The sequence below is a fragment of the Manihot esculenta genome, chromosome 12, assembly GCF_001659605.2.
Source record: "Manihot esculenta cultivar AM560-2 chromosome 12, M.esculenta_v8, whole genome shotgun sequence".
Lineage (NCBI taxonomy): Eukaryota > Viridiplantae > Streptophyta > Magnoliopsida > Malpighiales > Euphorbiaceae > Manihot > Manihot esculenta.
This window is the reverse complement of record NC_035172.2, coordinates 6,527,914-6,599,392: the sequence shown is the minus strand read 5'-3', so window position 1 is coordinate 6,599,392 and position 71,479 is coordinate 6,527,914. Positions and strand designations below refer to the sequence as shown.

The window sequence follows — 71,479 nt, the reverse complement described above, 5'->3', positions numbered from 1 at the left end:
AACATAAAACACATTAAAACATTTTATGAAAACATGGTTTTACCCTTCTAGAGGTCTCCGACATCCGAGATTCCACCGGACGGTAGGAATTTCGGTACCGGAGTCTAGCCGGGTATTACAGCTGGAGCTGCTTGCTGTACTACACTGCCTGAACTCATCTGCTGGGATGGTGCAAAAGTCACCTGAGGACAATCCCCTGTCCACACCTAAAACAGGCTGAAGATCCCAACTGACAAGCTCCCTTGTGTGGTCTCCCACATCTTCTACATACTGGACTGCTTGCGCCAGAGCTTGAGCCACTGCCCATTCCCAGACCAGACTTGACTTCACTCCAGAACTTACTCTTTGTTCCTTTTGCTCTATCCCATCTCTTGCTGCCTGAAGTTCCTGAACTGGGGGGCCTTAGAACCCGAAGCCTGTGCCTTTGACTGTCTCTGAATATTGGCACTTGCTTCCATTTTCCTGGCTGCATCCACAATAGAGTGGAAACTCTCCTTCTCTGCTGGAAGAATCAAGGAAGAATACCTGGGATGAAGTCTCATAGTATATCTCCTTGCCTTCTTTTGATCAGTATCATAGGCTTGACCCACATACTGAAGCAAATCCAGGAACTTATCTGTAAACTCGTCAACACTCATCTCATATGTCTGTCTCAACTGCTCAAATTCTATTACTTTCATCTCCCTGGAGCTATCAGGAAAAGCCCACCCTGCAAACTCATTGGCGAACTCTCCCCATGACATACTGTCCATCCTGGGCTCCATATAGTTCTTAAACCATTCTCGAGCCTTCTTACACTTAAGTGTAAATCCCGCCATTTTTATGGCTCTGCTATCATCTGCTCCCAACTCATCAGTAATCATCTTTACAGTTCTCAGATACTCAAATGGATCATCTCCTGGATTAAATTTCGGAGCATCCAATTTCAAGTACTCTGTCATTTGCACCTTACCTCCAGATGAGCTAGGTTGATGTCTTTGGGCAACAGGAGCTATTGGTTCTGGTTGTGGTGGTGGAGGTACTGGTTCATTTAGCTCTGGGTGTGCTGCACTTGGATGGATAGGGGAAGATGGATACATAGGATAGGGTGGGTAATAATGAGGATAAGGCATATATGGCATGTACGTAGGATATGGGACAAACCTAGAGTACTCCGACATACCTTCCATCGGATACCCTGGGTCCTGAGGAAAGGCTGGATAACCAAACCCTGAGGTCTGAGCGCCTCCCTGGGATTCTCCCATACCTTCTTCAGATCTGCCTACACTCATGCTTTCATCTATAGACTGGTCAATTGCCATGGCCTCCCTCATTTCCTCTGATCTTCCTCCTCTAACTGTACCTCTTCTGCTCTCGTCCACAGACCTTCTAGGGTCTATTGACGTACCTTCCCTGCTAGATCTTTGTGACCTTGCCCTTGGCAATGCAGGAGGTCGAGCATCTATTCTCTCACTATCTGGTGGGACTCCAGTCAATCGAGCTGATCGACGAGTTCTTCGCATCTTACCTCTGGAAACAACACATATCACAACACATAAGTAACTCATATAACAGGAAAGCACATGCATAAAACATAGCATCAAATAGACAGGACGCAACATCCTATCCTAGTGGACATGATTCCCTATTGTGCTTGACCACCTCTAACCTCTATGAGCCCGACACTCTCTCTATAGGTCCGATCATGTGAACCTAGGGCTCTGATACCAATCTGTAACGACCCCAAAATGGACCGTCACCGGCGCTAAGATTCAGGTCGGCTTAAGGCTGCCAGAACCCGTAGCAAGCCTGCTATACTCTCTGTGTACTTGTAAATCTCATACATGATCATACATTTTCTGTGAAAATAAAAACTCTTTTCTGAACCAAGGCTTAACCTGTGCATGCACTATCTCTGTACTCTGTACCCCTGACTAGAGCTTGCTCTAGATGGGTTAACTCATACCTGTTAAGCCTGGTTTTTCACACACTCTGTAAAACATATACATATACAGATCATGAACATAACAACAGATTTACAACACAAATAACTAAGTCAAGCACAACTGTAACTGTATACACAACTAGTACATCTCTTTAATATTACATGTCCACTCTAAGCTATTACAAATCTCTTTATTCTTTCTGTACTCTGCTGATCTCCCCTGTACACTGTACACTGAACCTGCAAGACTGGGGTTAAGGGAATGGGATGAGCTCTATAGCCCAGTGAGTAGAACAGTAAAACATATCATTAAAACATGACCTTATGGAATGCATCATAACACAGACAATTCACATCAAGGGTAAACCTGTCACCAAATAGTCCCAGTATCTCATACCAGGGCGTAGTCAAAGGCACCTGGATTTCCTGTCTCATATATGTATATGTGTATATAACACATCAATTCCTCAACTTGCATATACCCAAGTATATGCTCAAAGGGGTCAAAAACTACCTAAAAACCCCAACAAACAACAAGCATAACACATACACAAACTCTTCTCACAAAATCACCAAAAACTCTCTTTTAACCCTATTCATGCAACTCTCCCCAAAATGTCCAAAAATCTTCCATAAAACATGAAAACAAGCTCAGGATCGTCACTTACCTCTTGAAACCAAGAAGATGAACGATCCTAACGTGGAGTTTTGGAGCAACTCCCCTTCAAACTCTCCAAACTTCACAACTTTGAGTTTTTTGCTCAAAACCTTCAAAAACCCATAAAAATCACTCAAATCTTTGCATGATGTAATGAAAACATGAAGAAAACTAAAGAAGGTCAGGGTTTCACCTCAGAAAGGGAAAGAAAACGGCAAGTCTTATCCTTTCAACCGACTGAGGGCCTTTTATAGGTGGCTGGCCAGACCACCTTCGGCGGCCTATCGTGAAACCGAAAGCCATGCATGTTCGGCGGCCGAATGTCTCCTTCAGCGGCCGAACCTGGCTTTTCTGCCTTGGTTCTTTTCTTTCAAAAACTCATTTCTTTCAACTTTAAAACATTAAAACAAACTATATTATTGTAGAAAAACATAAATCTTACCCTTCTAGAGCATTCCGACATCCTGGATTCCACCGGACGACATAAATTCCGATGCCGGACTCTAGCCAGGTATTACAGCTCTCTACCAATAATAATAAAAAAAAATGATCTTGATAAGCACCGATGGACAAAAACGATTTGATCCGATCAAAGAATAAATAAAAATCTTCAACACGATGATTGACTTTCTAATCATCGCTTAGATTATAAATGTGCGTGTTATTAATCAAGTCAATATAACGCAAATAAATAGGTAGGATATGGGTAAACCAATTCCACATTTATCTACCAACTAACCATCATTAATTAGCCATTTGACACGCTTACTAAAAGACATCTATATTAAATTGATCATGGTATATATACCCTAAATCAATCCGAATTCGACATTTTAAACTTGTTAAATAACTTTACACTTCCTCTACTTTTTATTAACTCTTCAATAATTAATCTCGATTCATTAATTTTCCCGAATTTTGATCTAAGTGTATTCATCTAATAAACACACAATATTTCAGTTCATCACTTACATTATTCAACCTCTAAATATTGAATAATTTCCATCGACATATTATCTTAAAATAAAATACAATTAAAATTTTATTTATTTGTAGACAATAATTTATATTTAAATTTTTTTATAAAATATTTTTTATATTTTTTATTTAAAAATAAAATATATTTAAATAAATTTATGTATGAAAATATTAATAAGATTTAAAGTAAGCAAATAAATTTTTTTTAATGGAAAGTATTTTTTCTAAGTTGATTTAATTTTTTTTATTAAAAAAATTATTTTATTAATTATTTTTCTAAATATTTCAAATACTTAAAAAATATAAAAAAAATATTTTCAATAAAACAAATTGAGCCTTAATATTCGAGAATTCCATTTATTCTCCCCTAGACATAGCCCTCTTCTTCCTTGGGCTGCTGTGGACAATAGTTTTCTCCTTTTAGATTTTATTTGTTTTTGAGAAAAAAAAATTAAAGAAAATATTCTTTTCCACATTTTTTATTTTTAAGATAATTAAATTTTCATATTAATTTGAAATTAAAAAAATGTGTTCCTCATAAAACATTGAGCAGTACGTACTTCCCTTTACATTATCTTTTAAAAATAAATTGAATTTGATTTATTTTTTTAAACAAGAATACTCACAAAAATTTATTGGTGAAAATATTTTTTCTAATTAAAAAAATGACAAAAATGTCAAATTTATTCTGAAATTATAAACAGAATACAAAATATTAAATTTTATTTTTTAATTTAAAAATATCATCAAACTATTATCAAAAAATTAAAAAATCTAAATAAGATTAAATAGAGTGAATAGAGATCGTTTATAATTAAATTTGAAGAAAATATAGAATTTGATATTTTTATCATACACTATACAATTTATTTTCCTATTAAATTTAGTTTGATTGTATTATTGTATTTCAAAAAATTTGCACTAAATTCTTTTTTTTATTTAATGAAAAAATGAAGTTTCACATTAAAATTGAAAGATATAAAAATATTTCTTTTTATTTTTACACAATAAATAAAAATTCCTGACAAATAAAATAGAGAATAAATCTGTTTGCTAACGGATTTAACCTTTTTTTTTTCTTCTTTTTCTTCAAGAAGCTAAAAATTTTAAGTTTCAATTAAATTGAGTTTAAATTAATTTTTAAAATTAATTACTTCATTATAAAAAAATAAAAATAATGATAAAATTTATTAATTAAATTATATAAAAATTATTAATAAAATAAATTATCGATTGTATGACAAAATTTTGTTAACTATTATTTACATTCTAATAGCTATTGTCTTATAAAAAAATTTATTTATATGAAATTAATTTAAATATGATATAATTTAATTCAAATATTTTATATTAAATAAATAATTAATAAATTTGAATTGATTTAATTTATTCATATTTTTATTATTTTTAAATTAAATATAAATATTTATTTTTATAAATAAAAATCATTTTTATAACATTCATTGAAAAATTATTATTTATATTTTTATAAAAAATCTAAATTTTACATAATTTTATCATTAAAATATATAAATTAAGATTTTTTTAAAAAAATAATAAAATAATGTAATAAATTTTTTAATATTAATTACAAATGCATTAAATATTAATATTCAATATCAAATGGCGTTAAAAAATAAAAAATAAAAATAAAAAATAAAAAAAAATAATAATAAAAGAGTTCTCAAAAGCTAAATAAATAATTTTAATATAAATAAATTTAAAGAAAATTATTTTTATAAAATTTAATAATTTTGAAAAAATTTATTTTCAATTCAAAATTAATTTTTATAAAAATTTATGAGAATTTTATTAAAAAAAATTATTTTTAAATTTTTTTAAAAATTATTCAAGGATAGTGATTTACATGAAAAATTAAAAATATGTAACAACTAAAAATTTAACCATAAATTAATAGTAGCTACTAGGCTAGGGTCACCATAGAAGTGATTAATCCTTAAATGGCCCACCTCAAAAGAGCTGTTTTTTTTCCTTGATGTTACATTCATAATTAATTCTTCAATTAAATGATAACAAATTAGTTCAACTATTATTTTTACCTCAAAATTTATCACATGATTATATTCGTTCATTCATTGCACAAACCTAATTAACTTCTCATCAATCAAATCTATAATATTTTTTTTATAAATTATTCATAAATCGCTGGCCGATTAAAGAAATAAAACGTTCTTTTCCACTAATTTAAATTTGACAAATAAATAAATAAAGGTGGGTTTGCAATCAAATGAACAAGTGACAGCTTGCACGTTTTAAGTTGATTGGAGTGAATAATATAAATTAAATTTTACAAACATGAAAAATATTATATTTAAATTAGATTTGAAATGATTCATAAAATAATATCTTTTCTACTATTTTACAATTTAGCCTAAAGTTTTAAAAATTGATAAGATTATTTCGCTAATTTAAATCAGAAAAAATATATTTTATTGATGTGGAAATGCCACATGTTTTATTTTATTACTTAAATAAAAATTAATAAAAAAATTAAAATTTTATATTATTTTGTAATTTAATTTAAATATTTAAAATTAGTATAATTCAGCTTAAATTTTTTTAATTTTTTTTTAATCTCTGTCTACTCTGATAAAAAGCTATAACTTTAATTTTTTTATATTTATCATTAATTCTAATAGAAATTATAACGGATCTCATATTTACTAGTTTCTTACTTTCTAAATATTTTATCAAGTGTCCGTCACAACTATATTCATAATAAAAAACATATCAATAAATAAAAAATTTTAATTTTAATATCTACATTTATACTATTAATATTTTGTTATTATTCAATAGTATAAGGAGCACTTCAAGGCACAAAGCACAAATATTTCATTAAAGTCATACATGATTAAAATTAAGAAGAATTAAGAGAATCGGAACTAACAAATAGAAAGAAGTTTTGTTATGATTTCTTGCACCAAACAAAGAATAAATTTAGGATTTTTAAGTTAAATTATTTCAATTTTCAAAGTCTTAAATTAAATTATAAAGTAACTAAAAGTTTTAGATCTTTTTATATTAACAATATTTATCTTGATGGCATATATATAATAAAATAGTCCACGTCATATTGTTATATCAGCAATATACGCTCTTTCATATTTAAGTTTTAAATTTAGATATAATTATAACAAAACTTATAATTTTAGATAATTTTATTAACTTTTAGAGTTTTGAATTAAATTATAAAATAACGAGAAATTTTAGATTTTTTATATAATCTGTCTTTTTAAATTCACTATAAATATTTTTTAATATGTAGTATGATGCAATTTAAAATTTATTAAAAATTCTCAATTTTAAATTTTGGTGATGTAGCTCAATATTAAAATATATTAAATTTAGGTCTCGATGATTCAAATTATATCAACTAGAGGCGGTAGAATTCTAATTACAATAGTAAAGAGCTTTAGAAGAAATCTGTATTTCAATCATATCGATATTCTGTAGAGATACAAGTATATATATACACATTTCTATACAGTTACATGAGATAAGATAAAATAAATACAAATATTCAAAATACTTAATTTGTATCTTGCGTATCCTTATCAGGCCCCTGCAATTCGAGCTGTCTGGGAGTAACAGAAGGTCGAATTGTTAAATGTTGTAACAATGTGTAGTGCCGTGCTTTAGACAATGGTTTAGTAAGGATATCAGCAAGCTGATCTTTGGAACTGAGAAACTGAACTTTAATTTCATTCTTAGTGACTTTATCTCGAACAAAGTGATAGTCGACTTCTAGGTGTTTGGAACGTGCATGAAAAACAGGATTAACAGACAAATAGGTGGCACCAATATTATCGCACCATAAGTTAGCAGGGTGTGTGACAACACACCCAATATCCCGTAGTAAGGACTCAATCCACGTGTATTCCAAAACAGCCAGACCAAGAGCTCGATACTCTGCTTCGGTAGAAGATTTTGCCACAGTTCGCTGTTTCTTAGAATTCCAAGAAATTAAGTTCTTGCCAAAGAAAATAGCAAAACCCGAAGTAGACTTCCTGTCATCCAAGTCACTTCCCCAGTCTGCATCCGTATATATATTTAAACTAGAAGATAAAGATGGTGAAATAAACACACCATAATGGGAAGTGGCTTTCAAATAACGCAGAATTCTTTTCACAGAGGACCAATTATCTTCAGTGGGGGCATGCATAAATTGAGATACTTTATGAATTGAATAACACATCTCTGGTCTGGTCAAACTGAGATATTGAAGCCCGCCTACGATGCTACGATACAAAGTGGGATCAGAAAACAAGCGTCCAGAACAAGCAACCATTTTGTCTTTGGTACTTGTGGGTGTCGAAATACCCTTACAAGTAGCCATATTAGCTTTATGCAACAAATCAAGCACATATTTTTGTTGAGTCAATAACAATCCAGAATCCATCCATGTAGCCTCCATGCCCAAAAAATAATCCAAGTTGCCGAGATCTTTCAACAAAAATTCAGTTTGCAAGGATTCAATAATTCGCCGCATAACTTCCAAATTAGAACCCGTCAGTATGATATCATCAACATATGCTAATGCAAATATCACAACATCACCATGATTATAACAAAATAAAGAAGAATCTGCCGTAGATACCCGAAAATTATATTTTTGAAAAGCTGCTGCCAGCCTTTTGTACCACTGACGGGGTGCCTGACGTAAACCATACAGAGATCGTTGCAAACAACAAACAAAATCTGGTTTTGAGGGATCCTTAAATCCCGGAGGCTGCTCCATATAAACTACATCATCAAGATTACCATGTAGAAAGGCATTAGAAACGTCTAACTGCCTAATATTCCATCCACGCGAAACCGCAAGCGATAAGATAATTCTGATCGTTGTGGGTTTGATCACTGGTGAGAAAGTCTCAAAATAATCAATGCCGGGCCTCTGATGGAACCCCTTAGCAACCAATCTTGCTTTATAACGATCAATAGAGCCATCTGCTTTCTGCTTAATACGAAACACCCACTTACATCCAACAATATTTTGTGCACAACCACGAGGAACCAAAACCCAAGTCTGAGTTTGAATAAGAGCATTGAGTTCTTGCACCATTGCCTCTCGCCACAAAGGATTTGAGATAGCTTTAGTATAACATGTAGGCGTAGCTGGCAAAATTTGAGCATGGCGTGTTGTAGGTGACCAAGGTAACCTGGGTTTTAGATTTCCAGTCTGTGATCTAGTAACCATTCGTCGTTCTCGCTGCGGTAATGGAAGAATTGGGTCATTATCATCAGAATGGACTGGTGAAATAGGTGATAGTGGCATAGCAACAATCTGATTATCAGAGGGTAATCGAGATAATGATTCCAAAGATTCTGTAAAAATAGAACCAGTATGCTGGTCAGATGATAAGTCAGGTACTGTAGGCGAGCCAATATTTGGTGAAGAAGACAAGTCAGTCGTGGAAGAGGAATGCACAACATGACTTGGAGAAAATTGTTGACCAGACTGAATAGACGTAGGAAACCGACCAAGTAACCCAGGACCTCCAATATTCGACTGTGACAACGGTACTGGTGGTAAAGGAATAGACGTAGGCTGATTGACTTGAGAGGTGCTTATATCATCTGAGTCGTGAAAAGGGAACACCTGTTCATAGAATAAAACGTGGCGTGAGATAAATTTACGTGTGGTAGCTAACTCAAGACAAATATAACCCTTATGAAGTTTACTATACCCAAGAAAAACACATCTAGATGAACGAGGAGCTAATTTATGAGGAGCATAAGGTTTGAGCCAAGGATAGCACAAAGAACCAAAAACCCTTAATTCATCATAATTTGGTTTATCTTTAAACAAAACCTCAAAAGGTGTTTTATTGGTATGAGAAGATGGCAATCGATTAATGGTGTAAACAACAGAATCAAAAGCATAACTCCAATATGAAAAAGGAACCGAAGCCTGATTTAACAAAGCCCGTCCTAACTCAACTATATGTCTGTGCTTTCGTTCAGCACACCCATTTTGTTCTGGTGTGTGGGGACATGAAACCCTATGTGTGATACCATTGTCTAATAAATATTTGTGTAAAGACTGATATTCCCCACCCCAATCAGATTGGAAACTCTTAATTTTCAACCCAAAATATCGTTCGACAAGATTTTTAAAATGAACAAAAATGGAGAACACATCAGATTTCTGCTTCATAAAATAAACCCAACAATACTTACTGAAATGATCGAAAAACAAAACATAATATCTAAATCCATCAACAGAAACCACAGGGGATGGTCCCCAAACATCCGAACAAATCAACTCTAATGGTTTGGTAACATTATGATTGGAATTAGAAAATGGCAATTTGTGTGATTTACTCACACTACAGGAATGACAATAATCAAAAGAACTATTGGAATCAAAAGCTATCTTGTTTGCTCTAAGAACATTCTTAACAACTTTGACATTAGCATGCCCAAGACGATTATGCCAAAGAGAGATAGATGCTGAAAACGCCTTAGGAGAGAAAGACCTAACAGACTGCATTGGAAAGAAGTACAACCCATCCTTACTCCGGCCTTGGTAAAGTACCTGTCTCGTGGGGATATCCTTCACAAAATAATAATCAGGAAAGAATTCAAGAGAAGTGTTATTTTGAGCAGTAAAGGCAGAAACAGAGAGCAAATTATTCTTAATAGCAGGTGAATAAAGAACATTATTAAGAGTAAAATCTCTGCCATTGATTGACGTAACAGAGGACCCAACAGAATGAAGTGGAAGGGTTTTACCATCAGCTATAGTGAGAGCAGTATTGTCTGTAACAGGCTGAGGATGATGGATGTTCTCTTGATTCGCAACCAGATGATAATTCGCACCAGAGTCAACCGTCCAACCAGCAGAATTGCCACCATCAATCCGAGCAGCATTAGCTTGAGGCACAGAACGTGGAGATGGACATTGGCGAGACAAATGGCCATTACCATTGCAATTATAACAAGTCACAGTATTTGAAGAAGAGTTACCACGACCTCCATTATTATAATATCCATGTCGACCAGAAGACCCTCCTCTTCCACGACCTCGCCCTCTAGGTCGTCCACCACCAGAGTTTCCACGACCCGCCGCTCCATATTGAGCCGTCGGTGGAACTGAAGATGCAAGACTCAGAGAATCAAAACGCAACTGTTGTTCTTCACTCAATAGCAGTGCATATAATTCATCAAAACTAGCAGGATGAATTCGGGCTTCAATCGCACGTGTAAATGGTCTATAGTCCGTGCCAAGTCCGGCAAGAACATCACAAACTAACACACCATCCTCTACTGGACAACCAAAAGCAGCAAGTTGATCAGCAATAGTGCGAGCTTTTCTCATATAATCATCAATTGTATCTGTTCCACGCATCAATTGACGTAATTGTTTACGTAACTGTTGAATCTGTGTCTGGGCTCCTTTTGAGTAAATACCCGAGAGTTTATCCCAAGCCTCCTTAGCAGTTTGACAACGAGCAATCTGAGTAAAAATCGACTCAGAGACAGACCCATTGATCCAGCTACGAACAATTTGATCATCGCAGAACCAATTAGAAAAGGTAGGATTCAGAACACCATCAATTTCACGAGGAGGAATCGGAGCAGTCCCATCAACATGAGAAGCTAATCTGTACCCATAAAGAATAGGCATTATCTGTGCCTCCCATAGCAAGTAGTTAGAAGATGTAAGTTTTATGGTAAGAGATGAAGAAACATTTGGGTATTGAGGAGAGGAAACGGGGGCAAGTTGCGATGACGAAGCGGGAGAGGATTTTGCAGAAATAGGTGTTGATTCCAAACTTTGAACAGTACTGGCCATTTGATCGAGAAAAAGAAAAAGTTAGATCCTATTGCTCTGATACCATAAAGAGCTTTAGAAGAAATCTGTATTTCAATCATATCGATATTCTGTAGAGATACAAGTATATATATACACATTTCTATACAGTTACATGAGATAAGATAAAATAAATACAAATATTCAAAATACTTAATTTGTATCTTGCGTATCCTTATCAAATAGAACATTATCTATATCATGATATTATTTTTATTTAATAGTATTTCATATTTTATTTTATTTAGGACTCTGTGTTCTATCTTATTTAGAATTTCATATTAACCCTCTTTCACTTCTACACACCAGGCGCTCACATCCTTATACACAGCATTAAATTCCATAATTTAGTCATCCTATATGCTAACTTAAACATGACCTGTCTTATTTTGTAGGTTCACATATGAAGAAATATGATGTGAACAATGATGAGTTGCAAAACTCACCACTTTTTCCTTATTAAATTCTATGATTTTGCTATAATTTTGATATAAATTATGGAATTAAATGAGGAAAAAGTTGTGAGTTTTGTAACTCATCAAAAATCAATTTCTTTAAACAAAAAATTCCCTTATCCTCTCTTTTTATTTTAAACTATTCTTCTTATCCATCTAGTCATCTAAATTAAATAGAGTTAAGGTTTCTGTGAGATCAATATTCACTTATCCTATCTATAAATTCATATTGAATTTAGAAAAGGGGGATAAGTTTTAATTGGCAGATTCAACACCCGTCAAACAACATCATTGGCGTCGTCTATGGGAATAGACATAACGTTATGTATCTCACACTTTTTTATTATTAAAAAAAGATTATGGTCAAACAAGTAGAAATTTGAGTTTCTGTGATGGAAATATTTCCATCGTTAAAGGGTTCTATCATCGCAAAATCTATTACAACGAAATTTATATATTTCTCACACTTTTTTAGAAATTTGAGGTTCTGCGAAGGATTGCTAAAGGAATTTATTCCGTCACAAAATCTATTACCATAATTTGTATCTCACCCACATCTTATTAGAAATTTGGGTCTCTACGACGAAATAATTACTATCGTTACAGGGTTTTACTCCGTCGCAAAAAGCTTATACAACAGATTTGTGACGGACTTAATCTCGTGTTTGCTACCCTCGTCGCAAACTTTTTGTGACCAATATTTGCGAGTCGCTACTGTATCGATAAACTTTGTGACGGTACTTTTGAATCAGCGAAAGTATTTCACCATCGCTAAATGACTTGCATAAATATTTTGTTACTTTTAAGTATCACTCAAGATCTTATTAAACATAAAAGTCCATCAGTATTAGTCCTTTATTAGGTTTACTTTACAAGATCTACCATTACGCTAATGCCTTAAAAAGAGCCCTTTATTATATACAAAAAAAAAAAGTTACAAATTATCTTATTGCAAGATAGTGATACTTACATATATCAACCAAATAATATTATGTACTTAAAAACTAGCGGTAAACAATAATTACTTTTCACTTTTGTATTTATTTTTCTATTTAGACTCTGTATTAACTTTAGGATCACATATCATTATGGGTCATCTCACACAAATTTAATTTTTATACTTTTACATCTTATACAAGATTAATTTTGCATGAGTTTTAACAGGTGACATAGGTTATATTACCTATAAAAGAGACACAACTCTAAAGTGATAGTATGTTTTACATATCAAAAAACTCTACTCTAAATTCAATTGACCTATTGCACCCTTAGGCGACGTAAGAGTGTCCTTACAAGTAACCAATTGCCCATTTAGATGATATAAGAGCGTACTTAGGTGATATAAAAGCGCTCTTGAGTGACATAAGAGTTGCTTATGACTTAGGTGACATAAGAGTTGTTTAACTCGGATCCATCTCTTTCCAACCTTAAGACTTTTGGTTGCTTATGCTCCCCATTAGTGGCTAAAAAATGTTTGAGAGCAGTGAACTCACCTCCACTGTAGAATTTTAGTATTAAAATGATTTTCTACAATGGATTTAAAGTTGGATAGGATGGGAGTGACATCACTCTTATTTTAATCGAGTAAAGCCAGTGTATTTGGAGAAGTGATTAACAAAAAATAACATAATATCTTTTTTTGTCAATGGATTCAATAGGGGAGGGGCCCACACATCAGTATAAACAATTTCAAGAGGTTTATGGCTAATTAAAGAATTATTAGAGAAAGGAAGTTGAGTACTTTTGTTGCAGCAACAAGAGTTACAATACTGAGAATTACTGGATTTTGAAAAAGGTAAAGAGAAATAGTGTAGGACAGACATCAGAGTTCGAAGATTAGGATGGCCTAAACGACGATGCGAGAGATTTAAACTAGGAGTAGAAACAGCTAAATTGGTGGTGATGGGAGGTGTGCGTGGATTTGGTATCAATGCTAGCCAAACATACAAATCATCCTTATTCAGTCCTCGCATTAGAGGTGTCCTGTGCTCAGATCCTTCATAAGAAAATCAAATGGAAAGAACTCAATAGATGTATTATTTTGTTTACAAAATTTTGAAACAAAGATCAGATTTTTTTTAATGTCAGGTGCACATAAGACTTGATAGAGACTAAAATTTTGGAGATTGTAGGTAGAGAAACAGAACCTGTGTGGGTGATGGATATATTGTTACTATAGCCCATAGTGATACTTTCATTGCTAGTTTAGTCATGAGAAGGCATGAGATTTAATGAATTATCAGTGACATGGTGATCGGCTCCGGTGTCTAATATCCAAGAATTGGAATCATTGTGGTTACTGGCAGTAAACATGGCTTTTGCTTCAAAATGATTATGAGACTTGGAACCGCACACACTAGCAACATGATTAAACTTTCCATAGAGTTGACATTGCACCTTGGTTTGGAAATTATTTTGAGAAGGTGGACGCCAAGCATGTGATGAGTGTTGGTTGTAATATGGTCTTGGATTTCCATATTGTTGGGGATGAGGTTGGAGGTTTTTATCGGGATTGATTGTGCCAGCGGCGATTAGACGTTGAGCCTGAATTATGAGTACTGGATGTCTGAACAACCTGAACAGTAATAGGGACAGTAGGCTTTTTAGCTTCTTCATGCTTGAGAAAAATTTCATAATCTGTGAGTTTATCATATATTTCTTCAAAACTGATTGGTGAAACTCTTGCTCTTATGGCAGCACTGATTTCTTTGTAATCAGGAGCAAGGCCACTAAGGACTTTAACAATTAATTCAGTATCATCAATAGGGGATCCTGTACCAGCAAGGGAGCGGATTTGACGTAGATAATCTGCAACAGAGTTGGAGTCTTTGCTGATTTTGGCAATCATGTCAAGAGTGAAGATTCTTGTTTATTATTTATTTGCATAAGTTGTGTGTAGATGATCCCAAGCATGTTTAGAAGTTGATGCAGAAGCAATAGATGGTGCAATGGTGGGTTCAACTGAAGCCATTAAAGCATTATGAATAAGATTATCTTGCATGTACCAAAGTTTGTATTCAGAATTGATGATGTCATGGTCTAATTGCTTGATTGTTTAAGAAGGTGGAGTGATAGATTTGTCAAGGTATGAGAGTAAATCATAGCCACACAAAGCTTGAGCTTTCCAAGTGGGAAAATTAGAGCTACCAGCTAGCTTGATAGGCAATTGAGAGGATTGGTTGAAGGTGATGAGTTGAGTGGTTGGTGAAGTGCAAGCAGTGGCTAAATTGAGAATGGTTGGAGTTTTCGGTGTGGTTTCATCAGATTGATCATTGGTGTGTGTCATTGTGCCAAAGGGGAGGAAAGGAAAAAAAAACTTGGATCAAAGAAACTCGTGAGACAGTGAGCGGCTCCGATACCGTAAAGAGATTTGATAAGAATTTAAAAATTCTATTTTATTGATCTATTTTTGTACAAATATATAAATGTATATAATGCCAAACTAGCTAACAACAAACAAAAGCATAAGGAGAGGATATTTAGAAATAAAGGATGATGTTTACAAATAAAGAATGTAATCCTTGCACTCACAATTTTAGTTTAGTTTGGTAATAAGTGTATCTGAGTAAATTTGAAAAGTATTAAATTCTACTTTTTCAATCCCCAATCCCTTATCCCATTTAAAAAAAACAAAAAGAACGGCAGATTATGTAATTAGTCATTGTTATACGTAGTGTATGCCATTTCTACATCATGTTAGAATTTTATTAAGAAAGTAGGGGTAAATGCAGTCTAATGGACCTCGTATTGAAATACAAGTAATAAAGAATGATATGGCAAAAGAAGAAATATAGTTAGTACTAGCTACTTTTTAATCTATACAAAGATTATAAAGCATATAAAGTTAACTTTTGAAATGGGCAAATATTTTTTGGTGAGTATTCAGTTGGTTCGTTTTAAAATCGATCTGAATCAAATAAATTGAAAACATAAATTTTAATATTTATAAAAACCGAATCAAATTGATTTTAAACAGAAATCGAATTGCTTCTGTTCAATTTGATTCAATTCAGTCGGTTTGACTTTTTAATTGGTTTCTTATTTTTTGCGCTTTATTTTTAATGTTTTGAGGTTCAATTAAATTTTTAACTTTAGTTATGATCTAATCTTTCTATATTATTAAAATAACATAGTATTATAATAAATCAATTTGATTCGGTTTTAGTGATTTTTTATGATCAAAACTATTGAACTTTTTAAAAATTAAAATTAAAAAAAAAAATAAAAAATTGAACCGAATTTTTAAATTTATTTCGTTCGATCAATTATTTCGCTTTGAATCAAATATTACTTACCTCTATGAATATAATATCACCAAGCATTTTATTAATTTTTTGTCAAATGTCATTTAATATGAACAAATAAGTTGTTCATCTTTTTAATTTCTATAAAAAGAAATACTAATTAGTCCCTCTGATATGAAAAAACTCACTAATTGATTTCTCTATTTTGAAAAATGCATTAAAATATCCTTACATTTTAAAAAATCTACTAATTAATCTCTCTATTAATTTTAAGTAGTATTTTACTGTTTAATCCCTATAATTTTGATAAATTCATTAGTTAATCTCTCAAATTTTTAAAAAATCTATTAATTAATCTCTCCATTAGTTAATTAAATTAGTGAGTTTTAATACATTTTTCAAAATAAAAAAACTAACTAAAGAGTTTGATCGTACCATAGAAACTAAATAATTAACTTTTCATTTTTAAATCCTAAACCCCTCAACAATCTTTAACACAATGAATTCAATTAGTGTAGCTTCTCCTTCTAGTATCTCATTCCATACACATTCAATATTATGTTTATATATAAGTTTCCCACCTTTTTAACCTTCTATGTCATGCAAATTCAACATTATATTACAATAATAAAATGCCTCTTTATTGTCACGAAAGGATTTTTTTTTACTATGCATATGAAAATTGCATTAAAAATTTCAGTCGGACAATCAATACAAAGTTCATTAAAGGCTGAGATTATAATGTAAATCAAATCAATGAAAGTCCATCTAAGATCAAACTCCAACTTATTCATGAACCTTTTACCTGTTGAATTTCACATCAGTTATGGAGAGGGGTAATGTGCCCCTTATATGAGTCATAGACTATCCTCCCCCTTAAACTAGTTTTTGGAGTGAGTTAGATCTGACCCAAATTTAATATGGTATCAGAGCCTCCCATCCAATGTTGAGCCTCTCATAAATGTGTCATGCATCAGTAAAAATTATGGGCGTGAGTGGTATTGAATCCCACATCGATTGTAGAAAGGGGTAATGTGCCCCTTATATAGGCCAGGGGTGTGTTGAATCCCACATGGGTTTGGAAAGGGCTAATATGCCCCTTATATGGGCCATAGACACTCCTTCCCTTAATTAGTTTTTGGGTGAGTTAAATCTAGTTTAAATTTAACATTACCTACTAATATAATCTAGAAAAACCACCAAGCCAAAAGCAAAGCACGTATAAAGCATAATCATCAGCTCAGTTAAGGTGTGAGCTGATTGTCAACAAGCAAGAAGTATTTTTTTTATTTTTTAGCATTTGGGACACTCAGAAAATTAGTCAATAAAAAATATTTTTCTGATCAAAGGAAAAAAGTAACCTATTTTAAGGAAAATAAAAAGAGGAAGTCATTTTCCACACCTTGAGATTTTTGTTAAAACCTTTATATATAAATAGAAAAATTATTAGTTAGTCCCTATAATATGGAAAAACTCACTAGTTAGTCTATCAATTTTGAAAAATGTATTAAAACGTTTTTGATGTTTTAAAAAGTCTACTGGTTAGTACTTCCATTAATTTTGTTGTTAAATATTTTATTATTTAATCCCTATGATTTTGAAAAACTTATTAGTTGGTCCTTCAAATTTTTAAAAAATTTATTAATTAATCCCTCCATATCAAGGGTATTTTAGACTTTTTTACAATACTTAACGGTTAAAATAAATTCAAGGACTAACTAGTAGACTTTTTAAAAATCAGTAACATTTTAATATGTTTTTTAAAATCAAGGAACTAATTAGTGAATTTCTTCATAATATAACGACTAAGTAAATCTTTTCTACATAATTTTTTTAATAAATTTTATTTTTTAAATTAAAATTAAATAATAAAAAATAAGTTATCTCTTTAAAAAATATTTTTTATAAAAAATATTTTCTAAATATAAATTATTTTTGATAAATAAACGGAGGCTTAGAATGAAAATATTTTTTCTAACAAATCTAAAGAGAGAAGTTTTATATAATTTATGCTGCTTTTCATTATTCATTATTAAAATTATAAAATCAAGTACTTAATTTCTTACGACAACGTTTATAGTTTAATTAATATTAGAAAAAAGTAAGCATCGTAGTCCAGAGGATAGTGTACCGCTCCCCCAAACCCCATATATTTTTTACAAGTATTATATAAGATAGCGTACCACTCCCCCAAACCCCATATATTTTTTACAAGTATTATATGATTTAAATATTTTTAATTTCTTATGTACTTAATATATATATATATATATATAATAGATTAAAATTTGGTTTCAAATTGTTACTGTCTATAAACAGAGAAAATTGAAAACAATGTTTTTTTTTGTCCTCTGCTGCGGGTATTATTAAACGGATTTGGAACGAATAAGGGTAATAAAATTAAAATACTAAACGGATTTGGGACGGATTCAAAAATTTTATATATAATCGGGTTCGAATTTGGGTACCCTCAATTTCGCGGGTACCCTACCCGTTTATATCCCTAAGAGAGGGTGAGAAAAGTAAAGAAAATCTCCATTTTCAAATCTTTCCAGAGAGAAGCCATCATCAAAATCATGGACACTTTTAATGCCTTAAGCAAACATCTTAATCACTTTTATCATTTTCACCACCACCACCCTTATATGGTCGCGAGGCAAGGTAGTGTCTTTCGGTACTCGATCAGGGACCACAGGTGGGGATAGACAAGGAACATCGCTGCTATCTTAAAGCTTGATTTCCGGCAATTTCAAGCTCACTAGTGCCATCTCCAACCTATAGATCAATTTCCCTGCCTCCTTTTGTAATGTCTTTAGATTTAGAACTTTATGTGTCAATTTTGATACCTTGAATTGTTAGGTAACTATGATTTTATCATTTTTCAATTTAAATTTCTATTTGGAGGTACTAATAGAGTTTTGATGGTAGAAGGAACAACCATGTTTTCAACCGACTGTGATGAAGGCATCTCCGATTGGAAATATTGAAGATAAATGTGATTTTAGGCTTTTTCACTTCAGATCTATTGCCTCTACTCCAAATTTACCATGACTTTGTATTTAGTTTTTTATTCCCTTCTCTATTGGATTTGTGTTTATTTATAGGTTGTAGGAGCCAAAATGTTCCTCTATTCTTAAATTTCATCTGATTTTATTTTTATGATTATATGATTGCAGGTTGTTTTGATTTTATTTTTATGAGAATATGATTACAAGTTGGTCTTTATTATTGATTTTTGTTCAAATATTTTATATGATGACATAGGATCCATTTGATTCATGGAAAAGGTTTTCAGTAAAGAATATGGAAGAGTGATTACCTTTTATGCAAATGATATGATAAAACTCTTACAACAGGTGTTTGATCAGGATACTAGGCAAGACAAGAAACTAGGATATTAGGAAGACAAGAGACTGGGAATAACAAAAGTGCCTTTAATTGAGCTAGAAGGAGAAACCTAGAAAGAGATGGAGTTAAGATTGCTACCACCCACATATTAAAGATCAAGTATAAGAAGGATAGAGGAACTCTTACAATAAAGGTAGACGTATAAATAATCATATTTTGTGTCTTTGTGCTTAAGATATTATATTTCATGTTGTGATAAAGGACTATTTAGACTCCGTCAGGAGTTTTAACCAATATCGTTTGGCTAAGACGAAATAAAAGAAAAGATAGGCTAGAAGACTAAAAGTCTTATTGAAATTCCTCAAAGATTGAAAAGTGTGTTTCTAATAGCCAAGGGAGACTATTTATAATAGAAACAAAACCCTAATATGCAAAATTATAAAAATACCCAAATATCCAAAAAAAATAATTCAAATACAAAAGTTAGTCCCGGTCCAAGTCTGCCGTAAAATCCAAGGCTAGTTGCTCCATGTTATTCCCTTCCACTTGTAAAGAGCTCGACCTCGAGTTGTCATCAGCAGGGTAGTACTGAAATAGATCTGCCACATTAAACGTCTTGGAAATTTTCATCTCATGTGGGAGGTCAAGAACATAGGCATTGTCATTGATTTTCTGAATGATCCAGAATGGACCAATCTTCTTGACGTCAAGCTTTTTCTGTCCTCCACCACGCTCCTTGCATAAATACACCATAACTTGGTCACCGACATTGAAGGACTTGAAACGCCTATGTTTATCAGCTGTAGCTTTATATTTGTCATTGGCTTCCGTAAGGCATTGTTGTACCTGTTTGAAAACATCCACGTGCTGCTTTGCCAAGTTGCTTGCTGCAATACTGTTGTGAGAACCTGTGGGAAGGGCAATAAGTTCAACTGTATGCACTGAGACTTTTCTATACACAACAGCAAATGGTGACATCTTTGCAGAGCTATGGACAACACTATTGTTAGCAAATTCCATCTGGTCTTGGAGGATTTCACTCTCCTTTGGACTCATTTTGTAATGAGGCAGATTCAGTAGTTTTAATCTAGGAATGAGATCAATCTGATATTGAATATCCCGCAAAGGTGGAAGCTTGGATGATTCCTCCACTATCTTAGGAAACTCCTTCAACAGCTCTTTGACGGGTGGTGTTAAAGATGGTGCATTCTCCATTGTACCTTTTGCTCTCACCAATAAGGCCAGTGTGCCTTCAAATTTCTCAACTGTGCCTGATAGCCTCTGTACTCCCGTTGAAACAGCAACAACATTCTTCCCTTCCACTTTAGAATGTTTAGCAGAACCGGAAGGCAATATAGTAATCTTCTTTTGATTCCACGTGAACATATATAAATTCTCTTTTCCTTTGTGCAACGCATCAACATCGAACTGGCAAGGGTGACCTAGCAAAATTCCACAGCAATCCATATCCACAACATCACAATTAATAGGTTCAACATAAGATTTACCGATCGAGATAGGCATGCTGCAGATTTTGTTGATCTCAATTGTCGGACCTTCCTTAATCTATCCGACTTTGTATGGCGAAGGGTACGGCTGTGTAGGCAACTGCAATTTCTCCACTAATTGCTTAGCTATCAGATTCTCACAACTGCAGCTATCTATGATTAGCTTGCAAATTGCCTCTCCTACTCGACACTTTGCCTGGAAAATCTTCCTCCTTTGCATCTCATCCTCCTATTTTGTTGAACATAAGATTTTCTTCACCACATAGGTGACCTCTCCATCTTCAGAACCAGTAATAGATCCGTTATCGTCATCCACTTCCTCATCAGTTTCAGCCATCTGCTCAACTATATTAACCTGTCGGCGGTCAGTATTAACTCCTCTACGTTCTGGACAATTATTTGATCGATGACCAGATTGCCTGCAGCGGTAACATATGTCTCCCATTGGCTTCTGATAAGGATTGGTTCTGCCTCCTTTGTCTGTTGTAGTGGTGACTGCCTTTCCCTTATTGTCTCTCCTTTCTTCCATGGTATTCTAAGGGTTGCCAGAATTTACAATCTTAGAAGGTTGCCCGCTGTAATTGCCTTTATACTGTTGCGTCCCTATTGAACCAGAATTTCTATAATTGAAATTCCGATTGTACTGCTGTCGTGGCTACCAATCAACACGCTCTTCTGCTCTTTTTGCCATCTCAATAGCGTCTGCCAAGGTGAAAATCGTAGCTACTCCCATCATGCAACGAATTTCGTGATTCAGGCCCCTCTGATAATGAGCAACCTGTTGGGCTTCATTCTCACAGTTTTCACACCTCGCTTGTAACCTTAAAAACTCTTCTGTATATTCATCCACCCTTCGGTTCCCCTATACACAATCATGATACCGATTATACAAAACCTAAGCGTGATCGTTAGGAAGAACCGTTGATCAAATATCTGCTTCATCAACACCGAGTTTCGTATGGGCTCCAGCCTCCTCCGATAGCGTTCGTTTTGAATCAAATTCCACCAAGCTGCTGCACCCCCTTTTAACTTATAGTCCACAATTGGAACCTTGCGCTCCTCTTCCACATTCATAACTTCAAAGAAACGTTCAACCTCTGCCAGCCAATCAAGAACAGATTCAACATCTAATGAACCAGAAAAGTTTTGAAGGTCTACCTTGATCTTGTAACCTTCCTGATAATTCTGTTGGGGATTTGCAGGCACAAGATTAGCCACCACAGGATTGGCGACTGGTTGGGGGTGTGCGGCAGCGGTGGGTTGGTGGATTCCCTGCTGTAGGGTCAGTTGTTCGATCATCTCCCTCAATTCTACCAAAGATGCCTCAATCGTAGCAAGTCGCGCCTCTTGGTTATCTGCCATGGTCGAACTTTGCTCTGATACCAATATGATAAAGGACTATTTAGATTCTGTCAGGAGTTTTAACCAATATCGTTTGGCCAAGACGAAATAAGAGAAAAGATAGGTTAGAAGACTAAAAGTCTTATTGAAATTCCTCAAAAATTGAAAAGTGTGTTTCTAATAGCCAAGGGAGGCTATTTATAATAGAAACAAAATCCTAATATAAAAAATTATGAAAATACCCAAAATATCAAAAAAAATAATTAAAATATAAAAGTTAGTCCCGGTCTAAGTCTGCCATAAAATCCAAGACTAGTTGCTCCATGTCATGTCATTATCAATGAGAAAATCTTACACTTAGAACTTTCGATTTGTCCATTATTTTCTGTCACATCATCATCCTTAGAGTATTTTATAATTGATGGTCTCAAATCCAAGGTAAATGGTGGTTGTTATAATTTCATTTTTGTTAATGCTAATGTTTTGATAGTAAAAAGAAATATTATTCGGTCATTCCTGAGTTTGACTTGATTATTATGTAGATGAAACTAAACATTTTTTCCATAGAGAAATTTGACTTGGATAGTCTATTTAAGCTAAGGCTCCTTTTCATTAAATGATTTCTTTTTCACTAGATTTGGACAGAGAGATGAATGTACATAAGAATGATTGTTTGATATGTGGTTTTTTCTTTTCTTCATCATTCAGTCCTTAAAATCGAAACCAGCATTCAGATGTTCAATTGCTAAGTGTGGAAAATACAGATGTATTTGAAATGTATTGACCAAAATATTTAGATTATTTAAGCTAATAGGCCTATGTATACCAATAAGTTTAAGTCTACACATATAGAACTTGCTTAATCTATAATTTTTAAAATAATAGGTGCATCATACTTTATAAAAATTGGCTCATTTTTTGAGAAAGCTTTATTGATTAGGTTATGCATGTTGACTTAAATCCATTTGCCATTCATGTTGAGCAATTATGCTCTCTCATATTCTATTATGAGTTTATAATAGTATGATAATATAGATTTTTTTTTTATATGATGTTACAACAGCCACAAAACCCTATTTATTCTAAATCTTGAGATTAGAGCTTCAGTTTAATGAATGTTTTATAAGGCAAGTTGTATACTATTTGCTAATTTTTGTTCATGTTTAATTAAAAGCATATATGATTTTGTGCAATAGTTTTATAGTTGTTCGTGATGTTGTTGAGATCACCTTCGTCTATATTGATTATGGTCTTAACGATGATAGTTAGATTTCTCTCTTAAAATGATTTTTTTTTCTTTTTCATTTTTTAGTTGAATTTGATTTTAAATATTTAATAAATTTCTTCGTCCATCGTTATATTTCTATTTCATTTAGATCTCATCTAAATTGTAAAGTATGAATGATAACTGTAGATAATGTTAGGGGTGAGCAGTATTCAGTTTAAACTAAAAAAATCGACCGAATCGAATCGATTTGAAAATTTAATTCGGTTTTTTATATATTTCGGTTTGATTCGGTTTTTAATTTCAGAAATTTTGGTTATTTTGGTTCGGTTCGGTTTTGATCAGAAAAAAACCGAAAAAACTGAACCGAATCGATTAGTGATAATAATATATTTTTTCAATAATATAGAGAAATTAAATCATATTAAAATTAAAATATTTTAATTAAATTTTAAAATATTAAAAATAAAGTGTAAAAAATAAAAAAATTATTAAAAATCGAAACTGATCAAACCGAATCGAACCGAATCAGACCGGTCCGGTTCGGTTCGGTTTCTGACTAAAATCGGTTCGGTTCGATTTTCATAAACACTAAAATTTCGGTTTTTAGTTTATCGATTCAGTTCGATTTTGAATCGAACTGACCGAATGCTCACCCCTAAATAATGTGAGTGATTTCACCTGGGCATTTGTTTCCGGCGAGTCAAGTAGCTTAAGGCAGTAGTATAATCCACATGAATTTTTAATATTTTCATTCAACCCCATAAGGTAGCTTAAGGCAGTATTATAATCCACATGAATTTTTGATTCGTTCATTCAACCGCATATGATCCTCTTGTTATAAAATATGCATTTGAAAATGTGACCCATAACATCAAATAGCAAAACGTCAAGAGAATTTGTATGGTTTATAATTTAAAATTTATTTATTAACGTGTAATTGGTATACAGAAATAATCCCTTCAAAATGCACACATTTAATTTTTATTTGGATTTAAAAGATTTAAAAAAAAAATAATTTTGGACCATAAATTAAAATTAAAATAATTAATATATAGTCCACGTAGATGATCCATCCAGTTATAATATAAAGCTTGGCTTCTCAAACAATTTTGAAATTATTTCAATGAGTGTAATAAAATTTAATTTTTTTTATTAAATATCTCAAAATGTTTATTAGCCTATCTAAATATTTTGAAAAATATTAATAGATTTACTAAATTTATTTATCATTACTTGACCTCCTCAGATTTTGTATCGGTATCAAATATTTTATCCTTTAACTCACAACATTTTTCACTAAATTGGTAAAAAAAATTTTAAAAATAAATAATATATATTATTCTTTTTCAAAAAATTTTTTAAAAATAAAATAAAATTATAATAGTCAATTTTTATGTTATTATAATCTAAAAGAAAAAATAGATAACAATTTTAGAACAATAAAAAAATAAAAAAAATTATAAAATAAAAAGAATATATAAATTGAAAGCATCCTTTTCTTAGCTTACAATAGTCATTCTAAATAATATATAGTAAATTTCTTTTTCCTTTTCTCATACTTTTTTCTTTAATTTGTCTTTTTTACATATGGGATATATGTGCTTTTTTTTTACTATTTAACTTTTATATTATAAAAAAATTTATTGGTTAATTTTTTAATATTTAAAAATATATTAAAATATTTTTAATTTTTTAAAATTTATTAATTAGATATTATATTAAATATAGCCGCTAAGTAGCATAAAAAATTTTAAAATATTTTTAATATAAAAAATTTAATTAATAAATATTTTTATAAAATTTAAAAATTAAATTAATGAATTTTATTATACTATATAAATTAAATAGTAAATAATTGAGATTTAAAATTAATGAAAAATTAATTAATAAAATTTTAAAAATATTTTTTAAAATTAATAAATTATTTATATTACAAAAATTAAATAATATTTTTTTATTTTTAATTTTTTTTTATCGAATACATATTAAACTCAAACGCAAGATCAAGAAAGATGCCCAAGTCCTTACTCCTCTTTATTACTTGAGAGTTGGTGAGCACCGAGAATACCAACACGTGGCAACTCTCCATAAGCTGAGCGTATGAACTGTAATGAAAGCCAAAGAGAGGAACTCCCCGAAACAGTGATGTCCTAAATTTCTAATACAAGGCTAGCAAGTAGCAACATTCGCTTTTTAAACCAACCATCGTTAATCCATCAGAGGATCTTCCAAACTCATTGGAGAATACATCTCACTTTAGAGAGAGAAACAGGGGAAAGATAGAGAGATGACAAACTGCACTTTCCATTAAAAAAAAAAAGAAATAAACACACCAATCAATCAATCAATCAATCAAAAACTCTATAATTAAAGCTGCCATTAAATAATGTACAAGCTTCTTTCCCTTGAGTTAATTATGTGTTGCTTGCTTTCTTTTGCTTGTGCAATTTATTTGCACTGATGGGTAAGTAAACTCACCGAACCCCACACACCAAAGCTTTCACTTCTCACTTGGGTTTGTTTCTTGGTCTGCTTGCTTTTCTTGTTTATCATGCTTTAGCTTTTCTTGTTAATTTGGATTATTTTTTTCCTTTTTTTTCTATAATTAAGGCTAAGATTTTATCTGGGTTTTGTTTATTTTGTTGTAATTTTATTAGGAATGGGCAATGCTAGTGGCAAAAGTAGCGATGGAGAAGGCACTTCAGGAGGAGGCTACGAGCAAGAGAGTATGGAGTTTGCCGCGCATGGTAGGGCTTCGTATGTAGAGGCTGAGCCCATGGCGCAGCCCCTTCCCAGTAGTCCTGCGAGATTCCTGCAGCCTCCTCTCACTTTCACTCCACAGGTATGATTTTTCTTTATACTTATGCATATGGGTATTTATAGTTATGCACATGCTTATATATTTCTGTGTCAGTAGTTCGACCTTGGATTATGGAGGCTTATATTAAAATTTGCCTTTTCAACATTTCTATGCACTGCCCTTTTTGTCTTTCCTTAATTTTCATGGATGTATGTTTCAAATTTGTAGTTTGTGAGTTATTGCAAGAGTGCCGGGTAAGTATTTGTGAAATAGTTTCATCAAGTGGAAGCCACAGTTTTCTGTCTTGGATACATGTTTGGTTTCCTGGAAATGCATTTTTGGCCTTAAAAGAGATATAATCGAAGTAGAAGCTAAAGGTGCTATTAAAATATATGAAATCCCATTTTAAATTTGCAAGGAAATCCCATTTGATTTTGTGCAAAGGTAAATCAAGAAAACTTGGAGTTTCTTTATGGTTAAGTGTAAATTGTCAATGGAAGGTTAGTCCTAAAGTAGAAATTTCTTTGTTCAGGTTCCTATGGTTCCTTTACCAAGACCTGCTGAAATGATGCATGTTCAGAATTATGCATTGGCACATAATGTAACAGATGCCAGGGATGCATTCAGTGAGAAACTGAGAGCTGTGATGATAACCTGGAGTTATGGTGGGAAGCAAGTAGCTGTCACTGGATCATGGGATAATTGGGACAAAAGGTTCTGAAATTGTTGTTGAGATTCTCATTTTAGCATGGTCTTCAGGTTATACTTTTTTTCTCAACTGCAGACTTAAATAGGAAATTGTCTGTTGTTTTTCTCAGAGAGAATTTGCATAAGGTGGGTAAAGATTTTGTTATTTTGAAGATGCTCCCCTCAAGTGTTTTTCACTACCGCTTTATTGTTGATGACCAATTGAGGTATGCTCCAGAATTGCCCTGGGAATGTGATGATTCAGGGACTGCATACAATATTTTAGATGTACAGGTATCAATTTGCTTCTTCTGATTACTTGTTAATCTTTTCTTTTCTTGCCTAAATGACAGATTAGGAATAATAGATTGTTCTTTTTACTGATTCATCTGCACGAATACACATATAGTGAGAAGAGAAAGAATTAAGAAGCGATGAAAAAGAAAAATAAGAAGAAAAGGCAGATATTAGTTTTGCACAATGGCAATATTTTATTGTAATTGCAGTGCATAATAACGTGGCAAATGACAGGGCTTTGCACCAATTTCTCTGCATATCCTTTCGGTGTTTTCTGTTCTCAGCCTTTTGTGTCAAAAGAAAACTTTTCTGGGAAAAATAGTGAAGATGGACAGAAATAATATAAAAGGAATGCCCAAAATGCTTTTAGCTTTTCAAAGCCATTGAACGGTTGACTTGCTGGCAAAGGTAAAGATGTATAAACAGAGAATTAATGCACAAGAAATTTCCAGGATGCATATGTTTTTTGCAATAAAAGGATACCTAGCATTTAACTTCGCAATTATAGATCATGAGATAAATACTAAGGATTAGGATCCCATATCAGTAACCTCTCTTGCAAGACATTTCAACTTCTGCTTGAATGTTGTTTATCTTACCTTATCCAATAAAGTAATGGGATATGAATCCCAGAAACCTGTAGTAGGCTGTAGGCCAATCAATCTCAGAAACTTGAACAGAATGTAGGAGTAAAGTAGCCACCTATTAATTTAGTCAGCCAATATGATCTGCTTCTCATGTCCCATGCTATTATGCTATTGTAGAATGTCTGAAATGGGCTACTTGGTCTTCCTTGCTAATCAAACTAATAGGCTTCATTATCATATGCCTACTCTTTCTAGATTTGCAAACGGATTAATCATATCCTCATTAGAAAAGTTATCTTGAATCACTGAGATTGCCTGTTTTACATGATGGATACTCTTTCTGGATTTACAATAAACCATGGTGCATACTTGTTCAACTCCAGCAAGAGTATACGAATGAACCTCTTATTTTGCATCACATTGTTTACTCCCTCTTATCTCTCACATTCTGCCTCTTTCTCCTCCCTCTTGCCCGCTTACTCACTCACATTATGCATATCTCTCTTTTCTCTTTTTCCTTCCCCAGAACTCCATCATTCCACAAATATGAAACCCCCAAAACCCAATCACTCCTCCATTGTAACCCACAGCAACTGCTAGCCACACTTTCATTAACCATCATAGCATGAAGCTCCAAATCCCCCAAAATATATCATCTGAATTACTAATTACGCTGGAAAATCTTCAAGTTCCAGGAATCTGCTTGCAAATCTCCATTCCATTGATGACCATGGTCAGTTTCACCGTATCAAACAACAGCAAAATAGAGATATCTTTAGTGCTGTGAGGGGAAGGTAAGAAATCTTCAATTCTATGATTTTGTGGGGATGAGGGTTGATCACCATGTGAGGGCATATGGAAGGGTTTGAGATAAGGAGACAAATGCTGTTGAAACTGATATTGAGAAAACATTTTTTTCAAACATCTTTTTCAACATGGTTTAAATTAAAGAGAGAATTAAAAATGGTTTAAAGTAAATTTGATAAGTTTTAGTAATAAGAATATTAAAATAACAAAATAGTTTTTTCAAACATCTTTTTCAACAACATTCAAAATGGTGCTTTTTTTCCTGGAAAGCAGTTACTCAAACCACTGTCAAACAGCCATAAAAAGGAAAGGGTGAGTGAAACAAAGAACCATATTGAGAGGGATAATGGCATTAAGAGAGGGGAAGGAGGTTAAGCAACGAGCTAAAATAGGTAAAACATGCAAATGAGGATTTTACTGAAACAAAATCAAAATTTAGGAATTTTTATAGAACAAAATAATGTAAAGGAATGGGAATGAACAAACCTCAAAGTTGAGGGATTCTCGGTAGAAATTGCGAGAGGGAGGGCTGCTGTTGAAACAGAGGATAATTTCCTTCTCTTGTAATCATTGTCTTATACTTGGTGTGTATGTAGAATCACTAATACACAACCAACATCTGTAATATTCCTGGCAATTCTATTTGTTTCGAGCTACTGCAACATAGAAATTTGTTAGGATCAACTTGTTCATTGCGGATTTTATATGTACTATAACTCAGTAACCCTTGCACACCTTCTTGTAGTGGCAGCTTCACTGCAGATTTAACGGTTCTTCACAACTTCAGAGTTCAGACCCTATACTTCTTTAATTTGTTTTAATCCTTACAATGTTGTACAGGAGTATATTCCAGAGGCTCCAGAAAGCCTGTCTGAGTTTGAGACACCTCCATCTCCAGTAACAAGCTACAATAATGAGTCCTTGGATGACTATGATTTCAGTAAACTGCCTCCTGATATACCTCCACAACTTCAGTTAACATTGTTGAACAGCCAAGCTTCTGCTGTGGAAAGTCACCAGTCACTGCCAAGGCCTAAGCATGCAGTGTTGAACCATCTCTATATTCAGAATAATCGAGGTCAGCCGGTTGCACTTGGATCAACCCATCGCTTTCTTCAGAAGTATGTGACAGTAGTACTATACAAGCCCACAAGCCGATAAAAAGAAAAAGTAAAGTAATAGCATATTCTTCTTATGTCACAGATGGATTTACTCGACACAAACAGACATCGTTGAGATTACAGTTAATGGAAATGGCAGAAAAAGTGTAAGCCTAGGAAAAAGTTTGAGTATTTGCTGCAAACTTCCATATTCTTTGGCTATTTATTTTGAACTCAGATACTTTCTGCTCTTTTTTGCAATTGTAAGCTTCAGTTCTCATTAAAGGATTCAAAGCTGAAGAAAATATACTAAGTTTGCATAGATGGGAATTAACATGTGGACAAGTAGAGTGATAAATATCTGTCTTAGCTATGTAAATATGTGGTGTTCCCTGGTCAGATTCAGACAATATGATCAAAACAGAAGTTGCAAAGTAACTATGTTGTTTCTTGATTGAACAAATCTCTTTATGTACTTAACATTCAAAGGATTCTTGACTCTAACCATGTCATGAAGACTCTCATGGCACTGGGAAAAGAATTGCAGATGTGATCTGATCATATTTGATTCTCATTGAATTATAGTATGCTTGGTGATGCACAAGATGAGCATTCATGATTATTGTACAAATAGATGCTCATATCTTAGAATTGAAATGAGTGGATATACTGAAACCATCCAAGCATCTAACACTGAGACTTAGCTGCCATTGCTGCTGCATCTCTAGATTTCATCGGACGGGTACCTTAATCCAACCATTAGCAAAAGCAATGGCTAAGATTACAAATGGAGTTGACATGCCAAAGATAATGATGTATGGAAGAGGTGTCTTCATGGGATTCTCTCCTTCCCTTTCTCCTGCTGTTTGCCAATACCTTCATTCAAGCATTGCACCATTAATGAGTGTTTTGTAGATAAGATCAATTTTTTTAACAAAAAAGTTTTAAAAAATTTATTATTTAATCTCTATTATATGAAAAAATTTACATACTTGATTTCTCAATTTTAAAAATATATTAATTAGTTCTTTTTTTTTATTAGTTTTGCTATTAAGTATTTTATTATTTAATTTCTATAATTTAAAAAAATTTATTAATTAGTTTTTTAATTTTATAAAAAATCTATTAATTAATTTTAGTTTTATGTTTTCAATGATTAAAATTAATAGAGATATTAATTAGTAAATTTTTTATTTTTAATATATTTTTTAAAATCCAAAGACAATTTTCTTATAACAGCTATTCGTAACATAGTACTTAGATAATAATTTTCTCAAAAAACTATATAGAATAGAATATAGCACTCAACTGTTCAGGTTCTTCTTCTTTGGTTATAAATTTCTTCTTCCCTTTTGGCTTGAGCTCTCCATCTCCTCCACCTAGACAAACATCAAATTTGGACAAAAATAAAACACAAATTCAAAAAAAAAAAAATGGGGATGAGATTATGAGAAGAACTCCTGACCAATTGCATGGATTTTGAAATGATGAACCCTTTTCTTTGGTGAGCTAAGACTATGAGTGAAGGGTGATAACGGAGATAAACGGGGGAAGATAGGTGTTTGGGTGGTGAGAAAAGGAGAGAAAGCCATTATGGCTGCCATTTTTACAGAGCTTATAAGTTATGTGTTGGGCATTCTTTGAGTTTCCCATATAAGTGATTTGATTTAGAGGAGGAATTGAGAGCCAATGACAGCTGAAGATCCGGACAGTAATCTTATCCAAACAACTCACGCCTAACAAACCCAAGTGGCCCACCTTTCTCCCTCACAAAATACTTTTTAATCACAGATAAAATCATAATTTTTCTCTTAAATAAATCCTTATCCGCTTTTAATACTATTTAGTTGATTTAATTTTAGTTATATTTTATTTTGTCTCTTTTATTTTTTATTTTTTTCGATCCAAAAATTTATTTTTTATCTTTAAAATTTTAAATTCAATAGGTGAATTTTTTTTAAATTATCTATTTATTATGTAATTTAATTTTATATACTATTTTTATTATTAAAAAATAATTATCTCACTTAATTAGTTTTTAATCTATTTATATAATTAAAATTATTTATTAAATTATTTAAATATAGAGGAATAAATTTTAAATTTTTATAAATAAAAGTGTTTATGAATAATATTTTATTAATGAATGAGTTTCGTGGATTATTTAAATTTAAAAAATAATTTAATTTTAAAAAATATAAATTTAATAGGTAATAGATCAGATAATTTAAATTTAAAAATATTTAAATATAAATTTAGTATTATTTTTATAGATAATATATTAAATTATTTAAATTTAAAAAAAATAAAATGAAAATATTATTTTTATAGCTGATGGGTTAGATAATTCAATTTTTTAAACATTAAATTTTATAATAAATATTATATTACATTATTATTTTATTTTTAAAGTATTATTTTTTTTACAAATCTACCTGCCACAATTATAGTAAAAAATTTCTTTCTATAATAAATATTATTAAAATTAAAAAGAGTTTTTTTCATAATAAATATAATTAAAAGTCAATTTTATAATAAAATGAGAGATGGATTGATAATTAAAAAAAATATAATTATAAACATAAAAAAATAAATTTGTTATTAATATATTTTAGTTAATAAAAATAAATAAATTATAATTTAAATATTATATTTTATTAATTTTTTATAAATATTTTAAATATGTATTTATTTTATATATTTTATTTTACGTGTTTTATTTTTATTGACCATTTATTAAAATTGACCCGCTAAATAAAATTTTTGAATCCTTCGGTGATTATTAGCGTCCTTCATGGAAAAAGATATAAAAAGTTATATATTTCTTTTATATATTTATTATTATTATTATTATTGAAATGGATATTTATTATTATTATTATTATTTTAAAGAGGATTATAATTAAAAAATTAAAAATTTGAATTCCTGCTATGAATAATTTTTATCGAACCTAATATCGAACTTAATATCGAACTTAAAGATTTAATCACTAATAAATTATTTATATAGTTTAATATTAAAATATATTAAATTTAAATTTAAATAATCTACTATTCTATAATTCTGAATAAAATCTCATAAGATACTATTCATATTATAATAATAAAATTTTATATTTTATTTTATTTAATATTTCGTATTCCGTCTTATTTAAAATTCAATTGTGGATTCTATAATTTACTTATAACATTTTCTGAATTAAATATTTAAAAAATAATTTTCTCTATTAAATTAAATATTATATATATATATTTAGAGTGGGATATTTATGCTATTCCATTCCTAGTAAATATCTAGAAGTGTACTTACACTTTCTGTAAATAGGTTATTTTGAACCAAACCGGACCAAATAAAGAGGTTTTAGAAAATGCAGAGTTCCCGTCGTGACTGGACCTCGGAGGCTGGAGCTCACCTGCCAAGGCGAAGAAGCTATAATGAGCACGAAGCTAGGAGGTTCCAATAATCTATCAAGTTTTTTCATGTGATAGAATCTTTCGTCCAATGCGAATAGCTTGTGGTTGAGCGAGTTCTTGCTCTGTCCGTTGCTGTCCAACTGGGAGTGGAAGCCGAGTATTCGCAGGCATTGACTTGTCTCTTTCGTTTCAATCGCCAGTAAGTTGTTTCTATTTGATAAGCTTCTTTTGAAATGTTGATTTTTGGGACCTTATTCATTTTGTATTGTGTTTCATGTTCTCCTAAACTGGTTTCTTGTTAATATACTTTAGCTTTTTACTTCCAACTCGGCCTTACATAAAATTAAATTTTCTCTATTCACTTATCTTTCACTGTCTCAATCTAAATTGTTAGTTTTTTGTTTTAGATTCTTCTGTTTTGATCCTTCAAACTTTGATATGAAGGAGTGCATTGGGTCGTAATTGGTAATCGATTACTATCTAAGGTTGTATAATTAGAAATTTGAGTCCAACATATCATTATAATTGAGATTGTTCTGCTTTCTGCTCCATCTCTTTTGCCTTATATCTTTATTTGCTATGATTTGAAATGCATTGTTGGAAGAGATACTGATTTATCTGTTTCATGGAGTTTTCTAGGTTTTACTCGTCCACAGTCCACAGTATGTTTCGCTGCTTCTTCCTGACCAACAGTAACAAGCGAGTCTTTTACAATTCAAACCGTTCCTTCACCATATATGCTGCCCCTTCTTTAACATCATTATCACAACAGCACAATAGCAAACATCCTTTTCTCTTCCAACCCCAAAAGATCAATCCCTCTATCGAACACGCTCCTACTCTGATCCCATTGCAGGACTTGGTCAATCACTACAAGTTATCTCAATCTTATCAAAAAACTGTGCCGACTTTGCCACATGTTCCACATTGGAGTTCTTTTGATGTTTATGAAAATTTGGTTCATACATATAAATATTCTTGTTGTCCAAAAGAATCTAGACAGTTTCATTTGAAGATCTTTAAATATGGGTTTGATTGCGATTTGTTTTTATGTAATACTCTTATTAATGCGTATGTTAGAAGTGGTGATTTGGTATCTGCCCGTAAGTTATTTGATGAAATGCCAGAGAGGAATGGTGTTACGTGGGCATGTTTGATATCAGGGTATAACCACAACAGGATGCCTGAGGAGGCATGTGGGGTTTTCAAAAGGATGACTTTTGAAGGGTGTTTGCCGAATCGTTTTGCTTTTGGTGGTGCTCTTCAAGCTTGCTGGGAACTTAAACTTGGGATGCAAATTCATGGGTTAATTTTAAAGTCCCCCTATGAACAAGATGTGGTTTTGTCAAACGTGTTGATATCAATGTATGGAAATACTCTAGGCTCTATTGATTATGCCCGTCGTGTTTTTGATGAGATAAAGATTAAGAATTCAATATCATGTAATTCTATTATATCAGTTTATTCACAAAGAGGATATGCAGCTTGTGCCTTTGAAATATTCTCAAGCATGCAAAGAGATGGATCTGGGTTCAATTTTAAACCTAACGAGTATACTTTTGGGAGCTTAATAACTGCAGCTGGTTCTGCCAGAGATTCTGGTTCAAATGTGTTGCAGCAGATGCTTACAAGGGTTATGAAATCTGGATTCCTCTTGGATTTATATGTGGGTAGTGCTTTAGTTAGTGGATTTGCAAGGTTTGGATTGTTAGATTATGCGAAGAAGATTTTTGAGCAGATGAGCGTGAGAAATGCCGTTTCTATGAATGGCTTGATGGTAGGATTAGTGAGGCAGAGATGTGGAGAAGAAGCTGCTGAATTATTCATGGAGATGAGAAACTCGGTTGATATAAATCTTGATTCATATGTCATCTTATTAAGTGCTTATGCTGAATATGCTCTGTTGGATGAAGGAAGAAGAAAGGGCAAGGAGGTCCATGGATTTGCAATCCGAACTGGATTAAATGATGTCAAGGTTGCAATTGGGAATGGGCTAATTAATATGTATGCTAAATGTGGTGCTATTGATGATGCTAGATCAGTATTTAGGCTCATGGCTATCAGGGATCCAGTCTCATGGAATTCCATGATTTCTGGTCTTGACCAGAATGAGTGTTTTGAAGATGCAATCAATTGCTACCATGAAATGAGGAGAACTGGATTGACACCTTCTAATTTTTCATTGATAAGTGCTTTGAGTTCATGTGCAAGCTTGAACGGGATCATACTAGGCCAGCAAATACATAGTGAAGGGCTTAAATTGGGACTTGATTTTGATTGTTCAGTTTCAAATGCCCTTCTTGCATTATATGCTGAAACTGGATACCTTGCTGAGTGTCAGAAAGTTTTCTCCTTGATGCTGGAGTATGATCAAGTATCATGGAATACAGTGATTGGGGCATTGGCTAATGTAGAAGTATCAGTTGCTGATGCTGTAGAATTTTTCAAGGAGATGATGCAAACTGGATGGAATCTTAACAGAGTGACCTTCATAAACGTTCTCACAGCCGTATCATCTCTTTCACAGATTGGATTGAGCCAGCAGATACATGCACTAATGCTGAAATACCATATCACAGATGACAGTGCTATTGAGAATGCTCTTCTCGCTTGCTATGGCAGGTGCAGAGATATAGATCACTGTGAAAAAATTTTTGCTAGAATGTCTGAGAGAAGAGACGAAGTTAGTTGGAATTCTATGATTTCTGGATACATACATAACGAATTCTTATCCAAGGCCATGGACCTGGTCTGGTTTATGATGCAGAGGGGTCAACGGTTGGACTGTTTCACCTTTGCTACTGTTCTTAGTGCTTGTGCCTCTGTTGCAACACTAGAGCGTGGAATGGAAGTCCATGCCTGTGCAATAAGAGCATGTTTAGAATATGATGTTGTAGTTGGGAGTGCCCTTGTTGATATGTACTCAAAATGTGGAAGAATTGATTATGCATCAAGATTTTTCAAGTTGATGCCTGTGAAGAACGTATATTCTTGGAACTCAATGATATCAGGTTATGCACGTCATGGACATGGAAGTGAGGCTTTGAAGCTTTTTACACAAATGAAGCTTGGTAATCAATTACCAGATCATGTCACCTTTGTTGGGGTTCTATCTGCTTGTAGTCATGTTGGTTTGGTTGATGAAGGGTTTGAGCATTTCAAATCCATGACTGAAGTATATGGATTGGCTCCTCGGATAGAGCATTATTCATGTATGGTGGATCTCCTTGGACGGGCAGGTGAACTTGACAGGATAGAGAACTTCATTAATAGAATGCCAGTGGAACCTAACGTTCTTATTTGGAGGACAGTTTTGGGTGCCTGCTGCCGAGCAAATGGTTGCAAAACTGAGTTAGGTAGAAGGGCCGCTGATATGCTTATGGATATGGAACCTCAAAATGCTGTGAATTATGTTCTTCTTTCTAACATGTATGCTTCAGGGGGGAAGTGGAGTGACATGGCAAAGGCTAGGAGGGCAATGAGAGAAGCAGCAGTGAAGAAGGAAGCTGGATGTAGTTGGGTAACCATGAAAGATGGGGTCCATGTTTTTGTATCCGGTGATAAATCACATCCGGAAAGAGATTTAATCTACAAGAAACTCAAGGAACTCAACAAAAGAATTAGAGATGCAGGATATGTGCCTGAGACAAAATTTGCACTTTATGATCTTGAACCTGAGAATAAGGAAGAACTCCTGAGCTATCACAGTGAGAAACTTGCAGTTGCTTTTGTTCTGACTCGTGAGTCAGGGTTGCCAATTAGGATAATGAAAAACCTTCGGATTTGTGGCGACTGCCACTCTGCCTTTAAGTACATATCAAAAATTGCTGGCCGTCAAATAGTGTTACGGGATTCAAATAGGTTTCATCATTTTGTGGATGGTAGTTGTTCATGTGGGGACTACTGGTAACTGACTCATCAGCTTGGTTCTTGAAGGTATAGATACAGTAAATCAATCTTGACCTGCAAACCCGATGCATCAAAAGCTGAATTGGACTTTGATTGACTTTGCAAAAGTCTTCTATTGTGTAATCTTTGCGGAGACGATCAGGATCCCAGTGCACCAACAAAGAGCAGAGAGGGTGCGACATTCTCGAAGGTCTAAATTTCTAAATGATTTTATGCTAAATTGTTAATTCTTTTACATTTTCACATTTATGTTTTCACTAGTTAATGTTTTGAACAATCTTTTTTTGGTTTGGAATTTTGATAATCTTACTTATCACTGATGGATCTTATAATGGTGGTTACTTCCCTAAATTTCTTTTTCAGTGTTTCATGGCGTGAAATCAATTGGTTGCCAGCGGTGTTTTTGCAATTTGCATTTCCATGCTGTTAAAGACTGAAAGTTAGAATCTGTACTGAGAATTCCTTAGCAACTTATATTTTATTTTATTTTATTTTTTTAAAAATTTTTGTTGGCTTGTGCTTATTCTGCAATTTTTTAGGCTTTGTCATTCTTTTTCCTAGTTTCCTTTGCTCGCAGCAAAAATTCAGGGTTTTTATTCAGTCTCTATTTTTCACATGTTCTGCTTTGGATAGAGTTCTATGGTACTTCACTTGAATTTTCACTTTCTGCTCTGAAATTTTGGTAAAATAGTTCACAGCTAAATTTAAGCTCTTTGATTAGCTTTCTTATGTCTATTAAAATTTTTTCACTAAATTGCTGTTTGTTATCCCTTTTCTTGTGTATTAAAATTTCTGATATGAACTATTTCTTTTCTTTTGGCAGTGTTGTGGATAGTAATAGTTGCATAATTTTAATCCAAGTTTGTTTCATTTGATTCAATACATTATATCTATTGAAAATGTTTTGATTCTTCTTTAAAACTTTAATTTCTTTATTAGTTATGACGAGACCAAAATTTTGAATGAAACAACTATTCTAAAATGCTTAGCTCTGTGTTTAGTCCAATATGCTTTGAAACATCAAATTTATTTGGAGTACAGCTTGAAGCACACTATTCTATTATAATGCAGGAATTTGCGTATGGAAATTGCCACAAGGTGCTTTCACAAATACAACTCCAATTTCTGCCGCTCTAGTTGTTGAAAGGAAAATGATTGCACTCTTCCTTATGTGGTAAGATTATATATTTATTTATTCTTTGAAGGGAAAAAGAACCCAGTGAATTGGGTTAAAACAATTTGCCATATATGTGGTCCAAACTTTGATAATATTGGCAGATTACTTGCTGCTTACCGAGTAGATGAATCATCAAGGATTCAGTATTTGCTATCCCTGGAGCATCTCTGTTTATAGCAGGGACTTCTGTTTTCGTTAATGAAAGGGGAAGGAGAAAAAATCTTAAAAAGTCGGGGAGCGAGGTGGCGTGCATGGTTTCTCAAGTCCTCTTTTATCAACAAGTTCATGCACTTCAGAAATATCATTACTGGTAACTACAACTTTTTCAAACAATACATTGCTGCCATACTACTTGATTCCTGCATCCTTGCTTTGTGTTTTATACCTTTAAAAAATTGAACTGTGAAGTAAACTATTTTGACTTGATTTCTTATGTTACCTGTAATGACCAAATTTACTTTGTGAAGATCACCCTGATGCACAGGTCTATTATTAGATATTGAAGCAGTTGCATTGTTATTTGAAGTGACTGAATCCAATAGGCTATTAAATGATGCCTCTATTTTTAGCAGGCAGTATATAGTGTAGAAGTTACTGCAAGTATGAACTTTAGATATTTTTGCTGGTCCTTCGATTTTATTCTTAATATTTTTATATTTTGTTTTTTAAATTCACGCTACAAAATTTTATCAAGAATAAAATTGTTAATTAATTATAAGTTTATTCAAATATTATTGAATGATTTTTAAATAGTAATTTAAATAAGTTTTTTCTAGAAGGATAACTATTATTATATTTTGTATAAGATGAAATTTTAGTATTTAAAATTAAAAAAAATACTTTTGAATATACAATTAAAAAGAGGAGTTGTTTTACATGCGTGTCATGTGGATTGTTTATTAATTTATTTTAATAATATGATTTAATATTTATAAATTATAATTTTATTTCAGATGTTAATGAATAATTTTTAATAGTAATTTATATAATTTTATACGTATTTATAGTAACCTAGTTGGCTAGGCTACCACCTTGGTCTTTAAGATCAAATTATAGGAAAGGTGTGGGGTCAGAAACTGCAGGCTTATATCACTAGATTGTCATTTATTTCTAAAATTTGCATTTCCCTCACTTTACTGATGTTTTGTTCCTTTGTTTTTTTCCATCTTGTATCACAAGTGCAAGCAGGAAACTTTCAAGTCTACAACTGTGGATACTTGTAATGGGAGTCTGCTCAGTGAAGTTTCTAATCTGCACAACTACAAGATGTTGAGCTTGATTGGAGTGATGATGATGGAGCCCCCATCAGGAGCCAGTATAAATAGAATCAAGCCACCAGGATTCAGATCAGATGCACTGTCATATTCAGGATGTGATGCAGATCCTCAAGATATTAATATTAGTAAAAACTTATCATACCAAATCTCCATAGACTCAAAATACAAACACGTAGATACCTCCTATAAAAATTATGAGTCTTTTTATTTATTTTTTTAGTATATGATAGATCGAGTCTAGTCAAGAATTTTCCATTAATGTTATACATGTAGCCTTTTTGAGTTCATGGAGGAGCAAATTTCAAATTTTTGTAATTATTTATCTATATTAGAATTGAAGGAGGCCTTAAAGTAAATTTGAGATTTAACTTACTGGTATTAAAGTAGTTTCCATATTTGTAATGTCTGAAAATTTAAGTTGAACAACTTTTAATGTTTTACTTCAAAAAAAAAAAAAAAAAGAGCTGATAAATTACTTAGTTGATTATATAAATTATTAAATTATGTAAATTTTCTTTTTAAAAAAATTTTCACAGATTTTTTTAATCGTTATTCTTACACAGATTTGATCTATTAAAGATGAGAAATTATTTTTTGTTTTTATTTAGATATTTACGAGGAAAATAAACAAAAAGTAAGTTTGAAGTAAATTACTTATTTTATCATTTTTATTCGTTGTTAAAATAAGAAACTATGGAGATAAAAATGAAATTATTAATTTTTCCATTCACTTTCTCATTTGATAAACACCACTTTAAATTTTTTATTTTTCTCTCTATTTTTTCAATTTTCCTTTAATTCAATAGGGAAAATATTCTTAAATTTGCCTTGATTCCTCTAATCCAAACGGATTTAGAAGACTTAGCTCCTGCGAATGAGGAGCATCCAGCACAAGCATTGACCATTAGTTCTGGAACTCTAATGAACTGAGACATGTAAATACACGTATTTTTCTTCTTCTTTTTTTTTTTTTTGTCAAAAAATTGGAAAATAGAAACTAACCCTTCTCTTTTCAGAGGATTTTTGTTTTTTTGTCAAGCTTCTACCTCAATCAACTTGCCTTGAAGTTTCCGTTTCTTGATTTTAAAGTTTGAAACTTGAAAACTCCGACTTCCACTACTTGCAATCAAAGTCTCTTTATGAACTCCCAACACAAGTCGTTGATAAATCTGATCCCTTCAATCTCAGCAACAAATCAAGCACCCATGTACTGTAATTCCTTGTGTTTTTGTTGTTTTTACACTTGGGTTTTGAGTTTTGACTGCTATAACACATTGCTTTTGATCTATACAGAGCTGGGATTCTTTTCACTGCCTTCTCTCTCCCTTTAACCGTGAGACTGAGTCTCCTCCGGCGGCGACAAGGTGAAGATACTGTCTTTCTATCTGTGAATTTGTGGGTATAATTTGTTAGAGCCATCCCGATCGGTGCTCTTAAATTTGTCATTTATATCATCACTTTTTCTTGCTTTTCCCACTTTCCTATGATGGAATCTTCAGTTATCTTCGTTTTCAAGTTTTGGTTTGCTTCGTACAAAAGAAATCAGTGTTCTATATCAATCAATGTTCTGGAACTTGTAAATTCTCTTATTTTTTATAAAAAATTTGTCTTGTTTCACTTTCCTAATTAGCTTTACCATATTCAATTCAGTTGTGTTACTAATGTTCTTTATGAGCTTATGCACTAACATACAATTAATGCTTTATCTATTCTTTGGAAATTAAATAGTGAAATGATGTTCTTTGTCTGTCATGGGATGCAATACCAAAGATTTTCATCTCTTTCCTTTTATGGAAGACTCAATTTCACCCAGAAAGTTTGTTAATGGTTTGAGTCTGACCATCCTTTCTTTTTTGGCTAGGCTGCTTTTGAAGAAACATATATCATATATGCTTCCACTGCAGTATCACTGACATGAATGTTTTTCATTATATATATATGTTTTGCAATTTTTAATTTTTTTAAATTCAATTGTAATTATGAATTGCTATGATGTTATGTAATCGAAACTGGTGGTTGAACCTGTTGATTCAGGATGTGGTGCTAGACTGGTTAGACCTCTTTTCTGGCTTTGAAAACAATAGTAAAATCTTATTCTTCGGGGAGATTATGTCATCAGCAGGAGAGATTGGATTCCACTTCTTTGGTTTGGTGAATAAAGAGTTGTAGATGCTTGTTTAAGGTTTCTGACACATACACTTATCATCAGCCTATTACTGTAGTGAGTTTCAAGTTTTGATATTTCTACTCTACAGAGTTATTATGGATGTTCTAGCTGTAATTAATTGAAATGCATTTGATGTTTTGTAGTAGTTATGGCTACTAATGGTAAGAGAAACCGCTTTAAAGATGGGGCTTTTCGCCGATTTGTATCTCTAGCTTTAGTTACAGTACTGGGGGTTTTACTGCTGACCATTCTACTCCGAACAAATTCAGTTTCTGAATATGTGTCGATAAATTTTACTGACCATCATGAAGACTTGATACCAAGTTACAATTATTCAGATTATGGAGCAGTGCTCAATCTCCCAAAACGGACTGAATTGTCGATTCGACTGGAGAAGCTTAACCAGTTGCCTCCAAGGAATACAGATCTTTATCCACGTTTAGCTAAGGATCATATAACCATAGTTCTATATGTTCATAATAGGCCCAAATATCTTCAAGCAGTTGTAGAAAGCTTGTCAAAGGTTGAGGGGATAAGTGAGACATTACTTATTGTTAGTCATGATGGGTATTTTGAGGAAATGAACAAGATTGTTGAAAGTATCAAATTTTGCCAAATGAAACAGATATTTGCCCCTTACTCACCCCATGTCTTTCTGGATAGCTTTCCTGGTGTTTCTTCTGGTGATTGCAAGGACAAGGATGATGCAACAAAGAAACGTTGTGCAGGAAATCCTGATCAATATGGAAACCACCGATCACCAAAGATAGTGTCATTGAAGCATCATTGGTGGTGGATGATGAACACTGTATGGGATGGTCTGAAGGAGACGAAGGGGCAGTCAGGTCATATTCTTTTCATAGAGGAGGATCACTACATTTTTCCCAATGCATATCGCAACTTGCAGATGCTCACAGCATTGAAGCCTCTTAAATGTCCAGATTGCTATGCTGCAAATTTAGCACCTTCTGATGTGAATTCAAGAGGAGAAAATTTTAAAAGTTTAGTTGCTGAGAGAATGGGGAATATCGGGTATTCCTTTAATCGAACTACTTGGAGAAAAATTCATATGAAGGCAAGAGAGTTTTGTTTCTTTGATGATTACAATTGGGATATAACAATGTGGGCAACAGTTTATCCCTCATTTGGTGGTCCAGTTTATACACTACGAGGGCCAAGGGCTAGTGCTGTTCATTTTGGGAAGTGTGGTTTGCATCAGGGTCATGGGGACAAAAAGCCTTGCATTGACAAGGGTTCAGTAAATGTTATTGTAGAAGATATTGACAAGGTCGCAAACATCAATTCAAAGTGGAATGTGCATGTTTATGAGCATCAGCCAGGGTATAAAGCTGGGTTCAAGGGATGGGGTGGCTGGGGGGATGATAGAGATCACCGGTTGTGCTTGAAATTCGCTGACATGTATCTCTCTGCGAGCGCTGTTTCTACCATCTGAAGATTGCATTTTTGGCATTTAGGGTGTCACACCATTGCCACCATTGAGGTCTTTCTTCTTCTTCTTCTTCTTTTTTTTGAGCTATTCAAATGAAGGATGAGTAGAGTTTTTTATGTTTGTAGTAGCTTATGAATTTTCACGCTGTTTGCCAGCTTTAATGAAACCAGGTTTTAGTATTTATTCTCTTTAACTTGTTTCGCTACATTTTTCTTTAGGATTTAGATGTAATTGCAATAGGCAATAGCCAACCTAGAGATAAGCGGCATCTTAGTCAGTGATACTGTAATTGAAGTTCATAATTATTACTAGGAAGATTTAGATGGAAAAGACATGAAGCATTGGTTTCTGATTCTGTATGTACGAGGAATAAGATTGTAAGAAATTATTGCTGTCTTTTGCATCGTCTTGTTCGGAGAGAAGGAACAAGACCTAAGTAAGCATTATTTATGCTCGGTGTACGAGAAGGAAAGAAACAAAGCATAGACTGCAGTTATTTCAGAGTCTGCAATTTTGAGGTTGATTAAACAATGCATAGGATATTGATGCTGGAATTTGTTTCTATTGCATTTGCAAAGGTTCGGATTGTTTGATTTTGGTAATGAGAAGTTTTAGCAAGTGAAATTGTGAAATTTTGTCTCGCTATGCATGCCCTGATGGCCATACTGGCAAGGTGGAGATTTGGAGAAGCTGCTGCATTCTTGGAGATGATAAGGGATATTATTTAAAACATTAATTCTTTGTTTTAAAATTTTAATTAGTAAATAAAATATTTAAATTCTTTTTTAGTTCATAATATTTGTAAAAAGTATAAATATTATTATAGAAATATATAAAATATATTTAATTATTAATTACAGATTTAAAATTCAAACTCGATACAGAATTCATACTAAATTTAATTATGAAAATTTTATCATTTAATCTCTAAATTTTATCATTAATCCTTCAATTTTAAAAAAATTGCATAATTAAACAGTTAATAATCCACCCCTTCCGTGCTATTTTTCATACAAAAATCCTCCTCATCTTCGCCATGACAAGAACAAAATGGGCAAACCCACATCAACAAACAGGGATTGGACACAGATCTATGCCAATTTATGCAATGGACCAGTGGCAAACCTTGCTCTTCCTCTTGTGTCACGCCATTTTCTTCTCCATTCTATCCATTCTCTTCCTCTTCTACTTTGATCCAGTCTAGCCATATGCCTGTTCTTCGCAATCGGGAACTTCTTTTACAGTTCTGTGGCATTGCATCATGATATGGCGCAGAGGATGGTGAGCTATGTGAATGATTGGTCCTCGGTTAAGTTGGCTCTTGATATCGGGTGCGGTCGAGGGATTTTCTTAAATGCGGTGGCTACCCAGTTGAAGGAAACACAAAGTTCCGGCCGGGTTATCGAGAATCAATTATCGTCGCCTTTTTGTTCAAGCCACTTCGATACTCGTGTCGCCGATACAAAATCCGCTCATTGCTCCTGCTCGTCCACTCCTCCGGGGCCAGTCAATTGGTTTTCCGGCTTCAATTTTTTATAAGAATGATTTCCGATGGCAATTCGGACGACACGGTGAAATCACTTCACGAGCGGATTCAGGCAATCACAGGAATTCCGGTTATAGAGCAGAGGCTAATTTATAGGGGTAAGCAACTCCAGTGGGAGCAGTTTAAGCAGAAATTAGATGGAAGGACTCTTCACGCAGCTAAAAAATAACAACATTTTAATAGAATTTAAAAAATATAGGAATTGATTTATAAATAATAATAATATTTAAAAATTAAATAATAAATCTTTCTTTAATTATAGACCTATGCTCAAGATCCAAGTTAAAGAGACCAGAGAAAATCAGAACAGAAAAAATTTCTAGCCACTGCCCACTAATTAATGTTGAACCAGAACAAGCTGTTGAGCTTCAAATTTGATTCTTTCTTTCATATTTCTTATAAAATCATCACATTTCTTGTTCAACTCTTCTACATTCGGCAATCCGATTTCTTCATCATCATCATCTTCATCAACTCCTTCCACCATAACCAAAGACTTGTCTGCAATTTCATGCACTTGTTCTTCTGCAGAAACTGTTTCAAGTTGTTTCTGCAGATTTTCTCCATTATTTATGGGATTAATATCTTGATGAGAACTGCCAACTAGACCGGAATTCTTAACGATGAAAACTAGAATCCCATTGCAGAGAAGGAACATGTAGTTCTTTCCTATGTTGGAGCTGAAGAATTGCATCAAGTTGAATATGAAAGGAAGCAATGAAGAATAAAGCAACAAGACAGCAAAGAGAAACATCATGTCTATGAACTTGGTTATGTTGCTGGGTTTGCTTTTTTTCGTTTGGTAGTTTTGATGCTTGATTGATTCCATCTTCATTCAAAAATGAATTGCAGCTCTTGGGGAGATTTAACTAGAACTTGCTGTGAGATTGGTTAACTATAGGCTAAAATGAGATGGTGACTGGAGTATCTGCATATCTCTATATATAGGCAATTCTTATTGGAATCATCTTTAGAGCTGTGCGATCGCGAGTTCGACTTCTAAGCGAGATTTACCAAAAAGGGAAAGTTCACAGTTATCCATTTGTCTAACTGGTCAGTCTTCTTCTGGGTTCTTTCCAACTTCTGCCCATAGTTAAATTTCAAGATGTTTAATCAGTCAATTCTGAATCTTAGCTAATTTCTTTCATCGTACAGTTCTCTTGGTGTTCAAGCAGCATTTTCTTCATCCTATAATTCTAAGAAACTTCTTAGCATAAAATTGGAAAGTCATGGGTAATTCAATTACTTATTTTATGTTTAAAGATTATTTCTCTAATTATAAGCCTATTAATTTAATAATGAAATGATAAATAAAATATATTTTTAAAAGAAAAAAAATCCAAATTTACAAATTAATTTGCTACTTACTGAATTTATACAGTTGATTTGACTACATAAAAAAATTGTTTAAATAAAATATTTTGAAAAAATAAAATAAAATTCAGATATTTTATATTTTTAAAGAATAAATTGAGAGAATTGACCAAGTCAGTCACCTAGCAGCCTGGGAATGAACTGTGATTAAATAGGGTTGTGAAATGGTACTGTGAAAGGTAATTTTATTCCACAGGTCATGAATGTCAGAGGACCAGTTGCCTAGTACTGCTGATTTAATTGACTCATTCCCTGGTCTTTTTTTTTTTTTTTTTTTTTTTTTTTTTTTTTTTAAAAAAATCTATTTACCTGGTGAAACTTCAACGAAATTTTCAAAATGAAAACATCAATTATTTTGGGCTTTCTTTTCAAATCCCTGATATTTAAAATTTTAGTAAATAAATAAAGAAAAATTACAATTTTCAATTTTTAGTTAATATAAATCTTGTAGGTTTCCCTCTTTAGTTTCATATTATAATAATAATAATAAAATCTGAGTGTCAACTTGTACAGTAAAAAATTAAAATTTGCCTGTAAATCATACTAGCTGAAAATTTCAAATTTTGATAAACGATGAATTTATTAACTTTTTAATAATAATTTAAATGTAAATTTTTTTAAAAAAAATGAAATTTAATAATTTTATTTTCTTTATATAACTACTTTAGAGATAAATTTACCCATTTAATTGTATAACTACATCAGGAATCCTAATAATCAATCCTAGTTCTTTGGAATCGTCAAATGGTAATCTTTGTTACTTTTGTTAGCATGACTGTAATTTTAGTAATATTCGATTTAAATAAAAAATATTAATTAAATTAAATTAATTTAAAATTTTAATTTAATTTTTTATTTATTTTGATTTAATTTAATTTTTAATTTTAAAATTTTTAATTATTTTTAATTTTAATTATAAAAAAATAAAATAATTAAATCGAACATATTAGTGATAATAATATATTATTTTTAATAATATAGAGATTAGATTATATTAAAATTAAAATATTTTAATTAAATTTTAAAATACTAAAAATAAAGGTATAAAATAAAAAAATTATTAAAAATTTAAATTGATCAGATAAAATCGAATCGAATCGAATTAGATCGATCGGATTCGATTTAATTTCTAATTAAAATCAATTTGATTCAATTTTTATAAATACTGAAATTTTAATTTTTAATTGATTCGATTCCATTTAATTTTAAATCAAACCAAATGAATTCTCGCTACTAATTTATTTTCAATTTATATATACATTTTTTATATAATTTTTCATATTATATCTCATCCCTCTATAACAATATATAATTTTTTATATTAACAGTTAAAATTAATAAAAAAATTAATTAATAAAATTTTAATATATTAAAATATTTTAATATATTTTTTAAAATTAAAAATTAAAAAATAAATTTCACTTAATATAATAATTAAATAGTAAATTTTCAATGAATTTTATAATATTTTGGGCCTAAATGCATATGGTAGGCTTGCCGGCCTCAGCCGGCTCTGTCCACTACTCTTAACATGGAGGATGGAGTTCCAGAGGGGAGAGGGAGTGGCTTTCCTGCAAGAACTCCCCACATGGTATGTTTTGGGACTAAAATCTGATTCCTCCAATATGGATGTGGCTCAAATTCCAATTCATTATTAATCTGAGCCATGAATCGTCAACTCAGATTTGAAATCAAAGGCAACACTGACACATCCGCACATGTGAGTTTGAATTTCGTCCAGAATCCGAACACTGAAGAACCTGACCTGCCCATTTCCTATTACCTCAAGATTCTCAAAAGTTAAAACTACTAGAGAACCAACAGCCCCTCAAAGTCGAGAAATTTCGGGTAATGAACAAACAGAAACTATATAATAATCAAAAGAAAAGGACCTATCTTCGAAAAACATGGGAATGCCCTTCTTGAATCTTGCTTTATGGGAAGAATCCTTCAGAATTGGGATTTGGGTTGCTTGGTTTCTTGTCTTGCGGAGCCTTGTCTGCAACTTTCATGGTCAGGCTTTCTGTCTTATGTATATAACTCTTTGATTAAATTTATGTTTATTTTACTGTTATATTTGTACTTTGGAACTATGTGAACTTTTGGGTATGATCTAAGAGATTGGATTATTGGATAAGCTAAGAGAGTGCTTCATTTCCTTCCTCTTTTGACTGGGTAGCTGATTTTTTTTTTTTTGGGGGTGAATGCTTAGGAATTTTGTGTTATCTGCTGATGAGTTTACAGGGATTGTTCATCAGGGATTTGGCTTTTGAATTACGGTGATCTCACTTTGGAGATGCACTTGCAGATTCCATTTGCTGTCTACCCTTTGGATTTTTCTTGGTGGCTTTTTGGTTGAGAATAGAATCATAGCGCCACTACGAGAGTTCTTTTTGGCCTTCTTTTTCTCTGTCAAGCTTTCTATGGCTTCATGGGAATTGTTGGTGGGGTTCTCTTTATAACTTTCATGATGATTCCCAAGGTAGTACATTCGATGGACTGAGTAAAAAAGCCAGTGGGGGTTTTGAAGTCGATTTTGGTTTGTTCTGCAGCTTTTGGATTTGTAAGCACAGATTTGGGTATTAAACTATGCAGGGTTTAAATTCTGCTGCTTCTTGATGTATATGGGTTGGTTTGATTGAAAGAAGCTGCCAGAGAAACAGGAGAAGAGTTACGAAATTGAGAGATGTCATCAAAATCGACAAACAACGCTAATAGTGCAAGGAGTAGTTCTGCTCGATCAAGACAAAGTGCTCGTGTGGTTGCTCAGACACCAATTGATGCAAAATTACATGTTAACTTCGAAAATTCTGAATGTCAGTTTGATTACTCTACATCAATTGACTTCAACATCTCGACTTCAACCAGCGATGTTCCTTCACAAACTGTATCAGCTTACCTCCAAAAGATGCAGAGAGGAGGACTCATTCAACCTTTCGGCTGCATGATTGCTGTTGATGAGCAAAATTTGAAGGTTCTTGCCTATAGTGAAAATGCTCCAGAAATGTTGGACTTGACACCACATGCTGTTCCAAGTATTGAGCAACAGGAAGCTCTGACTTTTGGAACGGATTTACGAACTCTTTTCCGGTCCCCAGGTGTAGCTGCCTTGCAAAAAGCAGCTAATTTTGGAGAAGTTAACCTTCTTAATCCCATATTGATACATTGTAAGACTAATGACAAACCCTTTTATGCGATCTTGCATAGAATTGATGTAGGATTGGTTATAGATTTGGAACCAGTTAATCCAGCTGATGTGCCGGTTACAGCTGCTGGGGCATTGCAATCATACAAACTTGCTGCCAAAGCCATCTCAAGGTTGCAATCATTGCCCAGTGGGAATATACCTCTACTATGTGATGTTTTAGTTCAAGAAGTTAGAGATTTGACTGGTTATGATCGAGTGATGGTTTATAAATTTCATGAAGATGAGCATGGGGAAGTTGTTGCAGAGTGCTATAAACCTGGTTTGGAACCTTATCTTGGGTTGCATTACCCAGCTACTGACATACCACAAGCTTCAAGATTTTTCTTCATGAAAAACAAGGTGCGGATGATATGTGATTGTTTGGCTTCTCCGGTAAAAATAATTCAAGACAAGAGCTTGGCACAGCCATTAAGTCTTTGTGGATCCACATTGAGATCTCCTCATGGTTGTCATGCACAGTATATGGCAAATATGGGCTCAATTGCATCTCTTGTGATGTCTGTGACAATTAATGAGGATGACGATGAGATAGAAAATGATCAGCGTAAGGAAAGAAAATTGTGGGGTTTAGTGGTTTGCCACCACACTAGCCCCAGGTTTGTTCCATTTCCTGTGAGGTATGCTTGTGAGTTTTTTATCCAAGTTTTCGGTGTTCAGATCAACAAGGAAGTAGAGTTGGCAGCTCAAACAAAGGAAAAACATATTCTGCAAACCCAAACTTTGCTTTGTGACATGCTCCTTAGGGATGCTCCTGTGGCAATTATTACTCAATCACCTAATGTGATGGATCTTGTCAAGTGTGATGGAGCTGCTCTTTACTATGGGAAGAAATTTTGGTTGGTTGGAGTTACCCCTACAGAGGCACAGATTAGAGATATAGCTGACTGGCTTCTTGAGTACGACAGTGAAAGCACTGGCTTAATTACCGACAGCCTTATGGAAGCTGGCTACCCTGGTGCATCAGTTCTCAGTAATGCAATCCATGGGATGGCTGCTGTTAGGATTACTTCAAAAGATTTCCTTTTCTGGTTCAGGACTGACACTGCTAAAGAGATCAAATGGGGTGGTGCAAAACACAATCCTGTTGACAAGGATGATAGAAGAAAGATGCATCCCAGATCGTCATTCAAGGCTTTTCTGGAGGTAGTTAAATGGCGGAGCTTACCTTGGGAAGATGTTGAAATTGATGCCATTCATTCTTTACAGCTGATATTGAGAGAATCCTTGCAGAATAAGACTGCAGAGGTTTCCAAAGTGATTGTGAATGTTACATCAGTTGATGACAGAATTCAGGGGGTGGATGAATTGCGCATCTTCACAAATGAAATGGTTCGTGTTATTGAGACAGCTGCTATACCTATCTTGGCAGTAGATGTCTTGGGTAATATAAATGGCTGGAATTCTAAAACAGTTGAACTAACTGGTCTTCCTGCTGACCAAGCCATTGGCATGCCCTTAGTTGAACTTGTTGAGGATGACTCCATCAATGTAATCACAAACACATTATCTTCCGCTTTGCAAGGTGATTATACAATCTGCTCTTTGATAGGTTCATGCTTTACATGGACAAACCATACATATGGGCTAAATGTTTTTGAATTAGTACATAGAACTCACCAAAAATTAAATGCTTAGATTTGCATATCTTGCTCAGAGCTTATTTTTATTGGATTGGCTTTTATTGGTAAAGTTAATTGTAGAGATTAAAATAAAATGCAACTATCTGATGATAATTTTTAAAGTAGACTTATACATAAGTTTAGATGAGGAATGCTAGATGTGTTATTGTTATCTTGCATGGGATGTCTACTTTATTAATGAATCTCACATGAATATAAGTATTTGTAGAGGTTCCATGAATGAACTGATTTTTCTAATTGCATGAAGTGCAAAGTCATCTAGTTTATCAATTTATTTTCACTTTCCATTTAACTTTTCTCGTTAAAATTTTATAGAAACGTGTAACAGTAATACATCTTATGCTTCTCAGCCAGCAGTGTAATTACTTTGTTTCATTTTCTAGAAGTAACAAAAGATGTAATGATTTTTAATAAACCATTCCTAATCCAAATATTCCATAGTTTGGAGCAAGCTTCACACGCCGAATTCTATCTTGACAAACTGCCAAAAGAAAAGGAGATGGAAAGAGCTAAATTGCAATGTGAATTCTATCTTGACAAACTGCTTATCCTTTCTATTGTCTCCATGTTCTTTTAACCTGCTAGTAGTTTTTCTTTGTTATTGTTTTTTTTTTTTTTATTCTAATCTTGCAGCAACGGTGACAGGTGTAGAAGAGAGAAGTATTGAAATAAAACTCAAGACTTTTGGTCCTCAGGAAAACAGTGGTCCCGTATTTTTGGTAGTTAATGCATGTTGCAGCCGAGATGTAAGGGAAAATGTGGTAGGAGTTTGCTTTGTTGGGCAAGACCTAACCGCGCAAAAGTTGGTTATTGAGAAATATACCCATATGCAAGGTGATTATGCTGGAATTGTGCGCAACCCATCTACCCTTATTCCTCCGATTTTTATGACAAACGAGAATGGTCAATGCATAGAATGGAATTATGCTATGCAGAAATTTTCTGGTGTGAAGAGGGAGGAAGCTGTTGACAAAATGCTTCTCGGGGAAGTTTTCACAGTCAACAGTTTCGGTTGTCGTGTTAAAGACAATGATACCTTGACTAAACTAAGGATATTACTGAACGGAGTAATTGCAGGCCAGGATGCAGAGAAACTGTTATTTGGATTCTTTGATCAACAGGGCAAATACGTAGAAGCTTTACTATCTGCAAACAAGAGAACCGATGCAGAGGGAAGGATCACTGGGGTTCTGTGCTTCTTGCACGTGGCTAGCCCAGAACTTCAATATGCTTTGCAGGTCCAGAGAATATCAGAACAGGCTGCAGCAAAAAGCCTTAATAAATTGAAATATGTTCACCAAGAAGTCAGGAAAACTTCAAACGGGATTATGCTAATGCAGAATTTAATGGGTAATTCAGACTTGAGCAAAGAACAGAGAAAGCTTCTGAAGACGAGCATCTTGTGCCGAGAACAGTTAAACAATATTATCAATGACACTGATATTGAGAGCATTGAGGAAGGGTATGATTCTTAAGTAGGAAATTTTTTTTTTCAGTGTAATTGGTGTATTGAGGTTGGAATTAAATTATCAAATTAAAGACAATTTCTCCTTTTGTTTGTCTTTTGCCTTGTTATCTCTGAAAGTTTTTTAATACTTTTGACATCCAATTGCAGTTATATGGAATTAAAGTCTGTTGAGTTCAACCTTGGAGAAACTCTGGAAGTTGTCATAAAACAAGCTATGACACTAAGCCAGGAGCGGCAGGTGGAGATTATTCGCGATTTACCATCAACGCTGTCGTCCATGCACTTATATGGAGATAACTTGAGACTTCAGCAAGTGCTTTCAGATTTTCTGACAAATGCACTCCTCTTTACCCCTGCATTTGAGGGTTCATCAATCGCGTTCAGAGTAATTCCAAGAAAGGAACGTATAGGGACCAAGATGCACATCGTTCATCTAGAATTCCGGTGAGTCTCATTTACTTCTTCATTATGCTTTCAGTTTTTACCCAACTTCATATACTAGTGATTCTATCATCTGCTGCATGCATTCGAACCATATTATACAATACAAATATTCCATTTTCAGATACAAATACGATACAAACATATGATGACATGTAATGTTTCAGCAATACTGCATCTAAACTGTGGTTTTAATATGGCAGTATCTCCCATCCAACACCAGGAATTCCAGAAGATTTAATACAAGAGATGTTTCACCACAGCCATGGTGCTTCAAGAGAAGGCCTTGGTCTATACATCAGCCAGAAGCTTGTGAAGATTATGAATGGAACTGTACAGTATCTTAAAGAAGCAGAAAGGTCATCTTTCATTATTCTCATAGAGTTTCCATTGGTTAACCAAACTGAGATTAGTTAAAACAGAATGTTTTCATAAGTAGAGGAGACAAGCAATTTCTAGTCTGCTGATGCCATTCAGACAAATGGCCATGTCAGTCTAAGTAGCTCGGCCATTGGATTACTTCAGGGCTGCATGCTACTGGAAATTATGGCTTGCTGCTGCTTGCAGAGGCTTAGTTGTGTGCTGTAGAGATTGTAAAGCCAGTGAAAGTTGTAGGAAGAAATGACTGAACATAGTAAAGTTTGTTAGAATGTCTTCATAAATCATTCCCTCTCTTTCAATGTTACAGCTTCTCATTTTATTACAATGAGAATTTAATTAATCATCTTTACATTAAAAAAAAAAAAGATTTTCACTCATCCTCAAAAAAAAAAAAAAAAAAAAAAAAAAAACCTATAAACTTTATTATTTTTAGCAACTGTATCTTAATTTTATTTTTAATAATTATAATTATAGTGTAATAGTAAAAGGTGCAGAAGTTTGATTCTTTTATATTATTTTTCTTAAAATTATATAACTCATTGTTTTTCTGTGCTAATTTTATTTTCAATCTTTTTATATAAAATAATTTTATTATTTTTATTCAAATAAAAATGAAAAAATAATAAAAGGGAAATATTCTTGACATTTTTCCATTCCTTTTATTTTCTAAAAACTGAACATTTTTATTTTTAAAAGTATTAGTTTCTTTTTGGTTGGTGAATTGCACATGTATATATATTTATTATTTTAATGATAAAATTTTAATTTTCAAATAATATTAATTAAAAATATCTTATAAAATAGAATAATTTATATGAACCTAGCAATTTAGTTTAATTTTTATGAGAAATTGAAAAATATTATATGTTATCCGCCGACTCTATTATAAGTAAGAAGTAAATAAGATCATTAAATTCTATTAATCCCTTAGAATAAATTAGTTATTGATCGTTTTACATTTATTATTCTTATTATATACACGCTTATTAAATTAAATAAAATTATTATTATTTACAGAAAAAATCTATTAATTGCACTAAAAATTTTTGGTAAAAATTATTGATTTAAAGAGAATTTTTTTAGTATTTTATTATATAAATTAAAATAAAATTATTAAATACCATACTTTTCTATCACAGAGTTATTATTATTATTATTTGATAATATTTTTATAATTATTTATTTTATATTATATGAAACAACAAAAGATAATTATTTTTAATGATATTATTTTTATAATTAGTCTTACAAATTTATATTCCACGTCAATTTTTGTTCGATTCACATTTAATAAATTTTATGACTTATTTTATTTAGATTAATATTATTAAAAGTTCTATTTTATACATAATTATTTATTAATTAAGAATTATTAATATAATAAAATTCATATGTAAAATAAAATTTTCATTAAAATTACATTAAATATACATAAAATAATTTTAAAATTAAATTAAAATTTTATATTATTACTTAATTTTTATAAATATTAAAAATATATAAAAATATTTTAATCCATTCAAAAGTTATCACTAATAGTTAAAAAAGTTTGGTTCTGCCTCCTTTGTCTGTTGTAGTGGTGACTGCCTTTCCCTTATTGTCTTTCCTTTCTTCCATGGTATTCTGAGGGTTGCCAGAATTTATAATCTTAGAAGGTTGTCCGCTGTAATTGCCTCTATACTGCTGCGTCCCTGCTGAACCAGAATTTCTATAATTGAAATTCCGGTTGTACTGTTGTCGTGGCTGCCAATCAACACGCTTTTCTGCCCTTTTTGCCATCTCAATAGAGTCTGCCAAGGTGAAAATTGCAGCTACTCCCATCATACAGCGAATTTCGTGATTCAGGCCTCTCTGATAATGAGCAACCTGTTGGGCTTCGTTCTCACAGTTTTCACACCTCGCCTGCAACCTTAAAAACTCCTCGGTATATTCATCCACCGTTCGGTTCCCTTGTACACAATCATGATACCGGTTATACAAAACCTGAGCGTGATCGCTAGGCAAGAACCGTTGTTCAAATATCTGTTTCATCAACACCCAGTTTCGTATGGGCTCCAGCCTCCTCCGATAATGTTCGTTTTGAATCGAATTCCACCAGACTGTTGCACCCCCTTTTAACTTATAGGCCACAATTGGAACCTTACGCTCCTCTTCCACATTCATTACTTCAAAGAAACGTTCAACCTCTGCCAGCCAATCAAGAACAGATTCAACATTTAGCGAACCAGAAAAGTTTTGAAGGTCTACCTTGATCTTGTAACCTTCCTGATAATTCTGTTGGAAATTTGCAGGCACAGGATTGGCGGCCACAGGATTGGCGACTGGTTGGGGGTGTGCGGCGGCGGTGAGTTGGTGGATTCCCTATTACAGGGTCAGTTGTTCGATCATCTCCCTCAATTCTGCCAAAGATGCCTCAATCGCAGCAAGTCGCGCCTCTTGGTTATTTGCCATGGTCGAACTTTGCTCTGATACCAATATGATAAAGGACTATTTAGACTCCGTCAAGAGTTTTAACCAATATCGTTTGGTTAAGACAAAATAAGAGAGAAGATAGGTTAGAAGACTAAAAGTCTTATTGAAATTCCTCAAAGATTGAAAAGTGAGTTTCTAATAGCCAAGGGAGGCTATTTATAATAGAAATAAAATCCTAATATGCAAAATTATGAAAATACCCAAAATATCCAAAAAAATAATTAAAATGCAAAAGTAACTCCCTAAACGATGGAATTTCCATATCGAACTTTGTGACAGGCCTATGGCCCTTGTCACACTTTTGAAAGTCGTGCGTCTCGGAATTCCCTTTCCGAAAAGCTATCGTGGGTCTCTATCGGACGTTGGCAGCAAAAGTTAGGTCCGGTCCAAGTCTGCCGTAAAATCCAAGGCTAATTGCTCCATATCAGTGCTTTATCAAATTCTAATCACATTTGTGTCAAACTTTTTTTCTAAATATTGCCTCCTACAAGACCAAGTGACTAAAGAAGTTATAGTAAGAGGGGAGCTGGTAGATGTATTATATATGCTAGTGAATAAGAGCAATCATGATCAATGTACTTCCCTTATCAATGATGAAAAGTATTATAATAATCTCAGTCAATTATTTCTTCTGAATCTGTATCTACTTTGTCTAATTCCTATGAGCTATGGTATGCTAGACTTGGGCATATTTCAATTACAAAGTTATCACATATCCCAGAAATCAATGCTAAATACAATGATATAATTGTGAAATTTGTCCCCTTGCAAAGCAACAAAAATAGTGTTTCCAAAAGAGCAAAATAACCAATAAAGAGATTTTTAAGCACATTCACATAGATTTAAAAGGTCTTTACTCAGCTTATTCTATCTCACATACTCAATATATTCTTACTATTGTAGATGATTTTTCTAGATCAACTTAGACTTATTAGTTGCGTAATAAAACCAAAGTTTATAACATGCTTTCAAATTTTCTGATTATGGTTCAAACCTAATTTGGAAAACAAGTTAAAAGTATCAGATCTGATAATGGTACTGAGTTTGTAAATTAAGAGTGTGAAATATTTTTAAAACAAAAGGAATTATGAATCAAAGAACTTGCCCTTATTTTGTTTTGGAGAGAAAGCATAAGCATTTGCTCCAAGTAGCTAAAGCCTTAATGTTTCACTCAACACTGCCTGCACATTTTTGGAGTGAGAGTATCATATCTACTACATATCTTATAAACAGAATGCCTAGAATTGTTTTGAGTTGGAAAACTCCATATGAGATTTTATTCCAAAGAAAACCAAGCTACAATCACCTTAAAATCTTTGGTTGCATTTGTTTTGCTATAAATACAAAACCTGGAAAACATAAATTTGAACAAAGAGCCTTAAAGTGTATTTTTATTGGCTATGCATCTGGCTACAAAGCATATAAACTATATGATTTAGAAAATAAAACTCTAATTGTTTCAACAGATTGATAGAATATAATTTCAACACACATACTGCTCTATTTTCAGCACTGATTTAAGTGTTTTCTGATTAATTTTGTGCTTTTTTATGTTCTTTCACAGAAAAGCATAGGAATGACTGATTTAATGAAAATAGTGGTGAAAGTTGTTGAATAAGACTTGACCAACGATTTAGGTAAACCTACCAGCTGATCCTACTTCGCATAAATAGAATTTGCCCAAAATCTCTAGCTGAAGCTAATAATGATCCAGTTAATATTGTAGCAGAGACTTACTCAAATTTTTGGATAAATCGACAATTTACATCAAATCTCGACAGAAAGCGTGATTGACTCAAGATTTGAAAATAAGATCAAATCTCCTCATTTAAAACTATTAAATCTCACGTGATATTCTCTCCTTAAGTACGACATGATTTCTCCCACTAATCAAGAAATCTCTCCTCAATGGAACAAATTAAAAGGAGATCTCTCATTAAAGCAATTAAAATCAAAATCAAAATCTTTAGGAAAATTTGGCAAGGATTCTGCTAGGGTTCAGCTACTATAAATTTTTGCTAGAGCGATAACCGCACATCATCTTCCTCCTCGGTCGATTTCTTTACTTTTCTTTTGTGTTTTCTTACAGCTATGTGTGGCTAAACTCTTTATTTCTAGTTGTAGATATGTTGAAATTTCAGTTTCTTCATGAATTGTGAGATCTAAATGTTATTGTTCATATTTTATTCTTTCAATATTTATGCAATTTCAGTTATTATTATTATTATTTTGTTATTTGATCAATAGGCCTGTTGTTCATATTGTTAAGGTAATATATTGTTAGTTTGGATGCTTGAAATCCGTAATTGCTTGAGTTATTCAACAAGAAGTAGCAATTAAGGAATTGCATGATCTAGCTTGAACTTACCACCACGCGGTTTGATTTTTTGGTTAGAATTGGGTCTCTTCAATTCTTAAGGCGGTTGATAAATTAAATCCAATAAACGTTTTTTGGATTATTTATTAATTAGTGAACGTTTCTTAATTAATTTACACCTAATGAAAGATTGATTATGTGGAACATCTTTCATAATTAGAACTAATTTGTTGGAATGAATAAAGATATTTTTGTTTCTATGATCAATTGTCACAACTAAAATGAATCCTAATATTCAACTAGATTTTATTTGTATTGATTAGATTTTCTCTTAATTATTGCTTTTTTTAATTATTCTGATTTTTTTATTTTGGTTTCACTCTTCATTAAACCTCCCCTTTTTATTTTTCTTGTTTATTTTCCTAGTTATTGGTTGGAGATTTTTAGTGTCAATTCCTTATAGATTCAATCATATTCATCCTATATATAATTTATATTTGTTGGATTTTGATAGGTTATTTTTTATGGTCTTGACACCCATCAGAGATATCATTTTCTATGAGAACCATTTCCCATACACAAATAAAAATACACCAAATAATGGTGTTTTACCTCTACGAGTAATCATAAATTATTTCAGTGACTATGAATCTCTATCCCTAGCAACTACACCTTTAAACCCAAAACTAGTCATTGAAGAGAGACAATTATGAAGGAAAAATAGAAAAATCACAAAACCAAGATGGTTACAAGACTTTGTGGCTCAAGTGACATATGCACCATCTACCAGTTATTCAATTGCCTTAACTTCTATAGAAAATCCATCAGGTATCTCATTCCCTTATCCTTCTATCATTGCACGACATTATAGTCATGAATACATTAAATGTGTAGCTAATGTATCTAAAGTTCAAGAGCATAAGAATTATCATCAAGTTAAAGAGGATAGTAGCTAGATAAAGGCTATGCAATTAGAGTTGGAGGCTTTAGAGAAAAACAATACATGGAAGCTTACTACTCTTCCAAAAGACAATAAAGCCATTGCTTCCAAATGGGTATACAGAGTCAAATACAGACCAGATGGAGGCATTGAAAAATACAAAGCTAAATTGGTTGCTAAGGGGGTATAATCAGTTAGCTGGAATTGACTACCATGACAGTTTTTCACCAATGGCTAAGTCGGTCACAGTTAGGGTCATCTTAGCTATTTCCACAGCTCATAATTTGCCCATTCACCAACTTGATATTAACAATGCATACCTCCATGGTAATTTAGAGGAAGATGTTTATCTACAGTGTTAGTGTATTTGCCCTAGACCATTATCTTGGACCCTTTTATATGTTGTTTTGGTTATTAATAAAAGAGGTTTTTATTATCATTATTATTTGTTTGCATATTATATAATAATGATTAACATCCCTGGTGACTTATTATTATGTTGATAATAATAAAATATAACTAGTATGGTTATTGATTGATAATCATGAGATGATAATGTATATGTTGATATAATTCAATAATCATAGACACTTGTTAGAGAACAAAGTATTGGATGGACCCGCACTGAGATCACTACATGTGTTATTGTCATAAGTGAATCTCAAAGTAGTTATGTCTTAATCTTTTGACTTGAGATTGTCATAGTTTCCAAAATAAGGGTTGTTATGTTTTGACATAACCAAAAATTGTCTTTAATCGGACAATCATAAAGGTTATGATTGAGCATAATAGAAATTATGTAGAGGATATTGAACAATCAAGATAGAATTTGTCCCTCTCTTTGAGAGAGATATCTTCTGGGCCCCTCGATAAGTGAGACTGAGAAATGCATGGTCGTGCTCAAATGAATTGATAGTGTGATCAATATCATTTGAATTTATCAGTCTACTAAGAGATCGAGAAATCATAAGTTTGAACATTATAAGTTTGACATTGACCATGACTTATGTTAAAACTAGATATCGTGTGACAAAGGGATTAATACATGTTCTATTTATTAGGCTTTATCGGACTATTGATCCTCACATTAATTGGGTAGTCATAATGTCTTGCTAGAGGCCGCTTATGATTTATGAGCCTTGTGGGACTGGGCCTATTGTCAATTAATATGAGCCTATTGGGTCACACACAAAAGAATGTTGTTGATGTGTTATATTAATGGGCTAAAAGCCCATTAGTATAATTAATAATAATAAAGATGTTATTGTTATTAATATTAATTATTATTATGAGATAATAATATTTGAAAGGATCTGCAGTCTATTTATAATTGTTATAGATAAAGGACTCTATCACATAAGATATTTGAGTATCTGTGAGATCGTGATAGTGGGTTTTGAACACAACTCTTTCACGAAAAGAGTTGTGAGAAAACAAAAGACTAAAAATGAATAAAAACCGCTTCTGCGAAGTGGAAGTAATTTTTTTGAGAATTCGTTTTTGAGTTGCAAATCGGGAGCACATAGTGTATCCATCTTGTGTGAGCTAGCACTCCAGAAGGATAAGAGACGTTCGTGTGGATACCATAGCTGGTATTCTTTGAAAAAGCAGCACCTTGAGTCCGGGATTGTATCTTCTCGTCGAGTCTAACAGGTTAGTAGCTTATTCTTCCTTTCGAATTAAACGAAGCACACAGATCCCGGGAAGGAAACCCGAGATTTTTAATTTTTTCCGCTGCGTGTTTGGGTTGCAGTAATATATGAATTTCCTAACATACAGCCACTACAAGGATACACTAAATCAAAGGAAGGTGGGTTTGTAAGCTTATTAAAAGTCTTTATAGTCTTAAGTAGGCAGGGAGGCAATGGAATAAACAATTAACTGAAAAATTACAAAATCATGGCTTTCATCAATCAACCTATGATTATTGCCTATTTACAAAAGGATCATATCTTAGTTTTATGGCTATTATTATTTATGTGGATGATTTACTAATCACAGGAGCTAATGAGTAGAACATTATCTTAGTAAAGAGCTACCTAGACAAAGATTTCACCATAAAAGATCTAGGATATGTCAAGTATTTCCTAGGCATCAAGGTAGAAAGATTAGAAGAAGGCATGTTTTTGAATCAGAGGAAATATATATTGGATATAATAGAGGATGCGGGATTAAGCAATGTAAAGACCACTCACATGTCCATTACCAAAGGGCCTAAAGCTAGATAATGAAACAAGAGACTTATTACAAAATGCAGAACAATATAAAAGGCTTATAGGCAGAATGCTATACCTTGGAAACACAAGCCTAATATTTCTTATGCGACTCAGGAGTTGATTCGGTTCATGCAAGTGCCAAGATTGCACCATTGGAACGCAGTAATACACATGATGAGATCCAGTGGACAAATTACCTACTCATAGAATTCCATCTTCAATCAAAGCTTCCTATTCATCTTCACTGCAATAACCAAGCAGCCCAACATATTGCAACTAATCCGGTATTGACTCACGGTTGTCGAAGCCGGTCAAAAATAACATTTCTGGTAATCAACAATATTACTACTGCAGATAGTGGTAAAGGATCGAATCCACAGAGAATTGAAAACTTATCTATTTTTCTCAACAAGACCAAGAGAATTAACTGAATGAGAAACTGAAAGCAAGTAACTGAAAGTGGAATAAAAGTAAGGTGCAATAAAAGTAAAAAGGGGGGTTTTGAGATTGATTTGATTAGCAAACTACTGAAAGCAATTAAATGAGCAAGTAATTAAATAAAAGAGAAATCAATATGAGAAAGGTCTAGTTGAAGAGTTGGATCTACTTTGGTTGTTTGGATTGATCATTTAAACTTATGTTCTCTTGATTGATTCAATAGATTAGTTATGGAGATGGAAAACGCTTCTCAACACCATGTCTCTCCTTATGATTAAATCAATTAGGAAACGTCCTCTAATTAATTACTAATTAACAAATTGCCAAGAAACGTCCTTGAGCCTTAACTTCTCTAAATCTGTGATACTGATAATGGAGGAAGCAGTGCATCCTGGCTCGAGGTTCAAGCTAAAGGAGGTAAATTTCCCTTAAACAGATGCTAAGTAAGAGCTGTTTATCTGTCTTTTCAGATTGTCCATTTTACAGAGAATAAAAGTTAGGTTGCATATTTATGTCCATGTGGATTAATTTTTCACATTTGATGTTCTCTTTCAGTTTTTCACATTTTACACTTGTTCTTGTGACTTGCAAATCGTTAGCTCTATAAGAAACATAGGTCTTCAGTGGACTGGATCAGTATGATGCCTGATGAAATTCTTGTTTCTATATTGTCCCTGTTGACAATGACAGAAGCAGCAAGAACTAGCATCCTATCTCCTTTAAGGATGCTAAGGTTTCTCTCCCATCACTAAAATTGAAATGCCTAGAGATATTATATTGTCATTCTTTAAAAAGTATTGAGATTTCTGCAGTTCACCTTGTCTCCTTTAAGTACGCTGGACGAAGGTTATGCATCTCCTATATGCATGTTCCATGTCTTGTTGAGGTGTCTTTCATGCGAAGCTATTCTTCCTTTCTGATAAGGAATATTCAGAATCAATTTCCTCTGCTGTCTCAGCTGAAGAACTGACATTGTATTATAAGGTTAGTGTGGAGAAATAAAATTTACTTTGTACGCCTAACATGCTTTTATTCTTGGTCCTTTTGTTCAGATGTTTGCTATTACTGTTACATGCTTTAATTCTTGGTGGATTTGTTCAGAGCTTGTATGGAATTTCCAGAATTCCCCAGTTGCAAAATCTCAATCAGTTTGAGTTGGTGTTAGGAAGTTCAGAGGTTCGGTGCTACACCCGATGGTTGTGTTTATTAAAGGCCTTTCCTAGGCTGCATAAATTTTCGATTCAGGTGAATATTCTTTATTTGCATTGAAGGAATCATTATTTATTCTGTTCTCTTTTTGAAATCCAAATGAGCCTTTGTATATTTTCTTATATATTTTTCAAATATCTGGAAGCTCTACTTTGAAGTAGCTGGTAGTTATGTAAAACCTACGGAGTTCAATTACTCTTTGGAATTTTGATCATATGTTTTGGGATTATTTCTATATGTTGAGATTATTTTTATAATAGTCTGTATTTGTAATAATAATTAGGGGTATGATTGTGTGATATGATTAAGATATAGTCAGACTATAATTAGAGAATTAATTTATTTTTTTTACTTGTAAGTAATGTATATACTCAATTGGCTTGATAGATATAATCAAGCATTTTCTCTCAAAACTTCTACTCTCTCTTTCTTATTCATTAAAGGTTTCAATATTTATCACATAAAACTGTAGTAAAATTTATAGCTACCATTTTTCTATTTTCTAAAATATCTACCCTTAATGAGCTTAGTTATGTGGGCCACAAACATCAGGATATGGTGGTTGTCTATTCACCGCCGGCCTTGATTTTCCTATCATTTCACTCCTTTCCAGAGATATTGGAAGTCAAGTAATCATTATATATGTAGATTCTTAGTAATATGATCTTTATTTCAAATTCATTAACAGTTGTAAATGATGGATGAAACATAAGCTGCTGCATTCTCGTTCATGCACTCCTAAACTTTGCTTGTTCTGGGTATTCAAACATTTGTTTGTATGTCTTAACACTAATTTCTTGTGGGTAAGGAATTATGATATGATTGTTCCATCTATCTTGGCAGTTTAATTATCTATATCCTAGTAGCAATGAGAAAGCGAAGTTTCTGAAGTGAAAGTCAGTGAAAGCAAAGGTGCCCAGGAAAGGATATCAGCACAAATGTCTAAAAGTTTTCGAATTTGTTGGGTTCCTTCCATCTAGATATGATTTTAAACTTGCATGGTTCATGATTGAAAATACTGTAGCGCTTGAAAAGATAATAATAGAACCCCGTGCAATATCCAGGGGAAGACCTGATACACTGGACCCAGATGTGAAATTTACTGCTAGAAATTGCGCTAAAATTTTGGAAGAAAAAATGCCTCAAGGAACAGAATTAGTGATCCTTTGACAAACCTAATTTAAGAGGTGTTGGAAAAATGTTCAAGTTAATGGACATCGGTGGAGGTGGGATTTGGTAGCAGCATTATATTAATGTAACATAAGCTGAGTAATTTCCCCATCATCCTTGTGGAATATCAGTTTGTTTTGAAATAGTTTTCATTGAATACTTGAATACTTTTTCATTTTTTATCATCTTATTCTTCTTTTTCTCATCATATTAGTACGGTATTGTTTTAAAAATGTTTTATCAGTATTAGCCCGATAAGCATTCAGTCGCAGTCGCAGTCGCAGTGTAATACATTTCTTATTTTGCAATAATGGAATCATTGTTAATCTGTGTTTTAGACCCAATTGATCCTTTAAACTCTGTTTTGTTGAAAACCAAACGACACATCTCAGCTACTGTCATTAGCCATTTTTTCATTGTATTTGCTGGGCTGGGTTGTAGCTATCAAAAGACAGCATCAGAAGTAGCCATTGCCACGTCCCTTTTAGCCACCTTTGTGGAATTTTAATATAAATGGATATTTTATCGAAATTCACAAAAAGGTAAACTTCCAATTAAGTGATGCTCAAATTCAAACATTTTTTACTCTTTGTTATGTAATTCAATATATGAATAAATATATTCAATAGTTTATTTTATTTTATTTAGTAATAAGTAATTAGCGTAATAAATTAAAAAAGGTAAACTAATAAACAATATTAGTGTATTAAATTTATAATTTGATAAAAAGAAGCAATGAATTTTTTTTCACCCAAAAATTACCTGTTTAGTGGAGCCCATTTGACCACTGAGTAAGGTAAACTCAGGCTCACCAAATCTCTAATGTGTAACTTTGACTGTTGATGGAAAAAATTAGATATGAAATATTTCTCTATATTACATTACATTATACAATTTTACATTACATGTTTACTATTAATCTATTACACTTAATACAACTTTCAACCTTGACGACTTCTCGGTCTATCCTGAACTTGCAAACCTGGGGGGTTAGGGGAAAGGGGTGAGCTACTAAAGCCCAGTGAGCAGAACAATAAAAACAGTTAATAAATATATGCTTTCATGAAATGTGTCACAGCACAAACAATTCACATCACGGATAGACTGACCCAAAAATCTCTCTACTCCATGCCCAGCCCTCGGTGGAGCTCCTCAGGACTTCTATTACATAACATAAGCTCTGTGCCAGGGGCGTAGTGCAGGCCACACCTGGTCTTTCCTGTACTCTGTGCCAGGGGCGTAGAATGGCAGCCATGGTCTTTCATTACATAACATAATATCTAGAGGGCTAATGGGTCGTCCTGTTGTCCATCCACATCAACAATAAATAATGTAATGCGTCATATTCGTGAATTCTAATGCAAACAACCTATTACATATCATGATGCATGAACATGCTTAAAAAGTTTGATTGCTTTAAAAATAAAAGAGTTATGTTCTACTCACCTCTGGCTGACTCTGAACTAACTCTGAAGTAGCTATCTCACTGCTGATTACCTCGATTCCTCAGGTCCGATCCTACACAGGTGGACTCAAATGAGGGACTAAACATACTCTAACATGACTCTAAACAACTCCCTAAAAACCCACTAAAACATCATAAACATGCATGGAAAAACAGGCAAAGGAAGGCTGGGCAGGGGACTTTTGGCGGCAGGTTCGGCGGCCGAAAGCCCCTACAGATCCGAAAGTCAGGCACTTTCAGGGGTAGGGTTCGGCAGCCGAAAGTCCTTCTAGAGCCGAAAATCACCACCTTCGGGGGCAGGTTCGGCGGCCGAAACTCCTCTCCAGAGCCGAAAGTCCCAACTTTCGGGGGCAAGGTTAGGCGGCCAAAACTGCCTCCCCTGGCAGCTTTGGCGGCCGAACCTAGCTTCGGCGGCCGAACCTGGATCCTTCTGGGTGGCAGAAGCCGATACTGCCATCGCACATCCAGCCATTCCAACCCCTCAACACACATCCATCTATTCTAAAACATGTATAAACACATTTTTAAGCATATAGGGGCATAAAACTAGCCTATACCCCAACAAACATCACATTTAACATACATTTATCATTAAACTAACATTTTACAACTAGCCTAAACATGCGTCAAAACCCTTAACCCCTTCTTAAAACTTACTTAAAACATAAAAGAAGGTGAGGATCTACACTTACCTCTTGAAGATCGAGAGGAGAGGTGATCCAAACTTAGAGATTGGGAGAAATCGAGCTCCGGGATCTCCAAGCTTCAAAACTTTAATCTTAGCTTAAAATCTTTAAAAACAAGATAGAAACTCATAAAAATCATGAGAGACATGAAGGAAAAGCACAAGATCGACAAAGGGTGGCGGAGACTCACTTTGCCCGGAAATGGAGAGAGAAAACTCGTCCATTTTCGGACAGGGAGCCCTTTATAGGTGGCTGGCCAGACCATCTTCGGGGGCCAAAAGTGCCTCCACATCCACCCCATGTTCGGCGGCTGAACATGAGGTTCGGCGGCCGAACCTGAGTTTTTTCCTCAAGCTCTTTTCTTTTCAAAACTCAATTTTGTTTCTTTGTTAAAACTTTAAAAACATTAAAACATTATATAAAAACCTTATTTTACCCTTCAAGAAGGCTCTGACACACGAGAATTTCGGATTCCAACAGAGATTCCACCGGAAGGTAGGAATTCCGATACCGGGGTCTAACTGGCTATTACATTCTTCCCCCCTTAAGAACATTCGTCCCCGAATGTTCAACACACAAGTATAGCATGGCATAACACACATAAACGCATAAAAAAACACATAAACACTAACCTTAAAAGAGATAAGGGTATTGTTGGAGCATGAACTCCCGTGTCTCCCAAGTACATTCTTCTACATTATGGTGATTCCAAAGGACTTTTACCATCGGGATTTCCTTGTTCCTCAGCTTTCTGATCTGCGTGTCTAGGATCCGTACTGGCTGCTCAACATATGTGAGATCTCTTAGGATCTCCACATCAGGCTCATTAAGAACCTTGTCCGGATCTGACACGAACTTCTGTAACATGGAAACATGAAAAACCGGATGGATTTTCTCCATTGAAGCAAGTAAGTCCAACTTGTACGATACATTCCCAACCTTTTGCAGGATTTCAAAGGGTCCGATGTATCGTGGAGCTAGCTTACCTTTCTTCCCAAAACGAATTACCCCTTTCATAGGAGACACCTTGAGCAACACCATATCTCCCTCCCAGAAAACTACAAGCTTTCTACGGACATCTGCTTAACACTCTTGCCGGCTCACAGCCATTCTGATTCTTTCTCTGACCACTGGCCTTCTCTCTGCTGTAATATGGGATAAACTGCCAAGTGATTTCCGGCTGAGGGCATCTGTCATAACATTTGCCTCACCTGGATGATACTGAATCTTGCAATCATAGTCACTAAGCAGTTCTACCCATCTCCTCTGCCTAAAGTTGAACTCTCTCTGACTCAAGATGTATTGCAAACTCTTATGATCTGTAAAGATCTCACATCTTACCCCATATAGGTAATGCCTCCACATATTGAGTGCAAAGATTACAGCTGCCATCTCTAGATCATGTGTAGGATAATTTAACTCATGCTTCTTCAGCTGCCTAGAAGCATAAGCAATTACCCTCTCATTTTGCATCAACACACAACCTAGTCTCACTCGGGATGCATCACAAAACACTGTGAAGTCTTCATCACTGGTAGGCAGAGCTAACACCGGTGCTGACGTTAACCTTTTCTTCAGCTCTTCAAAACTCTCTTCACACTGATCAGACCACACAAACCTCTGATTCTTCTTGGTCAATCTGGTCATAAGAGCGGCAATTCTAGAGAAGTCCTAAAAGAACCTCCTGTAGTAACCTGCCAAACCCAGAAAGCTTTTGATCTCTGTCACTGAAGTGGGTCTGGGCCAGTTAGCTACAGCTTCTACCTTCTTGGGGTCCACTTCAATTCCTTTTTCTGACACAACATGCCCCAAGAATGAGATGCTCCTTCACCAGAATTCACACTTGGAGAACTTAGCATACAATCCGTGTTCTCTCAGGGTCTGCAACACTGTCCTCAGATAATGGGCATGCTCCTCTGCGTTTCTAGAATACACTAAGATATCGTCAATGAAAACGATAACAAAGTGATCCAGATACTGGCTAAAAACTCTGTTCATGAGGTCCATGAATGCTACAGGGGCATTGGTCAGCCCAAACGGCATCACTAGGAACTCATAATGCCCATATCTGGTCCTGAACGCCGTCTTCGGTACATCTTCCTCTCTGATTCTCAGCTGGTGGTACCCGAATCTCAGATCTATCTTGGAAAAATAACCTGCTCCTGCTAGCTAGTCAAATAGATCGTCGATCCTAGGTAATGGATACTTATTCTTGGTAGTGACTTTGTTCAACTGCCTGTAATCGATATAAAGTCTCAAGGATCCATCCTTCTTCTTTACAAGCAGCACCGGAGCACCCCAAGGTGAGGTACTCGGTCGAATGAAACCCTTGTCTACCAACTCTTGCAACTGTTCCTTTAGCTCCTTTAACTCTGCTGGTGCCATCCTATAGGGAGGGATAGAGATCGGTCTGGTTCCAGGCATTACTTCTATTTCGAACTCTATCTCCCTAGCAGGTGGTAGTCCTGGAAGCTCGTCTGGAAAGACATCTGGAAACTCTCTGACTATGGGCACTGAGGCGGGCTCCCTGACCTGACTATCAAGCTCTCTAACATGAGTTAGAAACCCCTGACAACCCCTCCTGAGCAACCTACGAGCCTGTAGGGCTGATATCAAACCTCTAGGTGTACCCCTCCCGTCTCCCCTGAAGACAACCTCTGACCCATCCTGACCTCTGAACCTGACTACCTTGTCTCTGCAGTCCAAGGTAGCACCATGAGTAGATAGCCAATCCATCCCTAGAATGACATCAAAATCAGTCAAATCTAGAACCACCAAGTCGGCTGGAAGGCATCTACCTTCAATAAACACTGGACTGAACCGGCAGACTGACTCTGCCATTGATGGATTACACTTGGGTCCACTGACCCAAAGGGGACACTCTAACCCAGAGACTATCAAACCCACTCTATCTACGGCTCTCGGAGCAACAAAAGAATGAGATGCACCAGGGTCCATTAAAGCATACACATCAAAACATCCAATGATGAGATTACCTGACACCACGGTGTTTGACGTGTTAGCCTCCTGTTGTGCCATAGTGAAGATCCAAGCTGGAGCTGATGGACCTTCACCCCGAGAACCTGCTGAAGAAGAGGCTGCCCCTTTCCCTCTGCCTCTACCACTGCCCTGCGTCGTGGCTGGAGCTACTGGCTAAGCCACACTGCCTGAAGCTGTCTGCTGGGACGGTGCCATAAAGGCTACTCTAGGACACTCCCGTGCTATGTGTCCCTCCTGCCCACATTTGTAACATGCTGATGTCCTAAACCGACAGACTCTCTTTTGTGGTTTACCGCACCTCAAGCATTCTGAACCATCTGAACCAGAATTCGAACCACCACCTAATCCCAGACCCGACTTCAACCGGTTCCAGAACTTATTCTTCTTCGACTTTTTAGAGCCTCTGTCCCACTTTTTGCTCTTCGGGGCGGCTGTACCCAGAGAAGAGAGATCAATATTCCCTGTACCCGGGTTTTTAGAACCTGAAGACTGTGCCACCTGCTGTTACTAGCCTCCATCTTCCGTGCTGCATCCACTATAGTGTGGAAGCTCTCTCTCTCAGCTGCTAGGATCAGGGAGGAATACCTAGGATGGAGCCTCATGGTATACATCCTAGCTTTCTTCTGATCTGTGTCATATGCTTGACCCACATACTGCAGCAACTCCAGGAATTTATCTGTGTACTCATCGACACTCATATCCTCTGTCTGTCTCAGCTGCTCAAACTCAACAACCTTCAGCTCCCTAGAACTGTCTGGAAAAGCCCATCCAGCAAACTCATTAGCAAACTGCTCCCAGGATAAGCTCTCCAACCTCGGGTCCACATAGTTTTTGAACCATTCTCGTGCTTTCTTGCATTTCAATGTGAACCCCGCCATCTGAATGGCTCTACTATCACTGGCTCCTAGCTCATCCGTTATCATCTTTACCGTTTTGAGGTACTCAAACGGATCATCACCTATCTTGAACTTGGGAGCATCCAGCTTCAGGTAATCTGTCATCTTTACTTTGCTCCCCACGGATGAGCTAGGTTTGGGTATTTGGATATCAAGGACTATAGGTTCTGCTGGTGGAGGAGGAGGTGCAGCATTCCCTGGGTTAGGGTTTGCTGGATTTGGATAGAAATGTGAGGGTAGAAACATGGGGTACTGTGGGTATGGTGGGTAAAAAGGAGGGTAAGGCATGAAGGAGGGATATGGGTTAAAGCTGGAGTAATCCGATGTACCCCTCATCAGATACCTGGGCCCTGTGAAAAAGGTTGATATTGGGGTGGATAACCAAACCTCGAGGCCTGAGCACCTCCTTGCAACTCTCCCATTCCCTCTTTTGACATACTCATGCCCAAGCTACCATCTCTTCTCTGTTCATCCTCCTCTGATCCCCTCACATCAGCTGACATTCCACCCTGAACTGTTCCCCTCCTGCTTACATCAAAAGACCTTCTAGGGTCCCTTTACGTTCCCTCTCTACTTGATCTACAAGACATTGCCCTTGGCAAAGCAGGGGGACGGGCATCTATGCCCTCATTCTCTGGTGGGACTTCAGTCAATCGTGCAGATCGACGAGTGCCTCATGCTAGCATCGGGATGGCTCCATATGAGGCTTTGTATGGGAGAAAGTGCAGGTCACCTGTTTGCTGGGAGGAAGTTGGAGAGAAGGCCTTGGCAGGGCCTGAGCTAGTAGAGATTACCAGCAGGGTGGTACCCATAATCAGAGAAAGGATCAAAACTGCTGCAAGCAGACAGAAGAGTTATGCAGATATCCGCAGAAGACAAGTAGAGTTTCAGGAGGGGGATCTGGTATTGCTCACAGTGTCTCCAATGAAAGGAGTGGTTCGCTTTGGGAAGAAAGGTAAACTAGCCCCATGATACATCGGACCCTTTGAAATCTTGCAAAAGATTGGGAATGTGTCGTACAAGCTGGATTTACCTGCATCAATGGAAAGAATCCATCCGGTTTTCCATGTTTCAATGTTGAGGAAATTTGTGTCAGATCCGAGCAAGGTTCTTAGTGAGCTTGATGTGGAGGTCCAAGAGGATCTTACCTATGTTGAACAGCCAGTACGGATCATAGACACTCAGATTAGAAAGCTAAGAAACAAGGAAATCCCGATGGTGAAAGTCCTTTGGAACCACCACAATATGGAAGAATGCACTTGGGAGACACGGGAGTCCATGCTCCAGCAATACCCTTATCTTTTCTGAGGTTAGTTCCTTGTGAGTTTTATGTGCTTTGTATGTATGATATGTGTATGCCATGCTATGTGCTAGTTGAGGAACATTTGGGGACGAATGTTCTTAAGGGGGGGAGAA

The 71,479-nt window shown here is 34.0% G+C and overlaps 6 protein-coding genes across 18 annotated transcripts; 4 read left to right on the top strand and 2 right to left on the bottom strand.

Moving 5' to 3' along the window:
* The first annotated feature begins 25,726 nt into the window (after window positions 1–25,726).
* On the top strand, window positions 25,727–30,261 carry LOC110628309 (SNF1-related protein kinase regulatory subunit beta-2). 4 transcript variants are annotated; one of them, XM_043948888.1, is made up of 5 exons: window positions 25,727–25,912; window positions 26,182–26,366; window positions 26,857–27,038; window positions 27,143–27,305; window positions 29,543–30,261. In XM_043948888.1, the coding sequence occupies exons 2-5, from the start codon at window positions 26,184–26,186 to the stop codon at window positions 29,861–29,863; spliced, it is 849 nt and encodes a 282-aa protein (XP_043804823.1). In that variant the 5' UTR covers window positions 25,727–25,912; window positions 26,182–26,183; the 3' UTR covers window positions 29,864–30,261. The 4 variants fall into 4 exon arrangements, with proteins under 4 accessions (XP_043804823.1, XP_043804820.1, XP_043804821.1 ...); XM_043948885.1 differs by having other exon boundaries at window positions 25,727–25,988; XM_043948886.1 differs by having other exon boundaries at window positions 25,727–26,039.
* Window positions 30,262–30,343: 82 nt separating this feature from the next.
* Window positions 30,344–31,481, bottom strand: LOC122721358. Its single transcript, XM_043948889.1, has 3 exons — window positions 31,268–31,481; window positions 31,112–31,181; window positions 30,344–30,678 (listed from the first exon to the last, which is right to left on the bottom strand). Exons 1-3 carry the CDS (start codon window positions 31,404–31,406, stop codon window positions 30,534–30,536), a joined length of 354 nt encoding a protein of 117 aa, XP_043804824.1. The 5' UTR covers window positions 31,407–31,481; the 3' UTR covers window positions 30,344–30,533.
* Window positions 31,482–33,097: 1,616 nt separating this feature from the next.
* On the top strand, window positions 33,098–41,899 carry LOC110628564 (putative pentatricopeptide repeat-containing protein At5g09950). Of its 6 annotated transcripts, none has more exons than XM_021775301.2 (8): window positions 33,098–33,415; window positions 33,848–37,315; window positions 38,197–38,299; window positions 38,404–38,612; window positions 39,482–40,514; window positions 40,596–40,786; window positions 40,873–40,943; window positions 41,614–41,899. In XM_021775301.2, the coding sequence occupies exon 2, from the start codon at window positions 33,881–33,883 to the stop codon at window positions 37,124–37,126; it is 3,246 nt and encodes a 1,081-aa protein (XP_021630993.2). In that variant the 5' UTR covers window positions 33,098–33,415; window positions 33,848–33,880; the 3' UTR covers window positions 37,127–37,315; window positions 38,197–38,299; window positions 38,404–38,612; window positions 39,482–40,514; window positions 40,596–40,786; window positions 40,873–40,943; window positions 41,614–41,899. The 6 variants fall into 6 exon arrangements, with proteins under 6 accessions (XP_021630993.2, XP_021630991.2, XP_021630989.2 ...); XM_021775299.2 differs by having other exon boundaries at window positions 33,099–33,415; window positions 33,856–37,315; XM_021775297.2 differs by lacking the exon at window positions 33,098–33,415 and adding an exon at window positions 37,489–37,564 and having other exon boundaries at window positions 33,422–37,315.
* LOC110628601 (alpha-1,6-mannosyl-glycoprotein 2-beta-N-acetylglucosaminyltransferase) lies at window positions 41,619–43,389 on the top strand. Of its 3 annotated transcripts, none has more exons than XM_043948702.1 (2): window positions 41,619–41,761; window positions 41,890–43,389. In XM_043948702.1, exon 2 carries the CDS (start codon window positions 41,895–41,897, stop codon window positions 43,197–43,199), a length of 1,305 nt encoding a protein of 434 aa, XP_043804637.1. In that variant the 5' UTR covers window positions 41,619–41,761; window positions 41,890–41,894; the 3' UTR covers window positions 43,200–43,389. The 3 variants fall into 3 exon arrangements, with proteins under 3 accessions (XP_043804637.1, XP_021631053.2, XP_021631052.2); XM_021775361.2 differs by having other exon boundaries at window positions 41,660–41,800; window positions 41,893–43,389; XM_021775360.2 differs by having other exon boundaries at window positions 41,661–41,800.
* A 1,690-nt stretch (window positions 43,390–45,079) lies between these two features.
* Window positions 45,080–45,499, bottom strand: LOC110627512. Its single transcript, XM_021773863.2, has one exon. The coding sequence runs from the start codon at window positions 45,497–45,499 to the stop codon at window positions 45,080–45,082; it is 420 nt and encodes a 139-aa protein (XP_021629555.2).
* A 2,126-nt stretch (window positions 45,500–47,625) lies between these two features.
* On the top strand, window positions 47,626–53,538 carry LOC110628228 (phytochrome C). Of its 3 annotated transcripts, none has more exons than XM_043948851.1 (5): window positions 47,626–48,129; window positions 48,425–50,846; window positions 51,610–52,426; window positions 52,580–52,876; window positions 53,077–53,538. In XM_043948851.1, exons 2-5 carry the CDS (start codon window positions 48,803–48,805, stop codon window positions 53,288–53,290), a joined length of 3,372 nt encoding a protein of 1,123 aa, XP_043804786.1. In that variant the 5' UTR covers window positions 47,626–48,129; window positions 48,425–48,802; the 3' UTR covers window positions 53,291–53,538. The 3 variants fall into 3 exon arrangements, with proteins under 3 accessions (XP_043804786.1, XP_043804784.1, XP_043804785.1); XM_043948849.1 differs by having other exon boundaries at window positions 48,375–50,846; XM_043948850.1 differs by having other exon boundaries at window positions 48,361–50,846.
* Window positions 53,539–71,479: the final 17,941 nt, after the last annotated feature.

What these genes read in the sequence shown, in the direction of transcription:
- LOC110628309 (XM_043948885.1), top strand. An exon ending in CTCTCACTTTCACTCCACAG is followed by an intron (nt 26,367 to 26,856) that starts GTATGATTTTTC and finishes TTCTTTGTTCAG; the next exon opens with GTTCCTATGGTTCCTTTACC. An exon ending in TGGGATAATTGGGACAAAAG is followed by an intron (nt 27,039 to 27,142) that starts GTTCTGAAATTG and finishes TGTTTTTCTCAG; the next exon opens with AGAGAATTTGCATAAGGTGG.
- LOC122721358 (XM_043948889.1), bottom strand. Translation starts at nt 31,406, where the DNA reads ATGGCAGCCATAATGGCTTTCTCTCCTTTTCTCACCACCCAAACACCT. An exon ending in TTTCAAAATCCATGCAATTG is followed by an intron (nt 31,182 to 31,267) that starts GTCAGGAGTTCT and finishes ATGTTTGTCTAG; the next exon opens with GTGGAGGAGATGGAGAGCTC. An exon ending in AAAGAAGAAGAACCTGAACA is followed by an intron (nt 30,679 to 31,111) that starts GTTGAGTGCTAT and finishes GCTTGAATGAAG; the next exon opens with GTATTGGCAAACAGCAGGAG.
- LOC110628564 (XM_021775295.2), top strand. Translation starts at nt 33,842, where the DNA reads ATGGAGTTTTCTAGGTTTTACTCGTCCACAGTCCACAGTATGTTTCGC.
- LOC110628601 (XM_043948702.1), top strand. Translation starts at nt 41,895, where the DNA reads ATGGCTACTAATGGTAAGAGAAACCGCTTTAAAGATGGGGCTTTTCGC.
- LOC110627512 (XM_021773863.2), bottom strand. Translation starts at nt 45,499, where the DNA reads ATGATGTTTCTCTTTGCTGTCTTGTTGCTTTATTCTTCATTGCTTCCT.
- LOC110628228 (XM_043948851.1), top strand. Translation starts at nt 48,803, where the DNA reads ATGTCATCAAAATCGACAAACAACGCTAATAGTGCAAGGAGTAGTTCT. An exon ending in ATTATCTTCCGCTTTGCAAG is followed by an intron (nt 50,847 to 51,609) that starts GTGATTATACAA and finishes CAACGGTGACAG; the next exon opens with GTGTAGAAGAGAGAAGTATT. An exon ending in ATTGAGAGCATTGAGGAAGG is followed by an intron (nt 52,427 to 52,579) that starts GTATGATTCTTA and finishes ATCCAATTGCAG; the next exon opens with TTATATGGAATTAAAGTCTG.